A 72089-nucleotide genomic window follows, 5' to 3' on the forward strand; every position below is an offset into this window, starting at 1 on the left:
TCTAGGTGCACTCAGCATGGCAAAAAAAAAACTATGATAGAACCACCTTTTGGCAGAGCCTCTTTCAATGGTTGCGCTTCCATCCTTAGCATCGGTACCGAGCTTCTCTCTTGTTTCTCTTGGGGCCAAAAATACACTCCTCCCTACATGTGCCCTTATTTTATAACACTCTTTTCTCATTTCTTGTACTTCTCTTGGTACATCTTAGGGCAACATGTAGGAGGGTTTATTATCGTTTTCTCAAAATTCTCTTTATAACATCAATATTTTCACAATGTTTATATTTATCAAACTTGTCATGCATGCATAAAAATTCCATAATATAAACAAAATAATCATTTGCAGTTTGAAACAAAATTGCATAAATAGCATAACATGATAATTTTTCTGGAAGGGATAGTAAATTCACTTACATCTTGACTGCAGTAAAAATTTCCTCTGACTGCTAACTAGTCTCCTGAAGGAAATACAGACACGTTACTACCCTCATACACGTCACAATAAAGCATTCCATTACTACTATGAGTTGGCTCGCTAATCAATTTAGAATGAACTTAAGTATTTAGGTATGTTTTCCCATAAAAGTTCTAGAACTTATTTTATTCGTTAGGATTCATATACATATATTTATATAATATATCTTAATGTACTTTAAATTATTTTGTTTATAACAAATTGCTCTCATTTATTCTATATCTATATACATATATAGTTAAGTATACTTCAAACCTTGTTGCACCTATATATACACGCCGAGGTACTACAACTGTGTATATATATATATATAAAACACCCCGGTCCCATATTGGGAAGATGAGAAGAAGCCCCCATAGAGTAGGTGGTTTATAAAGATAGTCATGGGTGTTAAGTCCCACATTGCCTAGTTACTAAGTGAAACTAGGTTTTATAATAAATTCTAGGAAAGCTCAAATTGACTAGTCATTTTGAGGTGATAGCGCAGATATGGCTAGCGCTTTCCCTGGGTCGTTACAAGTGGTATCAGAGCCACCTAGTAACATGAGGTCATGTGGCACTGGAGCACTGCATGACGTGGCCCTGACGAGGACGTCAGGAATTTAAGAGGGGGAGTTTGTAACACCCCGGTCCCATATTGGGAAGATGAGAAGAAGCCCCATATAGTAGGTGGTTTATAAAGATAGTCATGGGTACTAAGTCCCACATTCCCTAGTTACTCGGTGAAACTAGGCTTTATAATGAATTCTAGGGAAGCTCAAATTGACTAGTCCTTTTGAGGTGATAGCGCAGATATGGCTAGCGCTTTTCCCTGGGTCGTTACAGTTACTCATGTTATGATGGAAAAAAATACTTAGTCATTGCTAACTGTGTGCAGAGAATACAACTTTGCTAAAGATTCTTGCAGGTAAGCACATAGTAGGAGAAGGAGATGTGGTGTGCATATTGAGTCGATCGGTTCTCACGACACTCAGTTGGTGTGAGGTGGCGACAATCTATTTTGGAAGATCTTGAAGTAAAGCTATTGGCTTCGCTGTGAGTTTTAAACGCTAATTCATAGGTCTTATTTTTTTAAGACATAATATACCATTTCATTATTAAAATGAAAAAAAAAAAAAAAAAAACAAGTTATGAAGGTGCTCCTTGATTGAATTAAAGCTGGTGCAAAATTTTATAATTACATGAATTTTGTATATGATAAGCAGTGGCTTCTATTGATTCATCTATTTCAAAGAAGAAATAGTATATAGCATTTATGTTAGCTATGACATGCTAGATTAGCATAAATACTAGTTATTTGGTAATTCTTCATCTATACCATTCAGCTTTCAAATTTATCTGACATGATGGTTCAGAATAAAATATATATGATTATTGATGTTCCTTTATACCGAGGCTCATTTGATATATGATAAATTAATCATATCATAAGAATGATATCAATGGCGTATTTATTAAAATGAGCCAATACTAGTTGATTATTATTTAGTTGAGCCTAATACTTTGCATATTTACTGGAGATCTAGTTGAAAAAGATTTATTTACTATCTTGAAGGAAAACTGTCAATTGAGAGAAAAGAAAGAAGAGGAATTGACAAATCATACTTAGAGAAAGATGAGCTCATGGAAGTTATTTCTTAAAGCACTTGTGTGCTATTAATGAAAATTTATTTCTTGTGACTATTTGGTTGATTCCATTAATATTTAGCATGATAGATTTATACATGTAAATCTTGGCTACATCAAGGGAATGAAAAGAAATTAGAATATTGGAATAAATTATGAATGGTATTATTGTCAATTTTTAGGCTACCTACCAAAGTGTGGGAGGAAGCCATTATTTTGTTTGTCACATTTATAAGCATTGTTTGGAATACCTTAAAGTCTGGGGGGTTTTGGCAAATGTTATGTTACTCGAACTCAGCATGAGGAAACTTGGTTTTATAACCTATGATTATGATTTTATTGGTTTTGCATGTAATAGTTCATGCTATAGATTCCTTATTATTAAAAGTGATGTTTTAGATTGCAATACTATTATTGAATCTAAAAAATGTTATTATCTTTCAGTATGTGTTTCCTTTGAAAAATAAGAAAAATTATTTCATGAATTTTTTGTTGCCTCTAATAAATTGTTGATGATGTATATGAATTGAGAAGAAGCAAAGGAGCTAGAACAGAAGGAATCTCAGTAATGATTTTATTGCTTATATTGTTGATGATGACCAAACATGTTATGATGAAGCAATTAAATCTCTATTTGATGTATCTTTTGGCTAGAAGCTATAAACAATGAATTGGAATCAATTATGTCTAACCATGTTTGGGAACTCGTTGAGTTACCTCGTAAGATTAAACCAATTGGTTGTAAATAAATGGTTAAGAAGAAGCTTAAACCGGATGATACAATAGATAAGTACATGGCAGACTTGATAGCTAAAAGCTACAAGTAAATGCAAAATGTTGATTATTTGATACTTATTTTTCAGTTACTAAAATTGCATCTATTGAAATGTTATTTGCCATTGCTTATATTTTTAAATTTGTTGTACATGAAATGGATGTCAAAATTGTTTTTCCAAATGTTGAAGAGATTTATATAGAGCAACCTAAGGGACTAGTAATCCCTGGTCAAGAAAACTGGCGAAATCCTTGTATGGATTAAAGCAAGCTCCTAAACAATGGCATGACAAGTTTGACAAGGCAACGTTGTCTAATGCATATTGTTGTGCAAAAATATACCTAAATTAATAGGTAAATAATTGTACGTTTTACCTGCAAGTGCACAAGGTCAACAGAGTAGTATATGGTGCAAGTACAGGATCGATCCCACGAGGATTGTGATTTTATTTAGAATTAATTAAAAATATCAAATTGTCACAGATTTGATATTGAGAAAAAAGAAAATAAAAAGATAAATGAAAAGGTAAAGGTAAAGGCAGGGCTATGATATCCACCACTAATTATGTTAAAGTAGTATATCAATATGCCAATGCTTTGATCAAGTTATGCATATTTAATGTTTGCCAACTTAAGGGTTAAACTCTAACTCCTTAAGCTATTGATTTCCTTAAGTAGCCACTTGGTCCATGCTCTAATTCTTTTCTTTCCTAAAGGATTTAGCATGTCTATACTAAGTTGTTCTTTAGAAAAGCATATGTTCTATGAAAATCGAAAAACACACAAGGCCTAGGGCATGGATACATACTCCCGGTTCCTTATGTTGATTAACCCAAAAATCGCGGTGTGGATTCTTTTGTTACTTAAGTTAAACCCAAGACTCGGCCATCCAAATTGATCTAACTAACAAGTCCATACCACATGCACATGTTGATCAGGCATACACATATAAGGAATTCATGCAAGCAGGTATTAATCAAGTTAAATAGCACAACATGATCATCACAAGGCGCCAATATTGAAATATTAATTTAACATAACTAGGGCTTCAATCTAGCCCTACTAAATAAATTAGCTACACATAGAGTTGATGTTAAACATCTTCATAAAATAAAAGAAAAGAAAAGAAAGAATAAACCCGAGATTTGACTTGAGAGCTCCTATTCGTCTCCCTTCTCCCAGCCTACCTATTCTAAAGGCTTAGGAGTCTATTTATAGGCTTTAGAAGTCCTTGGAAAAGTAGTAAACCCTAGGGCTTTCGCAGGGTTTCAGTCCTATTACAATTTGGAGTTTGAAAAACCCTAATATGGAAATAGGGACATTGTAGCCGCCACTTGGAATGCCTCCTGCGCACAGGTGCGCTCGATCGCACGTCTGCGATTGATGCCTCTTTTGCCTGTGCTCATGCAGCATCTCCTCTGGTATTGCGCTCGATCGCAGGTACCCTGCGATTGATCGCAGTACCAGGAAGCTCCAATTTTCCCATATTCTCTTTTTGAGCCTAAATCACCCAGTTTTACTTCACTTTCTTCCAAAAGCCTGTAAAAACATCAAAAACACAGAAAGGAAGTAAAATGACCTAATTAACCAAAACCAAAGGATTAAAACATGTAAGATAAGGGCTGAAAATATGAATATTTTAGCGCTTATCACATATTTGATTAATGGTGTAGGTAAATGCATAGCAAGTTTTACAATAATGAATGTGTCATTATTTGTTTTTGATATATTGTGACTTGCTTATTTTTTGAACTAACATTGATGTTGTGCATGGAGCTAGATTATTTCTTGCATATAATTTTGATATGAAAGACATAGTAAAGCTAATGTCATGTTGGGCATTAAGGTTATTAGAGATAATGATTGCATTATTTTATCTCATACATATTATATTGAAAAGATGCTTAAAAGATTTGAGTACTTTGATTATCCGCCTATGTCTTCATCATATGATTCAAAAATATATTTCGTTAAGAATCACGGTGATGGTGTTTTGCAAGAAAAAAATATGCATAAATCATTAGTAACTTGATATTTTGACAAATTGTACATACCCTGCTATTGCATATGTTGTTAGCAAATTGAGTAGATATACTCATAATCATGGCATTGAGCATTGTGATGTTATCTCTAAATTGTTGAGATTCGTAAAGGGCACAATTAATTTTGGTTGTCATGTTGTGATTATCCTGTTATATTTAAAGGATGTTGTAATGTTAACTGGATTTTTTATTCAGATAAGCAAAGCCTACTAGTGGTTATATGTTTACTATGGCTAGAGGAATTATCTCTTGGAAGTCCTCAAAAAAGACTTCCATAACAAGGTTTACTATGGAGTCAGAGTTAATTGCCTTAGAGAAGGCAGGAACTGAAGATAAAAGGCTAAAGAGCCTATTGCTTAATTTATTTTCCTTTATATGCTAATATAGTTCCACCTGTATGTTTTTGTGATTGTTAGGCTGCCATAGCTTGAGCAAGGAGCAAATAATTTATAATGAGAAAGTGCACAATATTGTGAGACAGTTTATTGAGACCGGTATATGTCCATGGACTTTTTGAGGTCATAAAAGAATTCTGCAGATTCTTTGACCAAGCCACTAGCAAGAAGGCTAATGAGAGAAGCATTGAGGGGGATAGGACTGAGATCCAATGAATGAGGTTTAGATCCCATGAATGAGGTTTAATGGGAAACGAAGTCACATGTGATTCTGTAATGATACTATCAATTTTTGTTTATTAACTATCTTGTTGAGAAGATTAGTGATGAGTCCATCCCTATGGTGTAAGATAGTACAAGATGCAAAGTGATTAAGGGTGAGCTTAAAGCTCTTAATGAGTCCATAGTCCCTACCTGTTGGGATGGGGTGTTCCCTGCACACACTCTTGATGGATACCACCTATATGAGTGTGGAGGTGCTATCTCCTATGAGACTTGGGTAGGTCTTTAGAGTGCTCACGAAAGCCATTTTATGGTGTAACAACAAAAGATGCAGAGTGAGTAAGGATGAGTTTAAAACTCTTAATAGGTCCATAGTCCCTACTTGTTAGGATGGAATGTTCTCTGCACACATTCTTGATGGACGCCACCTATGTGAATGCGGAGGTGGTGCCCCCTCCTATAAGACTTTGGCAAGTCTCTAGAGCACTCATAAAACCCAATGGCGCATGGCCTGTATAAGGCGCCAACCCGCTATAGAACAACCCAATTTTCTTGATTTGATTTGATTTGATTTGATTTTTTTGGAGAAAGTTATATGGGTGATAGGTTTGGTCAACTTGTGAATTTAGTTAAAAGAGTTTAACTCTACCACGATTCATTAAGTTCCTACTTATTTATCCTATGTGCGGTTAAAACTTTCAAGTACCACATCGATGCATGCTTTCAATCTCATTTTATTCTAATGTTTGTAAGATGTGGGGGAGTATTGTAATATTTGTTACAAACATTCATTTTTCAGTCATTTGAAAATGTTTTATCATTTGATATTATCTTCATGAGTTTTTATGGGAAGTAAAAATCAGCTTTAACCATTTTTGTTTATAACCGTTTGTATTTATTCTTGGTTATGAGATATAACTTTTATGACCATTTGTATTTATTACTTGGTTATGAGTTATTAAATAAAAATTAGTTTTAATTGATTTTTACCTTTTTGATCGTTAGTCTTTAACAAGTTTCATTGTAGTTTGACCATTTGAGTATTAACAAATGTTTTACCCTTTTTTTATGTTATGACCATTTGGTCATTAATTATATAAAGAAAGAAAACATCCTCAATCTAATCATAAAGTGAGTTTGCAACAAAAAAGAAAGAAAGGCAAACTCATTTTCTTTATAAAAGAGTTTTGTCCTATTCTAGAAGACCAATTGCATAGAATTCTATTCTATTCAATTTCTATTTTCTCTTTGCGGTTTTTTATCAAGAAGATCAAAGGGTTATTCTACTAGTCTTCGTTATTAAAAGTGCTTCCTTAACGAAGGTAGATGCTATAATTTAATCCTGGGAGGTTGCTTGTTAAAGGATCTGATCGCACCCAGTTACACACTCCAGGAGGCACGAATCAACCTTTAAGGACAATGCTCTTACGTGGTTCTATAGCATATTGTGAGATCTTTCTATACTCTACTTTTCATCTCTTGTATTTTATTTATTTTCTTGTTAATTTTCAGATTGTAATTATTTTATATCAATGAGAATTTGTGCACCATCCAAAATTATTTCCAACAACTAAGTCATATAACAAAATAAAACATGCACAGTGGAATTTAATGCAAAATCACAAACACAACACAAAGTTTGTTTACGAAGTGGAAAACCCTTGAGCACCTCAAGGTAAAAACCACTATGGGGTAGCCAAACCCAGGAAATCACTAAATGAAGATTTATAGTTACAGACTAGACGATACTCATAAGTTTGAGGACCTCTAGACTTAGTAAGTATAACAAGCTTCCCAGCTTGTCCCCATCTTGACCATCTTCAAGCAATGTATCTCCTTACCGACCCTTCGGTAGACTTCTTTCTTCAAGCATCCATAGCAGCAAACTTTGTGTAGATGAATGAGCAAGGCAACACACCAATCAACAACCCCAAGTGGGGGAAAGCTTCAAGCTTTTTAAGAACTCCACTTGGTGCAACAATGGTGAAGCATGGAAGAAAGCTTCACAACCATCAAGAGAGGAAAAGCAATGATGGCTTCCAACCCAATCCCTCTTGGATCAATAGAGAGAAGTAATCAGCATTCTCTAGAGACTCTCCCTTTGTAATTACGTGCTTGCAGGTCTAACCTACCCAGATCTACAACTTTGTCTCTAATGAACGTCTTCGAATTTGGACGTTTCTAAGTAAAAAATGGCTTCGAATCCATCCACGCCAACCCTCAACTCCACATCAACCCTCAAATCCATCCACACCAGCATCAAACTAGAACCATCGTGCTGCATCACAAATCCAAAGCACCACCGTGCCAATTGAAGACCCACAGTTTAGCTCTCATCCAACAAGTCCCCACCAATCTATAAAGAGTCGCTCTTGAATCAAACCGCCGTCATTTTTGTTATGAGTTATTAATATGATGATGAGATTCCAAGAGCAAGATTATTTCAAGAACAAGATTTTCTAGACCTTGGGGACAAGATGCTCTTCAAGGGAAAAGGAATGTTACGAGAATGGAGTTTTATGCGGAATAATTATTAATAGTAAGATATATTAAAATATATGATACGATAGGATATTTTATTGTGTGATTTTTTATTTGATATTATCTTTATTTTATTCTATGTAAGAATCTTAATGACTCAGCCCTAGTTTATATTCCAATAAGAGCTTGCATGTATGTAAAAGCATTCACGTAACAGAGAGCCCATATGACTTGCGCACTTTTATGTTGTGTATTAAGCATATAATGCTATGCTTCCTGATGCATGTTGGAAGTATTCTAACACAACATTTTTTTATGTTTTATTGAATGTGTATATGATTAAAAAAGTAATTTTCATACTACTTCCATGATGTGTAGAGGTTTTTTACTTGGTGGATTCAGGTTACGATTGCTATCAGGTGTTCCTACCCCATAATCGCCGCAGAGGATAGCATTTGGAAACATTTTGAAGTGGGAAAGGCATACCTATAAACAATGGCAAAGCCAAGATTTTGGTTCATGAGGGCAAGATTAAAACTAAGGTTGATCAAAAATTAATTAAAATATGACTAACGAAATAAATAAACAATTCAATAAAACTTAATTATTGCTTAAAACATATAAATGTAATTTGTAATTATTTTGTCACGACTAATGATAATTTATTTAGTTGTCGTTGACGAGTTTTCATATTTCATATTTGCTAATCTACTATGACACGAGTTCATTTAAAATTTGATTGGATCTCAATGAAATCATTATTGCTCTCATCAAGTAACTATAATTATATATTTTATACAATTAAAATATTTAATATATGTGTGTGTCATAAACAACTAATTTAAATTTAAATATAAAAACTTACACAAACATTTTATTATTATTTATTAATAAACTTAAAAATAAATTAGTATAAAAATCTAACTAGATACTTGAAATTTTTCAAGGAAAATGGTTTTTTCTTTTTTTTTTTTTTTAAAAAAAAAGTAAAATTTTCCTATTTCTTTCAACTGCACCTCCAAAAAAAAATAGCTACGTACTTTTTGTAATTTGTTGATCTTTATGCAAGTTTGAAGAAGGATTTGGTTGTTTGACAATACGTTTTAAGGAATAAAAGTACTACAGAGACGACCATATAAATTTGGTTCCCAAATCGCAACTAACAAGTTCAAATTACAATATATTCTAGGTTTCCAACTCCCAAGCCATGCCAATATAATGACCAAGGCTAAACGCAGCATTTACTCACAAAAGAAAAACAAAAACAAAAACAAAAACAAAACAAAACACTGCTTTTTTATATCCACTAAAGTTCACGCTAACACAACAACACAATTTAAATTAAAAACACAACAGCTCAGAACACACAAAGATAGTAATCACGACATGCCAACAACCAATTCAACAACACGCCAACATGTTTTGTTAAAAGAATTTAATGAAACAGAGCGTTTTTAACACAATGTTTTGTTCATCTTCCTTCTTCGAAGAGTCAAGATGTTAACCTAAAAATTTCTTAACACAAAAAAAAAAAAAAAAAGAAAAAAAAAACCTAGACAACTTTCTATTAAATGAAGTTCACACCATTGCAACAACACATTAAGAAAAGTTATGAAATTGAGTATTTTGTCAAAAGTGATTAACGCACCATTTTGTTCATCTTCCTTCTTCGAAGAGTCAAGATGTTAACCTAAATTTTAAAACATGAAAATCTGAAATGATGAAAGAATGTGTTGAAGTAGTTTCCAGACGATGAACTTAAGGGAATCCAAGTCTTCGAGCTACGCTTTTCGTTGTTCACACCTTCTGTCAGACCTGCAAAACTAGAGCATGCGTTAAGAGGATGTGCCAGATGTTGGCCAGCGGTTCCTCCTCCGATGCTTAAGTCAGTGTGTATGTAAACTTAGTGTATGTCTTAGTGGTCATCCTTGTACCTTTGGAGTGAGGCATTTTATAGTTGATCATGCGGAGGTGGTTATAATGGCCGAGCAGAGGATTCAGGATGTGGGCGTAACGGCCGGTAGAGTTAATATTCATGTCTCCTCTCTTTATGATTGGTAAGAGGCCATTACATATATTGACAGGATTCCAAGGATGGTATGTATCTGTCAGGAGTCTTTTAAGAGTAGGATCATAACCGTTCCGGTGATCTTGCTATGTGCGAGCTGTCCATATAGCCGAATTGTATTCTGATTATGATAGATGCATATGGATGTTAAGTGTAGGAGATTCATTATGACACAGTATTTGGTCTTTGGCTGCCCAAGAGTGTAAGAGACGATGTTGTATCCATTGCTTTATGCTGGGTTGCATTCAGTGAGCCCATTTGGATGTACCAGGCTTTCTTGGGTCGTTGGGCCTTCGACCCGTGGGTTCAAATGATGGGTTTATGTGTAACAATTACCCCCCGAATTCCTTTTGCCGAGACTTCGAGAGGAGAGAATTCAAACTCTCGATCTTCTGATAGTGTTCTTTTCTCGAGGGTAGACCGATCAAGTGCTTTTCCCTGCTCGGTTCCCTGTAGCCGTTTTTCTTGGCGTCTTAACCATTTATGGAACCTAACATCTGCACACTCCGGATATTCCTAGATTTGTTGCAATCTTGCAATTTTTCAAATCTTTTGTCTCTATCCACGTAAATGCGTCGTTGTTTGTCCACTAGTTCTTCTAGACGTGGTTCAAAAATTGACAAAATAGGTGTCGATTTTTGAACGGTACCTTTGAAGGGAAAGATGGCTTGAGTCTCTTTGGTTCAAGTGTGACTGCAGGCTCATGATGTCCTTGTATTAAATGCTCTACGCCTTGTCTGAGGTTTCCCATTCTATAAAGATTTCGCCGTTGACTTTCATTGCTTAAGCCTTCTAGATCTTCATCCATTTTACTAGAGCTTAGTGCATCTTGATTTTTCTAGTGATCATGTCTTCTCAAAAACTTCCAGCATAGGTTGACGAGATCGTCGATGAGCAGTCACCAGAGATTCCTCTGACTCGCCATTCAGGTGGCTCTTCTGCCAGAGTGCGTCCGGTTGGTGAAGCGTCTCCTTCGTCTCTGCACCTGCACTTCCCGCTTCGGCAAAGATCTTATTTCTCGGTGGAGGATAAGAGGGTGCTCCCCCACAACTATGACATTCCCTTGTCGGTTTCTCTACATTTTCCAGATGGCTCCACCGGAATGATCTGCGGTCCTAGAGATATATGTGTTCATGAACCTATGTTCATGGAAGGGGTTCACCTATCCTTTTCTCCCATAGTGAGAGAAATGTTATCTTTCTTGGGAGTGGCTCCTGTATAACTGATGCCAAACGGTTAGCGTTATTTCATGGCTATGCTTCTGTTGTGGCCTTCTGTATTTTTGGGGAAGATCCTGTCGATCCCCAAATTTTTAAACATATATGGGCCTCATTTTTATCTTACTTCTGAAACGGTTACCTTCATGGTTCGCGGGAAGAACCAATTTATCGAGCTCAGGAAGACATACTCCAACAACAAGCATTGGTCGGAGCAGTTCTTTTACATATCCAGAGTTTGGGAGGTGTCAACATCCAAGGTTCTACCTCTACAACATTCTGTTCCCCAAGAATGGGGGGTCTCCCGAGAGAGCTGTAAGTGTTTTTGGTTTGTCCTCTCTTCTTTTTGGTCCTTCTTTACACGTCTTTATTTCCTTTTCCTTGGTAGGGAAGGAATGCCCTGCGCTGAACTCCGAGCAGCAAGGCTGAGTTTGATTACATCCTGGAGTATTCTCAGCTTCCCGAGAATGCGAACTAGATGCATTTTGGTAACATCGTTACTGATTCCACTCTTCGTGAATGTCTGGGGTACCAGATTCCGAAGGACAAGTCTGTCTGGCATAGTCTGGGGAATCCTAAGAGCCCAAATCCAACTAGCGACAAAATGGTTCCAAAGTCGCCTGCTCGGCCCCCAAGCAAGAAGAGTCGAGCACACAAGAATGTCTCCTCCTCGGGCAAGCCAGTTGCCGCCGCGGTGCCTGCTTCGAGAGATTCAGATTCGGCTTCTAAGCCATCGCATTAGGGACAAGTTTTGTCACTCCTGGTGCCCGAGGTGGACCCGTCGATGTCAAGCTAATAAAGGCAAAGCACCCTCAGAGCCACTTTCGAAGAAAGGGCATGTGGACCAATCAAGGGATCTCCTGGATGTGTTGTCCTCTGTTCAGTTTGATTCCGTACCGATAACTTTTGGTCCTTCTCGTGGCTCAGACGAGGCTTCAGAGTCTGTTTCTGTAGCGAAAGCTGCTCCTCTCCATGTAGTTGCCTTGGATACGCGACCTCAGGAGCCGGGAGAGCTAGTGGCCACTTGACGTGAGACTCGAACTACGCCTCCTCCCGAGGATAGGCTTGCAGACCCCTCGGCTAAACCATCCAACCAGGCTCCCGTATACCGAGGACAACCACTTAGGGGGCATTTCGGGAGGAGTTCACCAATAATAAGGTCTTTGGGCTCAGGTTTTTGGGAAACCGCTTGTTGGCCATCACCAGGTTGCTTCTAGCGGATTATACTCGAGGAGAGGGTCGGCTTATACCAAAGATGTTTGTGGACAAGCTAATTCATTGTCATTATTCGGTAAGTTGTTTGTATTTCCTTTTTTGAGTATCTTCCTTGTTTCTAACATGATTTTCTTTCATCCAGTGCTCCACCCTCATTGCGAGTTGGTACAAAGAGTTTCAGGAAAGCCAACGGGAGTATGTTGACGAGAGAGCCACTCTTCAAGATTTAGTTCAGAAGATGAGCAATCAGCAAGAGGCCTCTGGTTCTTAGGATCCTAGTTCTGAGGTGGAGAGTCTTCGTCATATGTTAGCAAAGAAGGAGAACGAGCTCTTTGAGAGCAAGCTAAGGCTTAGTGAGACAAAGTTAGCCATTGCTCATCTTCAAACGGGTCTAGAAGTTGTCGACCAGAGGGGCCAGGAGTTGGCGGAATGTGTTATGGAGGCAGAGTCCACAGCTACCCAACCGGTTGCAGAAAATGTGAAAATCACGGAGGAGCTTTCTGAGATTCGGGTTTCCGAAGAGGGCTTCAAAAACTTTATGAGAAGCGTGAGGCTCAATTATCCCAATCGGAAGACGCTCGTGAGAAGCTTGTAGGTGATTTGGGAGCTTCCCAGGCCAGGTGTGATCAATTTTGCCAAGAGTACCGCAATTGGAAAGCTAAAGCGGTCTATTATCTTGCGGAGTTGTCGTTTGTTCCCTGGCTTCGGGATTTACTGTGGGCCCGTGGATTTCATTGGGGTTTTGAGAATCATCGATACCTAACCATCCGTAGAGATAAGTTTGGCATTGACCCTGCCACAGTGGAGTCAAACTTTTTGGAGGTGCCTATTGCTGCTGTTGACAAAATGGTTGATGCAGGCAGAGAGTCGATTCCTGATGCTCCGGAAGTCAATGTGCATGGGTTCCACCCAGAAGCGAACTTACCCCCCAAGCCTTCTGGTCTCGAGATTGTCATAGATGATGATGTTGATGATGTGGGAGCGACTCACCAGACTTAAACCTCTCTTCTTCTTTTTTTATTTGTATGTATAAGGATTTTTTTGCTTCGTGCATATTTGAACTACTTTTGAACTTCTGAATTTTTTGCTTTGTGCATAGTTGAACTGCTTTTGAACTTCTAGTGTTTCTGGATGCTTTGAATGCTTTTTGATATTTCTAGGTGCTTTTGAATGTCTTCTTTGTTGTATTCTGTGGTTGCGTGTTCTACCCCCCATGGCCGAGGATTAAAATGTATTTTTAAACCTCGATCATTAAATTTGCCGCTAGCCTTTTGGTATCTGTCGTTTCAGATTTCGGAGATCATCATTATTATGCACGATCTTCCATGGCAGGACACATGGTGCGTCGCCGTTTGGATTTCCTGGGTGATTCTGCGCGGGATGTCTCTTCACATTTAAAGGTGACCTTTCATTCTCCAAGGGTTTCCGTACTATAAATATCCCTTTGGATGTAAGGTATTTTCATTCAACTAACTTTGATTTTTCTTTCTCTTTGATTGCTTTCTTCATGGCTCCTACTTCTTCATCTGGGAGTTTGGCGGAGATAGAGTCATCGGCTGCTTCTACCTCCACTTCTTTTCTTGGGGGTGTGGCTTCTTTATCCCGTTTACCGACTAAGTGGCCTCATTCTTGTGCTCCTCATAGTTTTGAGGCAAAAATTGCCGAACAATGTTTGCTATTGGAGGCACGAGAATAGTGCTTGGTGGACCGCTCTAATCAGTTGGCGAAGTTGACGGCCGATATTGAAGTGAAGGACTATCAGATAGCCTAGAAACATCGACAGCTGGAGTCTTGAGACCGGCGGATTACGGATCTCGAGGCGTATCTCATTAGCATTCACGAGAAAAGACGGGAGAAAGCCTTTGATTTTTACTCTGTCACTCGGCTGTTTCTGAAGGAGGAAGAGAAGTGCCAGAGACTTCGCAGAAAATACCGGCTCTCGAAGGCTAGGGCTCTTAAGAAAAATGGTCCATCTAGTGAAGGTCACCGACAGTAGCCTTCGATATAGACGGCGATGGCCCTTCAAGGGCCTTAAATTTCTTGTTCATCATATTCCTGGGTGATTGCTCAAATGTGATTCTTTGTACAACGTCTCTTTGGACGTAGAGTACCAAATCAAACCCGGATGTGATGCCTTTGATGTAGTTGGATAAACAAGTAACCGAGTGTCTGTTGTTGCTTGATTTTTCAGGTAACTGTTTTGACTTGATCTTTTGTGGTTGTTGTAATTGAATCTTCCTATAATGTAAAAATCTTCAATGAAACATTTACCTTAGATTCCTTTGCTGTGTTGTGCTCTATTTTTCTGGCACGACTTTCGCTGGAGTTGTGCGATGAATCCTTTTCTTGGCTTTGTTTGTTTGTTTTGTCGTGCTTGAATGTCTGTGTTGATGAATCCTCGATCTTCCTAGTTGGATTTTGCTAAGGGTTTATTCTCTTGTTTCCAAGACGAGGGATTTTTTTGTTAAGGGTTTACTCGCTTGTTTCCGACGCGAGGGATTTTTTTGTTAAGGTTTTACTCCTTTGTACCCGAGGCAGGAGATTTTTTTTTTTTGTTAAGGGTTTACTCCCTTGTTTTCGAGGCGAGGGATTTTTTTTCCTTAAGGGTTTACTCCCTTGTTTCCGAGGCAAGCTATTTTTTTGTTAAGGGTTTACTCCTTTGTTCCCGAGGCGGGAGATTTTTTTTCATTAAGGGTTTACTCCCTTGTTTCCCAGGCAAGAGATTTTTTTTTTCGTTAAGGGTATACTCCCTTGTTCCCGAGGCGGGAGATTTTTTTTGTTAAGGTTTTACTCCCTTGTTTCCGAGGCGAGGGATTTTTTTTGTTAAGGGTTTACTTCCTTGTTCCCGAGGTGGGAGATTTTTTTCGTTAAGGGTTTACTCCCTTGTTCCCGAGGCAGGATTTTTTTTGTTTAAGGATTTACTCCCTTGTTTTTTAGGCGAGAGATTTTTTTTGTTAAGGGTTTACTCCCTTGCTTCCGAGACTACTGGAAGACAGGAAATTTATCACCGGGCCCGATGGTCGTTTTGACCAAGGGTTCTCCAACTCTCAAATGAGTCTTCATGAATAGATTTTTATATTGAAATACTCAAGAATTACAAGAAATAAACACAATGGGAAAATTACTGATAGTATTTTTTCAGATGATCGGCATTCTAGGGTCTCAGCAGTGGCTTTCCTTCCGCATCCTGTAGATAATAGGGTCCTTGTCGATGACTTCGAAATACTTTGTACGGTCCTTTCCATGTTGGTCCCGAGTTTTCCTACAGCTGGATCTCGGGTGGCTATGTTAACCTTCCGGAGGACCCAATCCCAATCTTGAACTATCTCGGCTTGACTTTTTTATTCAAATATCTGGTTGTTCTTTGTTGATAGGCTGCCATCATTGCTTAAGCATTATCCCTCTTCTCTTGGAGCAAATCCAAGCTTAACTTCATTCCTTCTTCGTTCATCTCAGGGTTGTAATGCTTCACTCGGAAGCTAATCGAACCGATTTCTACCGAGATGACTGCCTCGGATCCGAATGCCAAAGAGAAAGGGGTTTCTCCAGTTGGGGCTTGGATGGTAGTTCTGTATGACCATAGCACTTCTGGAAGGATTTCTACCCATGCTTCTTTCTTGTCTTCGAGCTTCTTCTTCAGAGTTTTCATCAGAGTTTTGTTTGTCACTTCTACCTAACCGTTGGCCTGAGGGTGTCCAGGAGACGAGAAGTACTTTCTAATATGGAGCTTAGCACACCAACTTCGAAAAGATTCGCAATCAAATTGTTTTCCGTTGTCGATTACAAAAGCATGCGTGATGCCGTACTGACAAACAACTGCTTTCCAGAGAAAATTCCTTATGTTCCCAGTGCTTATAGTGGCTAATGCCTCAGCTTTTGCCCACTTAGTAAAATAATCAACAGCAACCACGACAAACCGACGCCCTCCTTTTCCTATTGGAAGTGGGCCCACTAAGTCGACCCCCAATTGCGCGAAGGGCCATGGGGCCGAAACCGAGCTTAATTCTTCAGGTAGATTGGCTAGTATTCTGTCAAATCATTGGCATTTGTCGCAATATTTTATCATTTCATGGGAATCTCGATTCATTCCTGGCCAGTAATACCCTGCTCGGATAGCTTTGTGAGCTAACATTCTTCCTCCCGAGTGGCTGCCGCACACCCCCTCGTGAATTTCTCTAAGCACGTATGCAGCTTCATCCTTTGATAGGCACTTGAGCAGAGGGAGGGTGTAACCCCTTCGGTACAGGGCCCCATCAACTAGTGTGAAGCGTGCTGCTTGGATGCGAATCTTCCGTGCTAACTTGTTATCGGATGGCAGCTTGCCCTCCTTGAGAAATTGTAAGATATTGTGGCCCCATTTTGGACATTGCTCCCTCTCTTCAATGCACGCCACTTGATTCGCTTGGACAATCGGGGGTTCGGTTAACTCCTGAATTGGGTGATCAACCACTATGATTTCTTCCTTGGTAGTGAAGCCCATACGAGCTAAGGCATCTGCCTGCGAGTTTTCTTCTCTGGGTATTTTCATAAAAGTTATTTTGTCGAAGAATTCCATGATCTCCTTTACCTTCGTCAAATACTTCTTCATTTTGCTTCCCTGAGCCTCATACTCTCCCCGAACGTGTCTAACTACTACCTGGGAGTCACTTCTAACCTCTAGGTTTTTTACTCCTATTTTCCTTGCCATGTTCATTCCGAGGATCACGGCTCTAGAGCCCAATTGACCAATCTTCCTAATAAATCTTGCTTTTGCAAGATTTTTCTCAAGGGATACTTAGTCAATACCTTGATTGTATGAGCCTCAAAATATGGCCTCAACCTCCGGGCAGATGTGACCAAGGCAAATGCTAGTTTTTCGATCCGTGAGTATCATTCTTTGGCACTGTGCAGGGCTTTGCTAACGAAGTAGATGGGCTTTTGCACTCCTTGTTCTTCTCAGATTAAGGCTAAGCTTATGGCTGATGGAGATACCACCAAGTACAGGTATAAGGCTTCCCCTTCTACCGATTGGCTTAGTAGTGGTGGGCTAACTAAATATTCCTTCAATTCCTGGAAAGCTTTGTCACATTCCGAACTCTAGGAGAAAGCCTTCTTCAGGATCTTGAAGAAGGGAAGGCATTTATCAGTTGAGCGAGAGACAAACCGATTTAATGTAGTTATCCTGCCCGTTAACTGGTGAAGCTACTTTGTGCTTTGACGCGCTTACATGTCTAGGATCACCTTGATTTTTTCGAGGTTAGCTTCAATTCCTCTTCGGGATACAATGAACCCAAGAAACTTGCCCGGGGCTACTCCAAACGTACATTTGGAAGGATTGAGCTTCATCCCATAGTACCTTAGCGTATCAAACGCCTTGGCTAGGTCCGCGTTGTGGTTGGCAGCTCATATGCTCTTTACCAGCATATCATCTACATATACTTCCATATTCCGCCCTATTTATTGTAGAAACATCTTGTTGACTAATCACTTGTATGTAGCTCCTGCATTTTTCAGTCCAAATGGCATGACTCGATAGCAATACAGATTTGTGTCGGTCATGAAGGCCATTTTTTTTTGGTCGGACTCGTGCATGGATATCTGGTTATACCCCGAGAATGCATCCATAAAGGTTAGTAGCTCATGTCCCGAGGTTGAATCGACAAGCTAGTCTATTTGCGGCAATGGGTGTTATCTTTGGGGCATGCTTTGTTGAGATCAGTGAAGTCGACACACATTTTCCATTTTTCATTCGACTTTTTTAGTAGTACCACATTTGCCATACTAGATCTCTTTAATGAACCTGGCTTCACGTAATTTTTCGACTTCTTCGGCAGCAACTTTGCTTTTCTTAGTCGAGTACCCCCTCCGCTTCTAACGTACTGGCTTAAAACTAGGATCAGTGTTCAACTTGTGCACCATGACCGAAGGTGCTATTCCTGGCATGTCTTCGTGACTCCAAGCGAATACATCACAATTATCATGGAGGAAGGATTCGACCTCTTCTGTCACGATCGAGTCTAGCTGGGACCCAATTTTGATGACTCTATCAGGTTCGTCGACCGAGAATTCCTCAAGATCTTCAACCGGTTCACCGCCCTTTAATTGCTATCTTTCCTCCTTACTTGTGCTCCTAGGGGCCAGAGTCCTCGGGCATTCTTTCATAGAGATGTTGTAGCATTGTCGAGCAGCTCGTTGATCGCCCCTTACTTCTCCAACTCCATGATCCATTGGGAATTTCATCTTGAGATGCGGAGTTGACGTGATGGCTCTTAGTTTATTAAGAGTCGTTCTCCCGATAATAGCATTGTAGGCGGATGGTCGGTTGACCAACAGAAAACGTACCATCACCATCACCTGCCTCGGGTATGATCCGGCTATGACCAGTAGCTCGATTGATTCGACCAATTGAAATTGTTCCCCTGTGAATCCCATCAAGGGGCAGCTAGTTGGGATGATTTTCTCCTGTCCCAGATTTAGATTTTTAAATGCATACCAATATAGGATGTCTACCGAGCTCCTGTTATCCACCAGGATGTGATGGACATTATGATTTGCCACTGTTAGGGTGACAACCAAAGTGTCTGTGTTTGGGTGCAATATATCCACGTAATCTGCATCCGAGAATCCAATTATCATCTCACTCCTTCGGGACTGCTTCATGGGTCTTCCTATAGTGTAGACTTCATGAGAGCTTTCCAATTGATGGGCGTAGGCCTTCCTTGCCCTTCCTGACTCTCCCCCTCCGGGGAATCCACCAATTATGGTGTGGATTTCTGGGATGTTAGCTTTGTTCTGGGGTTCATGGATTAGGCGAGCTGGCCTTCCTCTAGGCTCCTCCCATCTCGCTCTCTCCTCCCGAGGATACCTACTTAGAGTCCTGCGGTTGGAACTTCTGCTTCGATGTCATTCCTGTGGTTGTTGATCTCTAGGAGGATGGTAGTTTACCTCTCGGACGTAGTTTTCCCAAGGAGGGGCTGCTCTTCTTTGTTCTCCCAAGAATCGCACGAGTTTACCATTTTGGATAAACTCGATGAGATGTCACAAGGCAATGCAACCTTCTGTGTAATGCCCATTGACCTCATAGAACTCGCAATAGCGATTTGAAATCTGATTTTGTGGTGCCCCGGGAGGTCTTCGATATTTCAAATCTTTCTTGATCTCCATCAAGACCTTGGAAATGTTGGCATTAAGTGGAGTGAAATTGTGATTGTTAAACTTCTTCTTGAAGTGCTTTGGGGCGTCAAACCCCAAGTGATCTTTCCTCTTCTTTTCTTCCAATTTCTTGGGAGTTTTCCGATTTGACCTCATTGCCTTCAAGGTCTCTTCTTTGTTGATTAACTCTTCCACCTTGTCTAGTAGCTCCTAGAGGTTGTTCGGCTGCCTTCTCGCGATTTTCCTCGCCATCGGCTCCTCGGGTGAGATACCGTTATAGACGGTGGAAAAGATTACATTGTTGGTAGGATCTTCTACCTTCAACTTTTCAGTATTAAACCGAATCATAAATTCTTTCAAACTCCCCCCCTCTCGCTTGTGGAGCATCAACAGATACCCGAAAGGCTTCTTCCTTTCTCTGGAACACAGGAAGTGAGTGAGGAAAATTCGAGCCAAATCCTCAAAGGTAGCCACAGAATTAGGCGCTAGGCTTTGGAACCACTCTCTTGCGTTTCTCAAGAGTGTAGTTGGGAAGGCTTTGCACGCTATTTTGTCGGGAATGGCGTGCAGAGTTAGGTGCATCCGATAGTTCTCCAGATGCTCGGTTGGATCTCCGACCCCACTATAGCTCGGGATCTGGGGTGTTTTGAATTTGTTGTGGAGAGGGTGATCGATTACCTGTTTGGTGAAGGTTGTCTCCATCCCGGCGAAGAGCTTGCTTACCACTGCAGTTTTATACTTCTCCTTCTTCTCCATGGCCTCCAGTTTGGTCTTAAGTTCTGCCAACGCTTTGTCTACCTCTCCTTGAGGAGCCATGATTGGTGGCGGTTCTGCTATTTTATGGGAGTTTTCACCTCAGTGGGTGTGGCTGGGCAGGGGAGGGCAACTCTCGCCTTGTTGGCTATGACCATCAAAATGGAGGTCTCAGTTATTGGAGTGATGATCGTGATTTCTTTGCCCATCAGACTATTCAGCCTAATTGATTTGAGATGGAGATGAAATCGGAGTCACAATTCTCATTCTGCTGGATTAGTAGCACCATTTGTGCTTCGAGAGAAGCAATGCGCTCCTTGTCGCCGACATTCTGACTCGCTGGTGGTGGCCTTTGATTGGCCTGGGCCGGTGGTTGTTCAGTGCAGGCGCAGCTTCTCTACCTTGTATTCACCATTACTGCGGATATTGTTTTTGTAAGAACGGCTTAGTCGTTCCCACATACAGCGCCAAACTGTTGAAGCAATTTCCAGTCGATGAACTCAAGGGAATCCAAGTCTCCAAGCTACGCCATTCATTGTTCACACCTTCTGTCAGACCTACAAAACTAGAGCACACATTAAGAGGATGCGCCAGATGTTGGCCGGCGATTCCTCCTCCAATGCTTAAGTTAGTGTGTATGTAAACTTAGTGTATGTCTTAGTGGTCGTCCTTGTACCTTTGGAGTGAGGCCTTTTATAGTTGATCATGCAGAGGTGGTTATGATGGACGGGCAGAGGATCCAGGATGTGGGCGTAACAGCCGGTAGAGTTAATATTCATGTCTCCTCTCTTTATGATTGGTAAGAGGCCGTTACATATATTGACAGGATTTCGAGGATGGTATGTATCTGTCAGGAGTCTTTTAAAAGCAGGATCATAACCATTCCGGTGATCTTGCTATGTGTGAGCTGTCCATATAGCCGAATTGTATCCTGATTATGACAGATGCATCTGGATGTTAAGTGTAGGAGATTCATTATGACACAGTATTTGGTCTATGGTCGTCAGAGAGTGTAAGAGACGACGCCGTATCCATTGCTTTGTGCTAGGTTGCATTCAGTGAGCCCATTTGGATGTATCCGGCTTTCTTGGGTCGTTGGACCTTCGACTCGTGGGTTTGAGTGATGGGTTTATGTGTAACAGCATGAAAGATTGAATCACAGTCCTTCTAGTCTTGAAAATACTTTACTTTTGTGATGTAGATCCCCCTTGATGAATGAATGGTTGAGGTTGGCAACGAAGGTATATGGAAAGAATCTACTGGGGTCAAGTGAAAATTTTGGGGATCTCCCTCCGCCCCTATCGATAAAGCAAAGAGAGTTGTTTAACTATAGGCACTCCTCTCTATAGTAAGTGGTCGAACAAGCGTTTGAAATTTTGAAGAAACAATTCCCTATATTAAAAAAGAGGCAACAAGTGGTCCCCCTAAGTTGATAAAATGAAGCATGACACTCACAAAATAGTTATTATTTCAACTAATATCAACAACGAAAATCCAACTAAGCAACCACCTAATTCCCTAAAACAGCAACATCCCTTGAGTAATCTTGGTGATCCACAAGTGGCAGATAAAAGCGTTAAACCAAGCCCCAAGCATAACCCACATAACTCAATTGAAAGGAAATGTAATCGCATCTTGTTTGTCTCTTTGTTATGAAGTTTCTTTCCAACCAGAGTAATGCTATAAGGAGAATTGAAGTTTTCATTGAGCCTTCCTAAATGTGATGTGGCTTTTAAAATTACCATTAAATTTGAAATAGTAATTATTGAATTTTCGTCTATTAGTAATTTTAAAAACCACATCATATTTGGAAGGGCTCAAGGAATGCTCTAATCCTCCTTATAGTAGTACTCCAAAAAAACTACTTATTGTCTCTAAAATACCAAATTTCCATGCAGATGGGACCAATAACTAGGCCCACCTATTTCAACGGTTGATCATTAACTTTTCACAACATCACAAAAGCACCTCAAGCTTTTAAAAAGCAACTTTCAAAGTTAGCTTTTTATCTTCATTTTGGTTAAATAATTAAATTATTAATTATCTATTATGTTAACTAGCACATAACCCGCGCTATGCGCGAAATTCTTCATTATTATTTAATTTCAAAAACTTAAACACATCCTATCTTACTTTTCATTATAAGTTAAAATAGGTGTGCGCAAAAATCTATCACACATCTTTTTTCAAGTGTACCAAACATGTACTTAATGAAAAGTATAAAAGAAAAAAAAATAGCAAGAAGAAAACTTGAATTATGATTATCAAAATATTAATAGAAAATTAGTAGGAAACTCTGATATTGTTAATGTGATCATGTGATACTTATTATATTTCAATACAAATAAAACCCATAAAGTTCTGATCATTTCAAAAAAAAAAAAAATACAAAGTAAAATAAACAAAATCTTACAAAGAAGGGGAGTGATAGGGAGCAAAACAAACGAACCCAGAAAAATTTTCAAACTGACGTGACAGACTGTGAGTGGTAGACAAGGGAGAGAGAATTACATTTTTTTTTTAATTTAAAAACCATTGCCATATTAATTTGAAATTTTTTTAGGTTCATTTATTTGGCTCCCTAGCACTTCTCTACAAAGAATATATATCATTCATTCTTTTTTGAAATAGTGGTCATTGCTTTCTCATTAAAACAAATCAACCATAAAATAGTATGCTTCATCGTTACAATGTCTGAGATACAATCAAAATAAAACTTTTACTCGATAAACAAAATCTTCTCTCTTCTTTTTAATACAAAATAAAACACATATTTCACTCAATATTTAATGCAATCAAATAAATCTCTTCAACACTTTCCTTTTCAGAATCCCAAAATCCTGAAAAGACAATTTATTTGGTTTAAAATTCAAATTTGTTTTACACGTAGGAGAGAAGTTGGCCATGAGTTCGGTTTGTGTTGTGTCCGTATCAAACGTCTTCTAAAAAATGAAGAAAAAAAATGAAAAAAAATCCGAGTAAATCAAAAAAATGAAAAAAAAAATCCAATAAAATATTCAAATGAATTAAAACATAAAATCTTATTGGTGTGATACCTATTATATTTCAATACAAAGAAACTTTCTAGAGAAACAAACATAAAAACTATCAATTTACTGTCGTGAAAAATTTATACATAGATACACAAAGATAAATCCAAGCAACAAAATTTTCAATTAAATAGAAACCCTAGACAGAATCAAATACAGTGCAAAAATAAACAAAATCTTTTTATTTTATAAGTACCTAATAAAACAAAATATTGCACTCAGCATTTAACGCGATCAGATAAATCCTCTCAAGTTCAATGTTCGAAAGAATTTCTATTCTTTTCTTTGCACAAAAATTAAATAAACACACTATAATCTTCCATTAGCTTACTAAAAATCCAAACAATTTATTATCTTAATTCAGAAGATGCAATTTTCATCAAAGAACAAATTGCAAAAACAGAAATAAACAACCTACAAGTACAGTTAATACTCAATTACAATTGTTTAGAGAGGGTTCTGTTATTCTTATTAAGGGTCCGATTGCAATTTTAATAAGTACGATTTTAAAAATTTATTTTTTAAAAAATTATGTTTTCGAAGGTTAAGAATAAGAATTCCATCGGGATTGAATTTATAGGTTATTATTATTGAAAAGAGTGAAAAAAAAAAAAAAAAAAAAAAAAAAAGTTAAATTGGTGAGAGAGAGAGAGAGAGAGAAAACAATCCGAAATAATTGGGAGATCTTTATTTTGTAGGCCTTATTATTTTGTAGATAATCTATTATTATTCAATTAAACACAATATAAGTTTCTAAAGAGTTTCTATTCTTTTTTCTGCACAAAAATTAAATAAACACACTATAATCTTCCATTAGCCCACTAAAAATCCAAACAATTTATTATCTTAATTCAGAAGTTGCAATTTTCATCAAAGAACAAACTGCAAAAAATAAAAAATAAGCAACCTATAAATACAATTAATACTCAATTACAATTGTTTGGAGAGGGTTGTGTTATTCTTATTAAGGGTCCGATTGCACCTTTAATAAGTACGATTTTAAAAATTGACTTTTTAAAAATTTTCATTTTTGAAAGGTTAAGAATAAGAATTACTTCGGGGTTTAATTTTTAGGTTATTATTGTTCAAGAGTGGAGAGAGAAAAAAAAAAGTTAATTCTTGATGTTGTAGTTTTTCTCAACAAAAAATAAAAAATAAATAACATACAAATGGAAGATTAAGAAGAAGAATTACTTCTTGTTGATTTTTTAGGTTGTTATATTTGAAGAGTTGAGAGAGAGATGTGGGGAGAAAGAAAAAGAAAGAAAAAAAAAAAAGTTAAATCGGTCACAGAGAGAGAGAGAGAGAAAATCTGAAATAATTGGGAAATCTTTATTTTGTAGATAATCTATTATTCTGTTAAATCGGTCTCAGAGAGAGAGAGAGAGAAAATCCAAAATAATTGGGAAATCTTTATTTTGTAGATAATCTATTATTAATCAGATTGTTTTTCAATGGCTTATTATTTAGGGAAAAAAAAAAAAAAGAATTCCTATTTTATAAATTATCTATTATTACATGCACAAAGTATATGTAGGAAAAAAAAAAAAAAAAAAAGGTAAAGTCCACTTAGCCCCCTCAAACTACCACCCCAACGACAATCTACCCTCCAAACTATCAATTGCAACAATTTACCCCTCAACCTACCAAAACAATGACAATGTACCCCCAATTTTAACAAAATGACAAAACTACCCTTACTAAAATGAAAACAAAAATACTAAAATTTAATTTTTTTAAAAAAAATTTAAGGGTATTTTTGTCTTATTGAAAATTTTATAGGGGTAATTTCGTCATTTTGCTAGCATTGAGGAGTACATTGTCATTGTTTTGGTAGTTTAGAGGGTAGATTGTCGCAATTGATAGTTTGGGGGATAGATTGTCATTAAGATGGTAGTTTGAAGGGGTTAAAGTGGACTTTACCCAAAAAAAAATCTTCTTCTCTAACCTTTTCTAAATTTAAATTAAAAATATTAAAGTGACTAAAAGTATTAATACATAATAATTTGATTTGTATTATTTGTTTCCTTATTTGATTTGGACATTAATAATATTTAATATTGTACATTAAATGTTTGAATTTAATGAAATCGCAATATTAAAGCACTTCTAAGAGTGATTGGGGGGCGCGCGCACATATATATATATATATATATAACCAATGTCGTTTGTTTCCGATTTAATAAATAAACTTATAATAATTCTCTAGTCAACATGGGTAACACAACAATATCTTATCTATGTGATTAAACAAAATCTTAATTATCTATTTGTAAGTTGTGCATGAATCTTTATTTTAACTTGGGCCCTCAGCGTGTGAATGTATGCTTGCTTGCTTTAATATTTAATGTGATTTTAGAATACTTTGATGTGATCGAGAATCAATCTCTTCTCAGAGAAAGTGACTCTAAAGCAAATAAATCTATAGAGTTGACCCGACATTGGTTTCTTTAATTTCCTCTAACTTGACCTCTTATATATATATATATATATTTGCACATGCGAGGGAGGCTTATTGGGACTACTAGCCTAAATTCTTATAAAAGCCATCACAAATGTAAACTAATATCATAATTTCCGGCTTAATCATCATGCACATAAAATTTTAATAATTAATTAATTAATTAATTAATTATTAGTATAGAATATAAATTCACGTCATTCAATATAGCAGTTTACTAAATATTTAATGTAACAATTTACTAAATAACATTACTTAATAGTAGTAGAAAGCATTAGGAAGGTGGGATGATGCTCACAAGATGGAGTAGTATGGGAGGAAGGACATTTGCCAGCATTTACTTGAGATTTAGAATATGCTCCTTTGTTCACCAAGAATCACCATTAGGCACAAACAAAATCATATATATATAAAAGCCGAATCACTCTCAAAAGTGTCTTAATATTGCAACATGTGGCGTGAACCCTTTTTATTTTAATGCTAAACCGATTTTTTAAGGCATAATTTGTGAACCGATTTTTTAAGAGTAAAACGGTTTTTACTTAAAAAACCGGTCATTAAATTAGAGTAATTAATAACGTTTAATTATATTTCAAGAGTTTTCCATATATAAATTATTTCATAAATTTAGTATTATCAATGTCCAAATCAAATAAGGAAACAAATAATATAAATCATATCATATATCATATATAATAGCCGAAACCTTATGTTGAAGTGCCTTCAAATCGCGACATGTGGCATGAACCTATTTTTTTTTAAAATACTAAACCGATTTTTTATAAATTGAACGGGTTCATATTTTTGTTCTCTCTATCTCTCCATTTTTCCTCTCTCTTAACGTCTCGCTCTCTTTTTTTTTTCCAACTCATTCACTCTCATTCCACGTCTCTCTCTCTTGAACCGGTTCATATATTTGTGTCTATTTCTCCTTTTTTTTACTCTCTCAACGTCTCTCTTTTTTCTCTCCAATTCTTTTACTCCTTTTCCACGTCTCTCTCTCTCCAGTCTCCAACATTAACATATTTCCTCTTTTTTCTCTCCACCTTTCTCTTTCTCCACTCTCCAACATTAACAAAAAAAATTTTATTTATTTTACTCTATATTTTCTGAAATGATTAGAACTTTATGGGTTTTATTTGTATTACAATATAATAAGCATTACATCAACAATATCAGAGTTTCCTACTAATTTTCTATTAATATTTTGATAATCAGAATTCAAGTTTCATTCTTGCTATTTTTTGTTTCTTTTATACTTTTCATTAAGTACATGTTTGGTACACTTCAAAAAAAAAAAAAAACAAAAAAAAAAAAAAACATATTTAGTAATGTACTACTATATAACCTTTAGTATGTATTTTTATTAAAAGATGCGTAATAGATTTTTTTTACAAACCTATTTTAACTTATAATGAAAAGTAAGATAAGATGCATTTAAGTTTTGAAATTAAATTATAATGAAGAATCCTGCGCATAGCGCTGGTTACGTGCTAGTATACATAAAGGCTGAAGCGTTTAATTTGCTTGTATGTATGTGTGTTTCTTATAGGCGGAAGAACCTAATGTTAACTTTCCAATGCTTATTCTTTGACGTGACAATAAAAATTATCATTAGATGAATAACAAATGAAAATGCATATAACATCCAAAATAATAATTTTCACAGCCACATCAGGAATTAAGCACTTAGGAGTATACTTGGGATTAACCCTAGAGCCAATTCTACAAGAATCAACTAGGTGTTTGCCAAGTGGATGTTCACGAAGCATCTTCGCTGAATATTGTCAAAGGGATGCTCTATCTTTCGCCAAACTGTTCAAGACAGCATAAAGGCTGAATCACAAAGAATCACCATTAGGCACAAACAAAATATACCTTTGCTTGTACATATGTGCGTTTCATATAGACAGAAGAACCTAATGTTCACTTTCCAGTGCTTATTCTTTGATGTGACAGTGAAAATTATCATTCAATGAAATAACAAATGAAAATACATATAACATCCAAAATAGTAATTTCACAGCCACATCAAGAATTAAGCACTTGGGAGTATACTTGAGATTAACCCTGGAGCCAATTCCTCAAGAATCAACTAGGTGTTTGCCAAGGGGACGTTCATGAAGCATCTTTGCTGAATATTGTTTTGGGGATGCTGTCTTTTGCCAAACTATTCAAGACAGAGCATAAAGGCTCACCAAAAATCGCCATTAGGCACAAACAAAATATACATAAAGGCTGAAGCCCTTGATTTGCTTGTGCGTATGTGCGTTTCATATAGACGGAAGAAACTAATGTTCACTTTCAAGTACTTATTCTTTGACGTGACAGTAAAAATTATCATTAGACGAAATAACAAATGAAAATACATATAGCGTCCAAAATAGTAATTTTCACCACCACATTAGGAATTAAGCACTTGGGAGGGATACTTGGGATTAAGCCTATAGCCAATTCCACAAGAATCAACTAGGTGTTTGCCAAGGGGATGTTAATGAAGCATCTTCGCTAAATATTGTCTAGGGGATGCTCTGTCTTTTGCCAAACTGTTCAAGACACAGCATAAAGGCTGAATCACCAAGAATCACCATTAGGCACAAACAAAATATACATAAAGGCTGAAGCCCTTCATTTGCTTGTATGTATGTGCGTTTCATGTAGGCAGAAGAACCTAATGTTCACTTTTCGGTGTTTATTTTTTAACGTGACAGTAAAAATTATTATTAAATGAAATAACAAATGAAAATACATATAGCATTCAAAATAGTAATTTTCACAGCCACATCAGGAATTAAGCACTTGGGATTAACCCTAAAGCCAATTCCACAAGAATCAACTAGGTGTTTGCCAAGGGGATGTTCATGAAGCATTTTCGCTGAATATTGTCCAGGGGATGCTCTGTCTTTTGCCAAACTTCTCTGCACACCAATATTACAACTTCTCACACTCCCTCGAATATCTACCACGCCATAAAAACCATCCACAATGCATTTTAAATAAAGCACAAGGAGATGGCAGCTCAATGGGGCTTTTCACCATATAAGAATACTGACATTACTCCTCAAGATATAAACTATTAAACATGGCATTTATAGCATAAAAAAACAAAATCCTAAAGGGAAAGAAAAAATCCCAAAATGAACTGAAATTCTTGCTTCTTTTTCTTTTTGATATCACCATTGAAATCATAAGGTATTTGTTGAATTGAGCCCCCACACAACATCTACAAGGAAAAACCTAATTTCTCATACTATTTCCCTCAGCAGCATCTTACATCGCAGCAGATCAATATCAAATCCTATTCCTACCTCTTCTATCAACCTTCAAACTCAAAAAAAAAATCCTAAGTTAAAAGCAGGCAGAGCACATACACTAGTTTTCCTCAAGAAAATGGACCATTTGCAGCTTATTCCAAATAACTTCCAGCAAAACAGCAATAGCAGACATCCCATGATCTTTCTCGTATTTAACAACCGCTGGGCTCAGATACTCTCTCAATTTCAATCAAAACCAAAAGAAAAATGAAAGTAAACCAACTTCGCAATCACATCCAGACTTCCTAGCTTTGCTCAGTGCTCAGACATTTTCCAAATCAAGATTCTTGTGAGTTAAGGTGCCAGTGAAATCTTTGGCTGCATTCCCTGCAGAAGTTTTGATGTCGGCTGCAATTTCATGTTCTGCATAATAAAAGCACAAAGATTTTATATCGTATTTAGAAGACATATTACATCTTAATTTTTTTATTTTATTTTATTTTATTTATTTATTTATTTTTTTTAAAGGAATTAATTAGAACATGGAAATCTAAAGGTACAGGAAAAAGGAAAAGGAAATAGCAAATTCTAGAGAAGCAGTCACCTCCATGTAGAAACCGCTGATCTCCTCCTCTGTAAGGCCTTCATCCTCTCCAGCATTTTCGTCCCATCCAAGTGATCGTAAAAATGCAGCCTCTTCCTCATCAGGATAAAGAATCACATGAGGGCTTGAATGCTCTTCTCCGTTGCTTAAACATTTCTGAGACACATCACGTGGATATCCATTGCAGCTCATCTCAACCCTACTTTCAGACAACAAGCCTGCAACAGAGTTATCGGATGAAATGACATCTCTACTCTGAAGTTTAACAGAGGTGGGAGTAGCAGTTTCTATGACCAATTTATCAGAATTCTTTAAGACAGAAACTGCTCGGCCAGTATCAGGAACAGCAGAAGGGGGGTTTGTCAAAGAGTTTTTCCTTGAAAGCTTTTTGAAGAAATCATTCCGGCTCTGGGCTTGAGATAATGGTTTCTTCTCCACAGTTGTCTGGAAAGCAGTTAGCCTGCAGTCAGCACTGGTAGGGCTTAAATTGCTGCTTAAGTTCCTCGGGGGAACAGACACAGTAGCTGATGGAGCAACACCAGGTGGGCTATTAACCACTCTGCTTCCATTAGCAGTTGAAGAGAAACACTTCAATTCTCGTGATGGATTGAGGACACAAAGATTGCCCACAGATACCTTTGTAATATCAAATTTTGTGGACCCTCCACGTGAAGTGTAATTCACAGTGTGTGAAGATGAGAATGTATGCTGCTGCTGAGCAATCTTTGGTTTTGATTTCTCAGAAGGACTGGGAACCTAAAAAGAATCCAACATAAATGAGCGAATTTTTCATTAATGTATCAAATAAACACAAGGGATCTATCCATAGTTAGAAGCAGAAATGTCTGCTTTAGAATATTAACCCTGTTGCATGTACATTACAGAATTTAAAAGCAATAAACTTTTCATATTGTTAAATTATTTTGGTAATATATTGCTATGACTATTTTTCTCGTTTTGGGGAACAGGAGGATAAGTGAAAAAGAAAATAACAAGTCATATATTGTTATGACTAACTATTTTGCTATCTATCCAAATCTGAAAAAAGAACTGATACGTCCCTTAGGCCAACCAAGCCTCATCTAAACAATTTAAAAATGAATGGTGTCAGGCCAGAAACTTCAGCAAACAATCCTTTACAAGGTTTTTCTCATTATGACCAGCATATTGTTTTCAGCTATTTAACCCTTGCTACATTTTCACTTCAAAATAAGAAACTCCTAGCAGTAGACGGCAAATAGAACATTTTTTGCTAATAATCCTTAAGTAGGTGGTGATATATGCTCCCCTGACAAGGCAGCACAAGAAGATATCTCTCCAATACCAGTGATGTTGACCACTATGACCATGAGGTTCATGTCCTCTGCCCTTGACCATGCCCAATCTTTGCTCCCTATGAATCATGTCCCCTTGTTAAGGTAGGCCTTCATGGTGCCCTTGTCCTTGAGGAAAATGACCATGTTCGCCTGTGTCCCATGACCAGGACACCATGGTGTCGTGTCCCTCACCATGAGGTGGGTGTTCTTAGTGACCCCGGTGGGATTATAATAAAATTACCAACTATTCTGAATGTCGCCAATAAATGCTAACTTGAAGGCCTCAGAAGAATAACAAATTTTAATGCAGTCCATAATATTCTCGCTTTTGCTAAAATAATTTGATGGAAAAATCATTTCCCCACTGGTGTTTCATTCTCCATATCAACCAAAGGATAAACATTAAAAGTAATGACAATTTTCATTCATAAACCCAATGAAATAAGTGTAAAATCAGTCAACTAACAGCAGAAAGAATACATCAGTAACTGCAAACAACCAGAGAACATGGAACACAAAAGCAAATTTTGAGTCGATACTTCTGATTGTTTGAATAAGCAGCACATAATAGTTTTATTTTTTTTCTAATTTTTCAGACTTTATGAACCTTCATTCTTCTTTTTCTACTGAATAGGAGATTCTCTTGTATTTTCTGTGTACTATGGTTGAGTCCCTCTGCGCTTTTCAATTAGATTAAATGTACTTATCAAAAAGAATATATCAGTACCTGTAAGCAACCAGAAAACAAGCATATAGCTGGACACGCTTGAAAAATGTTCCAAATCAGGTCAAATTATATGAACATATCAAAATGAAGCAACAATATTTGGTATTTAGAAATTATAAAACAATGCCATACCCCAATTTTCGGTTCCACCGCCATCAAAAGGTGATAAATCTATGAGCCATTAACTTTAAACATTATGACTTCTGACTTACAGATCAACATCTTTTTTTCTTTTTTTTCTCTTTTTTTTGATAAGTAAAACATAGGAAGATATAACATATGACTTACAGATCAACACCTATGAAGCTTATGCCTCAGTGTAAGACTTGTGTCATCCATTACCTCTCAAACTGTTTACAAGCAAAAACCACCTGCCCAAGTTACGTCAGCAGGATACATCCCCAAACCCAACACACTTTAGAGCTTCGACATTATATATCAATATTCAATTTCATGTTTTTGGACAAGTTATTAAAATTTACTAAAATTATATTGATTTAAGGCACAGCAGTAAAACTCAAAACTGACCAACTAGACTATCATACCCAATATAATATTAGTAAATTTTACATGGGTTTTTTTTTTTTTTTTTTGATTTGTACTAGATTGAGCACAGGACCAGATGTAGCCAGGTGCATCAAGGTGCATATAGGATATCGAATAGATCTATTTGGAAATCATCTATAAACAATGTCTTGGAAAATCTCATAGATGGTGCCTAATGGATACATTTGGAACCAAATCATGGGTAGGATTCAACTAGATTCTATTGTTCAGAACAAAATGAAGAAAGAGATCATTAAATTAATTTTGTTGTTTGAAACATATTTTGAAATGAATTCCAGCAACATATTTTCAAAAACCAACCCTTCTGAGTTGTATGATTTTGTGAAATGAATTCCAGATACATGTAATTTCGAAAATTTATAATTTTATTAAGAAAATCTTCTTTTGACCCAAAATAAAATTCCTTTTTTATAAATAGTCGAGAATTAAGAAAAAGAAAATGTGCGACAAAGTGCATTTAGGTGTAGACCGATGCCAATTAAAATGAGAGAATGGTTGGTTAGAGGGTTGTTTAAAAAAATAAAAGCAACACTTGTGTCACCTTTGGGCAACTCTAGATTTTCCTCACCCCTTGCACCTTCATGCAAATTTAGATATTCCCCAACGTGCTTATCTTAATGCTAGCCATTAGTAGCCACTATGAATGGATGCAGTCAGATTTTTCTGTAGGAAAAATATATCTAGAAGGCTAGGAAGGAGACATTGGTGCTGCAGAGATACATCTAAAAGACTACAATGCTGAAGCAAGCGTCTGAGAAGAGGAAAAAGAAGGGTGTGGAGTCATGTGAGCAGTTGTGTTTGAGGTCGCAGACCTTGTCGCAGCCAGCCATGGAGAGTGAGGATTCAGGGTGCTTGTTTTGACGATTTCAAATGGAATTCATTGTCGTACAGACACCACAGAATTGAATCCATTTTTTTTGTCCAAATAAAGGATTCGATTCAAAATGAACTGAATTCTTTTCTTTTTTTTTTTTTTTTTATTTTATTTTTTTTATAATAGGTAACTGAATTCCTTCTTTTTTACTTTCACAACGAGCTCAATGAGATGAAAGCAACTGCCAATCAATTACATTCAAATTCATAACTCAGGAAAAATCTGTGATCAACTATAGGCAATCTTATAGCCATTAGAAACCAATCATTGTAATGTATAACAATTAATACAGCAAGAAATCACAAAGTCCACTTTATAAATGCTATGTACCAAAGAAAAAATGAAAAAAAAAATACTAAAATAAAGAAAGAAAAAGAGATGATAAACCAGAATTTTATTATAGGTGCATTAAAACTCATCAAGAAAGAATTTAAAGACTAAAATTTGTGTAGTATTAAGAGAAGCAAGTGTATGAGCGTCACATGCTGCTGCACCTACAACATTGATCAAAATGTAACCTTTTTTTTTTTTTTTTTTTTTCTTTGATTAGTAAAGCAACCACGTTTCTCAACTTCTGTAGTTAGAAAACAAAATCACTTATTCAATTTTTTTTAAGACATATCCTAGTTTATTTACCTCATACAAGTCATTGTCTGAAGGCAATGTAAAATTTAAAATCCAACATTGTGCTACTAATGCCACCAACATTTTGAAAACGTAAACATGAATATTTTCTAGGAGATACATCTCGCCCTTGAGTTCAGGAAAAGAGCTCCTGCAATGGGGTACCTGGGTTTCTTTTATGTGGAGACTAAGGCGTTTGAGTTCTGGTCAGATGTGAGAAGGAGTGTTAGGTTGGCGGAAAAAAGTAGAGGTGTTTCTCAGTCGGAGATTATGGCTTGGCTGACAGTGTTCTGGTTACTTCTTTCATGGATTACATGACTCAAAGCGATAAGACACGTGAGAACTGGAGGACTTTCCGATTCAGCAATATTGTTTACATGATGCAGAAAAGTAATTGATATGGTAGTTTCATGGAGTTATCAGAATATGGAGGGGGTGGACGGAGAAGCTTCGTGATAGTTCCGAAGGGAGACAAAAGGAAGGGTTGGCAAGAATGTCGCGTGCAAATACTGCAGGTCTGAAACAGTATTATGAAAAACAATGTGCGGGCGGGCTGATCAAGGGTCCACAGATGGAGAAGGTGCTGGTAGAGAAACCGCTGGGGAAGATAACGGAGGGACCAATGGGAGTCCACGACAAAGGATCATATGTGGTGGTGGTAGTGGACAAAATGCAAGGGGATGAGAGGAGGTGTCCAGCGCAGGCGACTGTGCAAACCATTCTGACAGGTGATCAATTCGCTGGTGACCACGATGCTGGGGACGGGGTGACGGAGTTAATTCAGGACATAACAGAAGACAAACTCACTGGAATTAAGCCCGTGGTGGATCTTGCTAGATTTAATGGGGAATTACTATACGTTAGCACCATTCAAAACATGTTGATTGCCTTTAAGAAGGAATCAACAGTTGTCTAGAGAAGATTGACGTGGGCCGGGTGTCTCAAGGGTCTGGACAAAAGGTGGGCCAAGAGAATAATAATTGGCTCGACCCATGGGCAAAGCCAGGGGCGCATGTGGGGCAGTTCACTAATGGGTCCTTCGGTGTGCAGCCCAACCCATTTTTTAAGAAAACTTACTTCCGCAGAAGTTGGAAACAGCCTCGGTGGCGTGTGAAACACACTAGAAACGGTGGGTCAGGCCGTACTGCTTATGATTCAGCCGTTGATGTCCAGGACAGTGAGCAGGAGACCACGCCGAACAGCTATCCAGACACTTCAAGTGGACCTGAAAAGGACGATAAGGCCATTGGGAAGCAGCAGTCGCCTAGTGAGGAGGCTATGCCGAGTCGCGAGATGGTGGCCGAAAGGTCAGAGATGACGCCGGCCAGCCACCCAGTCACGTCAGATGAACAGATAAGGCCAGTGGGCAGAAGCTGTCTCCTAGCAAGGACGTTCTGCCACGACACGAGTTGGTTCCCAGAAGCTCGAAGTCAATGCCGAATAGCTTCCCAGTCGACCAAGAAGAGCCAGACACAACCGACAAGCCAAGAGGACAGAAGTGGACGCCCAATGAGGGAGCTCAGCCGCTTGTAGAGGGAGAGGACGAAAAATCGGAGGTGGAAGAGATATCAGCACTGGTTGTGTCAGACTTAGAGTGGCCGACGAGCAGGGTGAGAAAATTATCACGAGGGAGGCTACAGCAGGAAGCAAGGTTATGACCAGGTTAGAGCTCTGTACCCATAATAAGGCAGAGACGGCAATAGGGGATGTTGTTCATTCTGGGGTGAAGAGAAGGAATGAGAGTATGGAGGAGAAGTTGTAGGGGCTAGTGGTGGAATATCCCAGGTGTTGGTGGACACCTTTGGACAGTGAGCCGATAGTGTTATTGGAAGATCAGCAATTACACATCATTGCTGATGTGAATAGTTTCAGCCCATCTTCAGCTGCTGGAGATAAGCAATATACTGGATTGGAAATGGTACAGCTTAGTAATGAAGAAGTGTTGGAGGTAGAGCTGTTGAAAGCACAACGAGGGGACATGTTGGAGGGTGTGACAATGAATAAAGTAGAGGCATGCGAATGGGTGGTGGAGAGAGTGAAAGGTTTTTTCCTTATAGTGGGTTTGTCATTCAACAGGCATGAGAAACAGATGATGGATCTATTTAGAGCAATTGAAGATAATAGAAAGAAAACTCCTAGTCCTTCGGTGGCAGAAACAAAACTACATCCAAAGGCAAAAGCGAGTTACAGCGGCTGACTTGTTCTATAAATTATGATGGCAAGAAGGGGAATGCCATCAAGGTTAATGGGAAAGGGAGGGGCCTCTCAGTTGTTTAATGAAGCCTAAGATTCTATCTTGGAATGTGAGGGGGCAGAACTTGGAGGAAAAAAGGATGAAGATTAAGTGACTCATACGGGAGTGGAAGGCAGATATTGTGTGTTTACAAGAAACTACATTGCAACTTGTTACCAGGCAACTAGTTAGGAGTTTGTGGAGTTGCGCACATATGGATTGGTGTTATTTAGGGTCACAAGGAGCTTTCAAAGGCATTATGTGGGGCATTTTAAAATTTGCATTTTCTTTCCGAAGTGTCATTGATAACTTTGGATGGGCATTCGTAGGCGTGCATGGTCCTAATGATGATCATGATAGGCAGCTCTTGTGGGATGTATTAGTAGGCATCATGAGTTTGTGGGAAGTGCCTTGGTATATCGGGGGAGACTGTAATGCTATTAGGTATCAAAGTGAAAGGTTAGGTGTTACTCGGTATTCCTCACCTGTGGGGGAATTCTACAATCTCATTTTTGATCAAGGTCTGATTGACATTCCTTTGGTGGGTGGGCAATACATTTGGTCAAATAACCAATGTTGATCTAGAATTGACAGATTTATGTTCTCTCCTAGATGGGAAGAGAAGTTTCTTGATGTGGTTCAAGGGAGACTCCCTCATCTATTGTCTGATCACTTTCCCATTTTACTTGAATGTGGAGTGGGGAATAAAAGTGGAGGATACTTCAAGTTTGAGAATATGTGGTTGAAATCTGAGGAGTTTGTGGATTAGGTAAAAATTTGGTGGCAATCATATCAGTTTCCTGGGAGTTCCAGTCATGTGCTGGCATGCAAATAGAAAGGTGACCTGCGACGATGGAATGATGAAGTTTTTGAGAATGTTAGGAAAAGGAAGAAGGTGTTATTGGATGGTATTAGGGAGCTCAATGTCCTTGGGGAAGGTCGAGGGTTGAATTAGGAGGAAAGGAGGAGCAAAGATGAGTTGTCTAAGGAGTTGGAGAGATTGTTGCTGTGTGAGGAAGTGAGCTAGGGCCAGAAATCTCGGGCTTTGTGGTTGAGGGAGGGGGATAAGAACACAAAATTTTTCATAGGATGGCGAACTCAAATAGAAGGAATAATGCCATTGAGTCTTTAATTGTCAATGGCTCTCTGTCTTCGGATGCCACAGATATCAAGGCACATATTGTTCAGTTCACACACTGGTTTACTAAGAGTTGTAGTTGGAGGCCTATACCCAATGATTTATCCTTTTAGTCTATTGGAAGAGAGGAGGGCTTGTGGTTAGAAAGGGATTTTGAAGAGAGTGAGGTGTTTGAGGTAGTTAAGGAGTTACAAGGAGACAAGTCACCGGGTCCTGATGGCTTTTCCTTACCTTTTGTGAAGACATGTTGGGGAGTGATTAAAGAAGATATAATGGCTGCTTTCCAAGAATTCCACAGCAAGGGGAGTTTTCAAAAAAGTCTGAATGCAACATTTATAGTGCTAATTCCTAAGAAAGAAGGGGCAGCAGAGCTAAAGGACTTTTGATCTATAAGTTTGGTGGGTGCTGTGTACAAATTGATTACTAAAGTGTTGAATCAATTGAAAACTGTGTTAGAGAAGATTATATCAAAGTCGCAAAATGCTGACATTAAGGGAAGACATATTTTGGATTCGGTCTTGATAGTTAATGAATGTATTTTTAGTCGTTTGGGTACCCGGTTTGTTATGCAAGTTAGATCTAGAAAAGGCGTATGATCACGTGAATTGAGATTTTTTACTATTCCTATTGCAACGAAGTGAGATCAGAGAGAAATGGAGAGATTGGATAGCTTTCTGTATTTCTGCAGTCCGATATTCAATTTTGATTAATAGAGAACCCTCAGGTTTCTTTATTACTCAAGGTATACGACAAGAGGACCCGCTATCTCCATTCCTATTTGTTATTGTTACTGAGGCGCTAACTAGAATGATGGCGGCAACAGAAGATAGTAGCCTTCTTGTTGGTTTTTCGGTGGGAACAAGAAATAATCCTGGATTCAATCTCTCACATTTGTTGTTTGCGAATAATACATTGATATTTTGTGGGGCAAACGAAGACTAACACCGTAATTTTTGCTGTCATTTTCTATGCTTTGAAACAGTCTCGGGGTTAAAAATTAATTTGCCGTAGTTTGAGATTGTTCCAATTGGTGAGGCGGAGGGTGTTGATAGGTTGGCGAGCATTTTTCATTTTAGGGTGGCAAGACTACCTACGAAATATTTGGGTCTTCCTGGGGCACCTTACAAGTCTACCACCATTTGGAATGATATTGTCAAGACGATGGAAAGGAAATTGGCGGATTGGAAGAGACTGTATTTATCAAAGGGCAGGAGGATCACATTAATTAAAAGCACTTTGTCCAACCTTCCTACGTATTTTCTGTCTCTATTGCCTATTCCCGTGAGTGTAGTGAACAGATTGGAGAAACTACAACGAGATTTCCAATGCAGTGGTCTCAATGAGGCGCCTAAGTTCCACTTAGTGAAATGGTCTCAAATTTGCTCTCCTATGCAAGGAGGTGCTTTGGGAATTCGGAACTTGTGTGTAATTTCAATCTAGCTTTATTGGGTAAACGGTTATGGCGATATGCTACAAAAAGAAATGTATTGGAGGTTGGTTGTAGAGGTCAAGTATGGGTGCATGAATGTAGGGCTGGCAATTTTGACACGACCCGCGAACCCGGCACGAACACGACACGAAGTTAATAGGTATTGGGTTTGGGCTTACCGGGTTCGGGTCTTAATCGGGTCTACCCGATTATAACACAGTTACTTTCGTGTCTGGCAAGTCTACCCGACGGCTCAGCCGGGTGACCCGCCAGACCCATTTAGATTAAAAAAAAAAAAAAAACCTAAAGATTAAAGTAAACTGTAAAGAGTAAATAAGCCCTGAAATTTTAAATCACTATCGCAGCTTCGCACTTCGCAAGCAGCAGCCCCCCCCCAGCGCCTCTCTCTCCCTGTCGGCTCTCTCTCTCCCTCTATCGCAGCTTTGCAGGCAGCAGCCCCCCCAGCGCCTCTCTCCCTCTCTCCCTCTCGGCTCTCTCTCTCTCTCTCTCTCATCTCTGCCAATGGCATTGGTATATTATTAATTTATTATTAATTTATTATTAATATTACATTATTTTTTCCATTTTTCATTAAGGTTTTTTTTTAACGAGTTAGGTCGTGTAGAGTCATGTGACCTGTTTAGTACACGGGTCGTGTTCATGTCTAGGGTAATTGGGTCGCGGGTCTTAACGGGGTCGTAATCGTGTCTACCCGGTTACACGTTTTGCCAACCCTACATGAATGGCAATTGGTGTACTAAGGTGGTGGAGGGCCCTTATGGAGTTGGCGTGTGGAAACATATTAGGAGAGGGTAAAGAGTTTTCTCGAGATTTATTAGATTTGGAGTAGGAGATGGTTATGGCATGATACTTGGTGCAAGGATCAGTCTTTGAAGGAAGTTTTCCCTGAATTATTTCGAATTGCAAGTAATAAGGAGGCATGGGTTAGGGATCATATGCAATTGTCCAATGGTGTTACACAGTGGAATGTTCCTTTCGTACTAACAGTCCAAGATTGGGAGGTAGAGGTGGAGATGACTTTTTTTGGAAAGTTATATGCCTTCAGTAGTCGACTTTGGGTGGGGGGGGTGGGGGGACATGTGGTGAACTCCTTCCAAACGGAAGATTTTTGAGGTGAGGTCTTTTTTTCGAATGCTTTCTTCTTTAGGGACAGATGTGGAGGTAGTTACCTCTTTCCCATGGAGGAGTATATGAAAAGTTAAAGTTCCACTGATAGTAAGTTTCTTTGTGTGGATGGCGACTCTTAGTAATTTTGACTTTGAATAACTTGCATAAGAAATGAATCATTGTGGTGGAATGGTGTTGTATGTGTAAGTGGAGTGGTGAATCTGTCAAACATCTCCTCCTTCATTGTGAAGTGCCACGAGCTTTATGGAGTGCGTTATTTACTCTTTTTGATATCACATGGATAATGCATGGAAGGGTGGCAAATTTGTTAGCTTGTTGGCGTGGTGAGAGAAGTAATAGTTCAATAAAGGAAGTGTGGAGAATAGCCTCACTGTGTCTAATGTGGACTATTTTAAGAGAGCGGGATACAAGATGTTTTGAAGATCAAGAAAAGACGCCGGATTAGCTCAAAAAGTTGTTTATCCAAACTCTATTTCATTGGGCGGACGCTTTTAATGTGTCCTAGTTTTCTACTATACCTCAATTTTTGGCTTTATGTACTTTTTGTCTTTAGTGGGACCTTTCTTTGTATACATCATGTGTACTAGGGTTGCGCCATTCTACGCTTTTCAATGAATTACTTAGTTATCGAGAAAAAAAAAATGCGACCAACAAGAAGAGCCTACTTTTTAGAGTAAACATTAAACACAAAAATCTAAGTGGTTTGTGTTTAGCACTATATAGACCTAAACATTTTCATTACAGGGCAAGTCAAGCTTAAAATCTGGAGAGTGTGCTTTCATAGTTAGGATCTATTAGCAAATAATCTACAGTCCTGTAATGGATACATCATTAAAACTACAAGATGGTATTCGTGCCAAACTTATAGGAGTTTTTCGCAGCAGTGAAGTCAGCCCAAGGAGAAAAATCCATGAAGAGAAAACGTAAACTAAAACAAGAGAGGATTAGAGTGAGTATTGGTGGAGTTCATGAAATTATCAACAGTGGTGAGTTGGCAATGCTCCTCAGGACTTGAGGGTCAAACACACAGAGGAACTATCTCTCAAACTTTCAAAACTAATCATTACTTTTTAATTTTTGCACTTCAGATTTTGCAGCATATGAAAATCTAAAATACAAAATTTGGAAAACCCAAAGAAAATAAACTCTATTGTTTTGTCTGTATGAAAGCAATGGAACTTTTAATTCAATTCCAAATTTGGGATTTTGCAGTAGAAATTTTATTTTTTAATGACGTGGAACCTCAACAAGGCAAGACCCTTTGAGCCCATCTCTAAGAGTACACCCCGGATACACGACCCCACCCACCAAAACCATGTATCAGGTAAATTTCGTAGTAGAAATTGAAGAAAAGAGAAACCTAAAATCTAGATATCACACTAGACAGATCAACGTGAACAAGAACTTCTTCATTAGGATGGAGTAAGAACCTTTTATTGACATGAAATTGAATTGAATTGGAGAGGATCCTGATCCTATATCTGACAAGTGCAAATCCTCCACCGAGGTCATTTAATCACAAAAATTTATGGGAACTGAAGAATAGAAACTTCTGATACTGAAACAATACCAAACCGGCATCATACAATATAAACCTTCAAACAGTTATATAAAACAAGGTAAACTGCAATATATACAAAGGGAAGCAACAGCTCTTACCAGGGGCTTTTGCAGGGAAGGCATCATGGGAATTAATTGCCTAGATTGCTTCATGGCCAGATCTTCAAGCCTTTGAGTTGCTACAGATAACTACATTAAGAAGCACAGGACACTATATGAGCATGAATAAATGTTCTACCAATGCTCAAATAAAATAGGAAATCCAACTTACTTGTGGAGGTGTACGAGCACGAGCAGGGCCCTGAGCCAATGTTTCAGCCATATTGAGGCCAGTCCCCCTGCTTGGAGACCCAGAAGTTGAGCTTGCAGAAATAGTTTGCTGAGCCAATGCTGCACCAGTGCTATTGCTTCCAGCAATCACAGGGACCTCTACTAGAACCGATTTCCAGCCATCACCACCAATGGCGGAAGAAGTGCCAATTCGCAATTTCTGAATGGCAGTGTTCATGCCAGAAGATGGGATTCTTCCTATTTCAGAACCATCTTCTCGTTCTTCAGCTATGAGTGAGGGAAAGTCCCGGTCGAATGCAGTTTTAGTAGTACTGCTAACAACACTACCCCTACCAAGCAGACCGTTATCATTGCTGTGTTTCTTTTTAGTACTATTTGAGTCAACAGCTACTCTACTGGGCCATGTGTCACCATGTTTTCCTGTAATCATAGACTGTGAACCCCGCAACATATCCTTCTCAAACCTATTGGGCAAGATGCTACCAAGAGAATCAGCATATTCAGGCCGCCTGTGGTCACCCAAAATCAACTTGTCCTTGTCACAGTATGAATGGATGTCCTCCCAATCCCTATCACGGTGGCTTCTACCAAAAGTACTGTAAGGCCGTGAGCGGGCAGAACCGTTATTACTAGAACTCTGGCGAAAATAGGAGGAAGTAGATTGATCTGAAGCAAATAGACGACTTATATCAAGATCATTACTGCTCATGGATGACCTATGTTTCGCATGCTTCGATATGGGATGATCGTCTATATCAGAAGGGTATATATTTTAGCTTAGCTTGTATTCGACTATTTGAAAACGTAATAAAAGAGAAGTTGAATCAAGATTACATTTATTTCAAAAAAGAATGACATATTCAAAATGAAACTGATTTAGAATGCCTATTTTTCTTAACCCTCCGTTCCCAACATTCTTTGCCAGAACGAAGAAAATGTAAAGTTTTCAGTATAAGTAGTCAAGAAAACATAACAAATTAAGGCAATAAAGATTGCTCCATTAAAAAAAGATTTTGCATCATTCTTAGCCTTGATATAGATCAAGTATTTCACTTTTCTTCTCCTACTAAACAACAGAAAATCAAGATTCGACATTTTATCAAAAAAAAAAAAAGGTGAGCAAATGAAGATCACCTGAGTGCAACGAAGATGATGAAAATTGGTGGTTTGTGCTGCCAGCACCAGTGACACTTCCACTGCTTTTCAACCATTCTGGCATCAAAGCGGGCTCACTTCTATCCATAACTTGTATCAATCATGATCAATCGATATTAAATGAACCCCCAATTCGTCTTTGGTCTAAAACTTTTCAATTCCACCACAATATTCTTGACTATTTTTCTATAATAAAAAAATAATAAGCCGATGTCACTTTAAATTCACATTAGTCAATACCAAAGCTCATAATCTCAATCCAATTTCCCAAACACCCTAATTCTTCAAATCAGTCCTGTACACTGAAATTAGGCTTTCTTTATTCTTTTCTCTTTCTTATCTTTGCCTCACTTTACACTATACACCATGAGATAATAACAAAGAACTTGGTCAAGAACAATTCAATAAGAACCCCCCAATCAATGAAATGAATAAGAAACTTTTGTATAATCTCGAGGAACTTTTTGTCAGAAAGTGCTTCTAGTAAGAAGCAATTTTTTGTCTACAATGGGCTTTCACAATTCAGGAAGAAGAAACCAAGAAGACCCTCATCACAGTCAATACTGTTTGTTTCCAAAAACGACAAACCTATCCCCTGAAAAACCAAGCTATTCCCGGGCAAGAACCCAGACCCATTATGCCAAGTAATACGAAAACCAAACCCTAAAAACTAAAAGGACTAGAAAGCAAAGAAGCACCCCATTCCATGAATCACAGTGGCGGAAACAGAGCCCCCAATCGTGGGGCTACCGAGGGCCCCTGTGTGTCTCAATGCCAAGCGCTGTGACGCAGGCAGCGAAGCAATACGAGCAAGAAAATACGACGGGCGAGAATGCCAAGAGCTTCGAATTTCTTGAGAGAAAAATAAATAAATCAATCAATAAAAAACAGTCTATGAAAATCTAGTTTGGTGTCATCATAATTTGAGCGTTTATGGATAGAGAAACACTTGCTTGGAAAGCACTCTGCTTTGCTTGCGCCGCGAAGAGGAGGGAGAGGAGATTAGAGGAAGTTTTCTTCGTGTGATTGTAAGTTTGTGTTTGTGGGAGGTTGGCTGAAAGTATAAAAGAACCGAGAGTCCCTTCTATCTAAAACTTCAGTATTCAATAGAAATTTGATATCATTTTAAAAATAGCAAATACAATAAAGATAAACATTTTATCTTTAATTTAAAGATTAAATGCTTGTTTTTTTTTCCTTATAGTTTAACAATTTTTTTTTTTCCCTCGCGATAATTGTTAAAAATAGAGATATACCTTCGTCTAACTTTGATCCAAAATTTCATGAAAATCCACTTCGTATTCATATATCTAAATAAAAATTTTAAAATTAAAATTATTAAAAAATTATAAATAAAAAAATAAAAAATGAGTGATCAGAGCCACCCCTAACCGGTTCATGGGTGGACAAACCACCTCATAATTGTTAGGAGTGGCCAAGCCACTTCTATTGGCCTAGGATGTTTTCAGTCATCCCAAACCAACCGGTCTAAGGTGAGGGAACTACTCATAGCCCTTTAGGGTGATCCGGTCGACCCTAAAATTCTGTTGCCTTTGCAAGCCTGCATAGATGTGGTACAAGGCCCTACCCATCTCACTGGTCCAAATAAAAGAGATAAAACAATCGAACAAGGAAGTTTATTTGACATTGTTTGGCAGCCCATATAAGTTTTTATTTTGAATTTTTCCAAAAATCTATGCAGTTTATTGAGTTTGGCCCATTGAACTCGTATTATTTTGGGTTTGTTTTGCAAACTATTTTCAGTTCATTCAATATTGGGCTTCTGCTTTCCAACTAAAACAAAAACTCATTTTTTATGTGAAATATTTGAATAACTCGGCTTTTAAGATAAAGTTGCAAGTAGAAATATCCCATTTTTTATGTGAAATATTTGAATAAATTTTTGCTTTCTTATTAACATCATAAACTTCTTAGTAAAAATATATCAGAACTTCTATTTTATAATATAAAGTTATTACAAAATTTAAACCTGACAGTTTATATATAATATAAATAAATACAGCTACTAAGAGCATCTTCAGTAGAAGTAAGAAAAATAGCTACTAAAAAAGTACAAATTTTTACTTTAACTACTCATCTTTCTATACACATTCCAACATATTCTCTATTCTATTCTTTATTTTTTTTTAAATATTATTTTGAGTGGAAGAAAGTGTGAAAGAAAGAGAAGGAGAGAGAAAGTAAAAAAAAAAAAATGAGACAAAAAATAATAAACAAATTAAAGCTTATAGTGTGAACAGTGAATAGGCTAATTAACTTATTCACTATTCATACTAGATGAAAAAAAAAAAGGATTAAATACCTTATACCCCTTAGGGTTTAAACTTTTTATTTTTTCCTTCCTAAGGTTTGATTTTTATCAGATAAAGTATCTGTGGTTTTCATAAAGACGGAAATGGTACCTCCATTCATCTGCCTTTAGAAAATTTAACGGAAATTCACGTCACTAACATATGGACTTATAAAATTTTGACACCTGATATAAGAGCCAAATCATCGGTGATGACTAGATATTAACCTTGCCACCTGATTTAAAAAAAATATATATATATATAGGGTTAATAAGTTTTTTGGTACCTCAATTTTCACTTTTTAATTTTTTTCTACCTAAGTTTTAAAACAGGACAAATCTAATAACCAAACCTATGGGAAAATACGGAATCACTACCTCCGTCATTTTCCGTCAGTCCCACTAACAGACGTCCACGTCATCGCCACGTAACTACACTATAATGGCGACATCTATCACCTAGTTCCACATAAGCTAACAGGATTCCTCATTCTCCTTCAAACTCCAGCTTACTTCTCCATTTACCCCTAACAGAGGTTCCCTTGATTGCTCAGCGTTCTGCGCGGCACATGCACGCCATTTCCATGAGGTCACGGATGAGCCATTGATTCCCTCCTTCCTCATTGGACCCGTGCAAGTTGGTGCAATCTTATTTTTATTTTTCTTCCCCAGGCCCACATTCCCCACATCATTGACACATGCTTTGGAGCCCCCCTATATCTGCCACATCCCCAAAAACCCCTACATTCTGCTGCATGCCTTCTTTAGGACATAAAACGTGGGTATTTTTACTTCCCCCAATTGGCATCTTCACACCATTAATTCCTTGTGGAGGGAGTTCCTCCTAATATATATATATATATACTAAGGGTTATACAACCGTATATTGCCAAACATAGTGACACAATTATGCATAAGATTGTATGAATATATAAATAACATAATACTATACTATCACAAAAACCATAATTTTAGTTTTAATCCATATAAATTAAAATATGTCAAAAAAAAGGTCTCATATGTGTAATTTAAAATGGAAATAAGTCTAAAGAAAAAAGAGAACAGCAAAAAGAAAACCTCGAATGAGTTAAAACATATGACCCTTAATTTTAATTTAAGCAAATTAAAAAATACATAAAAATCAGATTAAATCACACAAACGAACAAAAATAAAACACATAAAACATTGAAATGAGTTAATGTTAAGTGCCAAAATATTCATATTTTAGCCCTTAAACTTATATGTGTTAATTCCTTAAGTGTTGTTAATTTATGCTATTTTAGTTCTTTATGTGTTTTCCATGCTTTTATAGGCTTTTGAAAGAAAATAAAGTAAATCTGGAAGATTTTGGCTCAAAGAGAAAAATTGGGAAAAGTTAGAGCCCTTGATAGTGGGATCATAGGTTCCCTGCGATCGAGGGCACTACCAGAGAAGAGAAAGCATGAAGCGGCCATGTGCGATCGAGCGCACACGGGTTGCGATCGATCGCACCCGTGCATTGGAGAATTCTAAAAGCTGCGGCTAGACACCCATTTTTTTTTTCCATATTAGGGTTTTTCAAGTCCCACTTGTAATAGGAATAAAACCCTACGAATTTTCTAGGTTTACTAATGTAACAAGAACTTCTAAAGCCCTATAAATAGACCTCTAAACCTTGAGAATAATCATCTTGGAAAATACAATTTCAAGGAGACAACTTTGGGGAGAGGAATTGGAGGCTACTTCTAGGAGCGGTTTTTGGTTCTTTCTTTCCCTTTTCTTTTAGGTTTATTTTAATTATGTGTAACTAACTCTTAAGGAGGGCTAGATTAAAGCCCTAATTATATTTATTTAATATTTTAATATTGGCGCCTTTGTGATAATCATATTGTATTGTTTAACTTGATTAATTCCTGTTTTCTTGAATTCCTCATATATATGTGATTCCCCATTATATGCATGTGGTATGGACTAGTTAATTAAATCAATTTGGATGATCGAGTCATGGGTTTAATAAGAGTAACAAAAGAAATCCACACCTGGTTCTTGGGTTAATCAACATGGGGAACCGGGAGTAGACACCCATGCCCTAGGCCTCTTGTGTTTGTCGATTTTCACAGATTTATGCTGTTTTAAAGAACAACTTAGTAGACACCCATGCTAAATCCTTTAAGAAAGAAAAGAATTGGAGTTGACACCCATACCTAATTCGTTGCTTAGGGAGATCAATAGCTTAAGGAGTATACACTCATACCCTTAGGTTGACAAACATTAAGTATTCATAATATGATTGGATCATTGGCATATTGTTGTATTATCTAAGTATGATTAGTGGTGGATATCAAAGCCCTACCTTTATTTTTATCTTTATCTTTATTTATTTTCCTTAGTATTAATATCAATCTCGTGACAATTTTGATATTTTAATTAAGTCTAAATAAAATCAACAATCCTCGTGGGATCGATTTCGTACTTGATGCACTATACTATCGTTTGATCTTGTGCACTTGCAAGTAAAACGTACTAAATATTATCTATTAATTTATGTAGTATTTGGCACAAGAAGTTTTTGGCGCTGTTGCCGGGAATTGTTTGATTTTGTTTGGAATTTTTTTCCTTTAATTTATCTTTGTTTTAAATTTTTTTTTTTTTTAGTTTTTTCCGCAGTTCCTGTTCTACCTCTGGAGGTGCGCTCGAGCACCCAACTAGGGCAATCGAGCGCACCAGTGTGATCGAGCGCACCTCACGATGCGATCGATCGCACATCCAGAGAGCAGTACAATTACTGCACTAATTATAGATATGATTTTTTTTTCTTTTATTTCATGCATGGTCATTCGAGTCTGCATATTAGTAAGTTCTTATTTTTAATTTTGTTTTTATTTCCCTTTTAATTTTAACTTCTTTTTATTATTTTATTTTTGTTTTCACACATGTGGGGCGGCATTCCAACACCCCGTAGACCATGTTCATGTTGCCCCGACCCTTATCACCATGTTAGAGAATGTCCTACAATGAGACAAACTTCTAACCAATCTTATGGGTACATGAACACATCATTCTCTAGACCAGGGAACGACTGTTATTTTGATTCATGTTACCCATCATGGAGCCAAGAGTCCAATCTCTCATGACAAGCTCAAGCTCCCAGAATTCATGCTCCACAAGCTCATGGACTGCTACATCACTCATATCAGCAATTCTATGATTATGCATACTCTTCTCAATCAGCTCCACAATAGCAATATCAGGCTGAACCACCTCCCCTTGAGTTTTCTGAAGATACATTAGCTCTGATCAGTTCAACAATTGAGGAAATGAAGAACTCTCATTTGAAATCAATTGAAAGGACAGAGACCCATTGTACACAAAGAACAAATTTTCTCAAAAAGGAAGAGCGCCAAAGTCAATCAGTTACCACTCCTCATGGACACTATATGGAGGAAGAGAGTATCTGCTATCATGAAGAAGAGCCATCTCCACAATTCTATGATCATTCCTATTCATGTCTTAGCCCCAGTCTGCGTCAATCCACTTGGAAGCACCTTGCAACAGAAAATATTCATTCCCTTTGGTGTAAGAGAAGGAAAGATTGGTGCTTTAAGTTTAAAGTACCACAGTCTGGTTGAAGATGTTAAACTTAGCGCTCATGGAAGGCACCCCACAGCATATCCTTTTTATTTTGTTTGTTCGTTTTATTTTTATTTTATTTTATTTTGTTTTATTTTTATTTTTTATTTTGTTTTTGTTTTCCATTGTTATTTTAGCATTTCGCAGGGATACATGTGCTTCAATTCAAGTTTGGGGGTGTGCCATGAGCCATACTATTCCAAACAGTTTGTCCATCTCCCGGGTAAATTTTTTCCATTTTACAGACACATTGGGGACAATGTGTAATTTAAGTTTGGGGGTATGGGAGACACTTTACACACACTTTGTCCTAGTTCTATTTTATTTTTATTTTTATTGTTTATGAAAAAAAAAAATTTGCATTTTAATTTTATTTTTGTTGTTTGTGAAAAGAAAAAAAAATGTGCATGTTCATGTTTGCCTTAAAATTTTGGTTGATCTTAAGAATTGTGATTTGATTTTATTGGTTAGCTTAAAATTTTGAACACATGATCTGATAATTGAGTTTTTCAGTTTTGTTACTTGCTTAGGACAATTGAGAATTCACATGTTAGATCTGATCTTATACAAGCACATTAGCATATAATTTGTGGGGTATGACATGAAAGTCTGATATGTGTGTTTCTATGTCTTGGGTGAAACTGGATGACTTATTAGATAGATACTTTGGCATATATATATATATATGTGATAAAAAAAAAAAAATGATCATTGATAAGCTTTTCACTAAGTAACTGAACCTCTTACCTCAAAGCATTGAGTGTTCACGTCAAAAGGTGAAGAATTTTGATTTGGTTAAAGTCATGGTTAGTTTGGTTCCGTAACCTTTTTAACTCGAGTTAGTAAGTCCTAGGGGTGTCTCTACACCTAATGCCCTAAAACCATCTAGTTTGGGAGCATTAACTTAACACTCGTTACACGGGTCAAATAGAAAGCTTAAGGGAACTAAACATTGCACAACCTAACCAAAAAGAAAAAGAAAAAGAAAAGTTATGCCATAGTTATTCATTTTAATGGAGATTTTAGTGAACTTCGAGATATTGAGGCAGTGCACATTAGAAATAATTAGAAGCTTCATATTTGTGTGCTAGTTTACTTTACACTGTTTCGAACTTGTGATACCTTAGCCTGTCTTTTGTAAGTGATTAAACTTTAAAATTCCAATTCATTGTGAATATGGAGTTTATCTTTTTAAGTTCGCTAATGAATGAAAATCATGGTTTTGACTGACACTCAATTTTTGAATAATATGAACTCTTGCATAATGTTTGTGGGTAATATTTTTGGAAAACCTTCACGAGACTTCACTCGTCCTCTAGGGAATTTTTAGGGGTTTAAAAGGCTTATTGCATATGCTAAATGCAATCGTATATCCCATGAAAGATGGATTTATCTTTTTGTTTTCTATTTTTCATTTTGTTTTTAGTTTTGTATTGCTAATGGACTAGCAATATGTAAGTTTGGGAGTGTATCAAGTGCCAAAATATTTATATTTTAACCCTTAAACTTATATGTGTTAATTCCTTAAGTGTTGTTAATTTATGCTATTTTAGTTCCTTTATGTGTTTTCCATGCTTTTATAGGCTTTTGAAAGAAAATGAAGTAAATTTAGAAGATTTGGGCTCAAAGAGAGAAATTGGGAAAAGTTGGAGCCCCTGATAGTGCGATCGAGTGTAGGTTCCCTGCGATTGAGGGCACTACCAGAGAAGAGAAAGCATGCAGCGGCCATGTGCGATTGAGCGCGCACGGGTTGCGATCGATCGCACCCGTGCGCTGGAGAATTCTAGAAGCTGCAGCTAGACCCCCTTTCTTTCCATATTAGGGTTTTTCAAGTCCCACTTGTAATAGGACTAAAACCCTACGAATTTTCTAGGTTTACTAGTGTAACAAGGACTTCTAAAGCCCTATAAATAGACCTTTAAACCTTGAGAATAATCATCTTCGAAAAGACAATTTCTAGGAGACAACTTTGGGGAGAGGAATTGGAGGCTACTTCTAGGAGCGGTTTTTGGTTCTTTCTTTCCCTTTTCTTTTTAGTTTTATTTTAATTATATGTAACTAACTCTTAAGGAGGGCTAGATTGAAGCCCTAATTATGTTTATTTAATATTTCAATACTGGCGCCTTTGTGATAATCATATTGTGTTACTTAACTTGATTAATTCTTGTTTTTTTGAATTCCTCATATATATGTGATTGGCCATTATATGCATGTGGTGTGGACTAGTTAATTAAATCAATTTGGATAATCGAGTCCTGGGTTTAATAAGAGTGACAAAAGAAATCCACACCGGGTTCTTGCGTTAATCAACATGGGGAACTGGGAGTAGACACCCATACCCTAAGCCTCATGTGTTTGTTTATTTCGATAGATTTATGCTTTCTTAAAGAACAACTTAGTAGACACCCATACTAAATCCTTTAAGAAAGAAAAGAATTAGAGTAGACACCCATGCCTAATTCGTTGTTTAGGGAGATCAATAGCTTAAGGAGTAGACACCCATACCCTCAGGTTGGCAAACATTAAGTATTCATAATATGATTGGATCATTGGCATATTGTTATATTATCTAAGTATGATTAGTGGTGGATATCAAAGCCCTACCTTTATCTTTATCTTTATGTTTATTTATTTTCCTTTGTATTAATATCAATCTCGTGACAATTTTGATATTTTAATTAAATCTAAATAAAATCAACAATCCTCGTGGAATCGATCTCGTACTTGCTGCACTATACTATCGTTTGATCTTGTGCACTTGTGAGTAAAACGTACTAAATATTATCTATTAATTTAAGTAGTATTTGGCACAACTGTTAAAACGTAAGAAACTTAATTTTAATTTAAACCATATAAATTAAAACATGTTAAAATATTTATTCCCATAGGAGTTTTAAAATGAAAATAAGCATAAAGGAAAAAATACCAATCAATTTTATAAAATTACAATATCAGAAACGAAAATATGTCTATTCTAAGAAACCCCAAAGAAATAAAAAGAAGAAGAAAAAAAATAGATCACATTATGTAGATGGGTTTCAAGGAAATGCGAATTGAACAAATACGTGTGGAAGTTTCTTGAAAAAATTGAAATGGGTTGGCAAGGAATGACAATGGGATATACCTCAATACATTGATTGCCCAGTTTCATCAATCTTGGAATTTGAACTCCGTTTCCTTCTATTATCTTTCATATGTATGTTTCTCTTCTCAAGATTTTCTATGAGTCTCAACAATTTCATCGACATCCTTTTCTTAGAGAAACTGAGATATCTATCTCTTTTATTTACGCAATGTTTATAGTCGTTGAAACCTGAATAGGCGGTTTACTAATAACAGTTGGAAAGCTAAAACGGTTCTTTGAGGTGTCCAAAGTTTGTATTGGGTGGGAATTTAAAAACGGTTTATCTCATGATTTATTATGAGAAGAGACTTTAATAACAACTGTTGAAAAACAAAACCCTAGAAAGAGAGTAGCACATATAGAGTATAGCAGAGTGGGAGGAGCTGCCCCCTTTCTCTTTCTCCCTTCCACCTCCCTTTTCCCGCCTCCACTGTAAACCAATTAGGGCGCGTGTGTCAATGTTCATCGGGGTACTTTTTAGCTGCGCGTGGCTAGCTGGCGGTGGCCCATAGAACACATGAGGGTGTGTTGGGTTTTTGTTATAGTATATATATATATATATATAAGAATATATTCTCTCTAGATATGCTTTTAGTAGCGATTTATGGGGTGAAGTTTTGTTTGTTTTTAAGAATCCTTAAGAATAACAGATTTGGTTTCCGGTAGATCTTTTGTTTTCTTATTGTTCATTTTTTGGGAGCAAACCATATATCAATGACGGAGGAGTTATCAAGCATAAAAAAGAACTGTCACTATGGTAAAGGTAGCGAAGGGGATTGCGATTGATAAAGTACTAGTAAAGGAGATAAAAAAAAAAGAAAAAAAAAAAGAAAAAGCAAGGGAATCAAGGACCTGGCAGCAAATAGAGACGTGATTTGCCAGAATTTACTATAGATCTGAAACTGATGGAGACGGTGACTTTTCATAGATATTGTCTGATAATAGCCTGAGAGGCTATTATGTATGTCATTGATAATGTTTGAGTTGTGAAGATTCCATATTATATCTTTGGCATTGTATGGAACATTTTGCCCCATTTGATTGTTATATCAATGAAGAGATAATTTGTTAAAAAAAAAAAAAAAAAATTGCAACGGTTTTTTTTTTTTATGGAAATGTAAAATGGTCCACTTTTATTGACATTTATTTTTGGCAACCTTTTATAGAGGCATCGTGGCTTATAAAAATAGATCTATTTTTCCCCCTCCCCCATTTTCGATGCAATTGAAAAAAACATGGCCTTTCCCCTTCCCCTCTCTGCTAGGGTTTCATCTCTAACAGAGAGCGCCGTCGAAGGAGGAGAACCTTTGTTCTTCCCCTCCGGCCCTCCTCCCCTCTTCCCTCCCATCCCACCGTACTCTTTCTCTTAGCGAGATTGCCTATTTACCTGATGCCCCTAGCTCTTTGAGCGATTTTTCCTTTCCCTTCCTCTCCACCTCTTCCCCTTCCTTTGGTCCCCTTTTTTTGTTCTAGGCTTTTGGATCGGCCGTTCTTTGTCCGATCTACTATGCTTGCAGAACCCACGTTGTCGCTTGCCCCTTTACCTGTCCTCTTCGGCTCTGTCCGGGTTCTTCGCATTTCGGCCATTTTCCCCCGGCAACCTTCCTCCCCAACGTGGTTTCTATTTTGGGTTTCTTATTTCTTTGTTTTATTTTTTTATATTCTCCCATTTTTTTTTGTTTTTTGCTTGAGTTTGTGTTTGTTTCTTTTTATTTTTGCTTTCATTCTTTCTGCTTGTTTAGGTACTCTTTGTGGGTGATGCTCATGGGGTTTCACTCAAACTTCCCCCTCCATTTGAGTGCGCCACCGATCTCCTCCGCACCTGCTCCGCCACCCACCGTCCTTTGCTGGACCTTTTTCTTGCGCCCCCCGCTGCGATGAGCTTCCAGAGCCCCCTTCCGTTTTCTGTTTCTAGTGAGCGCACGATTAGCTCTTCTTTTTAGTTGCTGTCATCCTCTTAGTGTGCTTTTTTCCATTGGTTATTCCCCAGTAATTTTTTTTGGCTTTCCTTTTTTCGATCTTTTTGTCTTGTTTTGTTTCCCTTTATTGGTTTTGTTTTTGCTTGTAATAATACTCGGTCCTCTCTCTCGATCTGCCCGCCTGATGCCCTTTGGGGTAGTTGATTTGGTCCAGACCTTTGGGTTGTGGATGTGAACGTTATCCTGGCTTTTGGGTCGAGGATGATGAGTTTTGGCTTGGGGTTCTCTGCCCACAATGCTGAGGAATAAAAGCTACATATGCATTGGTTTGAGTCTGTTTAGCGCAGATCTGCTGTTTAATTTGAAAATTAGTCTTAGGTTAGCGGATTTTGTTTGAGTTTAGAATGTAATACGTTATCTTTGACGCTTGTAACCTCGTAGCTTCAACTATGGTTGCTTCAGAGCTTTGCTCTGTGTTGTTTGCGCTTTATGCTTGTTTATCAATGAATGAGATTGAACTGTTTCAAAAATATATTTATATTTTTCCCCCTCCCCCATCTGACTCATGAAAAAGAAAAAACATTATTGTCTACCACTTAATTGCCTGTCTCTTCATATTTTGGGAGTTGTAATGAGCCTTATATGGCGTTTAAAGTTGGTAGGAGTTTTAATGCTGCTTAATGGTGTTTTCTTTAAAAAAAATCAAAGGATCATAATTATCTTACATTAAATATAGTCACATGATGAAATAAATATTGTCCTACATTAAATATTGTCACTTAATGGAATTTATATAAGGAAAATTTGTGAAATAAAATCTCATAATAATGAAAAACTGGTTCAATCTATCAAACACATTAAAAATCGGTTTACTCACAAAAAATATGGGTTCAGGACACGTATCGCAATTCTAGACCATCTCTATGCCAAAAATCGGCTTTTATATATTTGTATAGGGTTATTCTAAAAAATATAGAAAATCTTCATTATGTTCCTTCCTAATATATCTAGAAACGTATCTTGGTCAGTAATTAAAATTCGCTACCTCTCTTCCTCGGTTCTCTTTTAAAAGGAAGGAGTAGTGGCCCGAAAGAAACACACTATTAGTAACCATAGTTCCCAAACTCGAAGTCATTTTTAGTTTATCCAACACAAACAATGGCAACTTCAAGAATTCTCCTCTGCGTGTTTTTGATGTTGATCATTCACAATCTTTAGACTGAAGCAACCAATCAACTTCTGTCTTAGAAAGGTGAACAATGAAAGGCATAGCTCGGAGACTTGGATTCCTTCAAGTTCACCATATCGGAAACTGTTTCAACAGTTTGGCGCCGTCTGTGGGAACGACTAAACCGTTCTTACAAAAACAATATCCACAGCAATGGTAAATACAAGATCAAGAAGTCGAGCTCACACCGAAGAACCACCGGCCCAGGCCAATCAAAGGCCACCACCGGTGCATCAGAACGCTGACGACAAGGAGCGCATTGCTTCTCTCGAAGCACAAATGACGCTTCTAATCCAAAAGAATGAAGAGCTACGAATCCGATTTCCGTCTCCATCCCAAATCAATTAGGCTAAATAGTCCAATGGGCAAAGAAATCATGGTCATCACTCTGATAACCGAGGCCTCCATTTTGACGGTCACAGCCAGCAAGGCGAGAGTCACCCTCCCCCGCGCAACCATACTTGCAGAGGTGAAAACTCTCGTAAAACGGCAGAACCACAACCAATCACAGCTTCGCAAGGAGAGGTAGACAAAGCATTGGCTGAACTTAAGACCAAGTTGGAGGCTATGGAGAAGAAAGAGAAGTATAAGACTGCTGTGGTGAGCAAGCTCTTTGCCGGGACGGAGACTCCCTTCACCAAGCAAGTAATCGATCATCCACTCCCCAACAAATTTAAAGCACCACAAATCCCGGGCTATAGTGGAGTCGGAGATCCAACCAAGCATCTGGAGAACTATCGGATGCACCTGACATTGCATGCCATTCTCAACGAAATCGCATGCAGAGCCTTCCCAACTACACTCTCGGGAAACGCTAGGGAATGGTTCCGAAGCTTAGCACCTAATTCCGTGGCTACCTTCGAGGATTTCGCTCGGATTTTCCCCACCCATTTCCTGGGTTCCAGGGAAAGGAAAAAACCATCAGGGTACTTATTGACGCTTCACCAGAGAGAAGGGGAGAGTTTAGAAGAATTCATGATTCGGTTTGACACCGAAAAATTGAAGGTGGAGAATCCTATGGACGGTGTAATCTTTTCTGCCAACTACAATAGAATCTGCCGTCTACAGCCTCCAGGAGCTACTGGACAAGGTAGAGGAGTTTATCAACAAAGAGGAGACCTTGAAGGCAGTGAGATCGGCTCGAAAAACTCCTAAGAAGTTGGAAGAAAAAAAGAGGAAAGATCACCTGGGGTTCGACGCTCCGAAGCACTTCAAGAAGAAGTTTAATAATCACAACTTCACTCTTCTCAATGCCAACATTTCCAAGGTCCTGGTGGAGATCAAGAAGGATCCGGAATATCGAAGACTTCCGGGGCCCCGCAAAATCATAACCCAGATCGCTATTGTGAGTTCCATGAGGTCAACGGGCATTACATAGAAGGTTGCATTGCCTTGTGGCACCTCATCGAAAAGTTTATCCAAAATGGTAAACTTGTGCGATTCTTGGGAGAACAAAGGAGAGCAGCCCCTTCTCGGGAAAACTACGTTCGAGAACTAAGCTACCATCCTCCTAGGAATCAACAGCCACAGGAACAATATTGAAGCAGAAGTTCCATCTGCAGGAACTAGAATAGGTATCCTCAGGAGGAGAGAGTGAGACAGGAGAAGCATAGAGGAAGGCCAGCCCGCCGAACCCGTGATCCCCAGAACCAAGCTAACCTTCCAGAAATCCACACCATAATTGGTGGATTCGCCAGAGGAGGAGAGTCAGGGAGAGCAAGGAAGGCCTACGCCCATCAACTAGAAGGCTCTCACGAAGTCTACACTGTAGGGAGGCCCATGAAGTAGTCCCAAAGGAGCGAAATGGTGATTGGATTCTTGGATGCAGATTTCCTGGGTATCTCGCACCCACACACAAACGCTTTGGTTGTCACTTTGATAGTGGCAAATCATAACGTCCATCTTATTTTGGTGGACAACAGAAGCTCTGCAAACATCCTATATTGATATGCATTTAAGAAGTACAGGGGAACAAGTACATCCCAACCAACTGCCCCTTGATGGGATTCACAGGGGAATAAGTACAACTGGTCGGATTAATCGAGCTACCGGTTACAGCCGGGTCATACCCAAGGCAGGCAATAGTAATAGTATGTTTTCTGTTGGTCGACCGACCTTTCGCCTACAATGCTATTATCGGGAGGACGGCTCTCAACAAGCTAAGGCCATCACGTCAACTCCGCATCTCAAGATGAAATTCCCAACGGATCACAGAGTTGAAGAAATTAGAGGTGATCAACGGGCTGCCCGACAATGTTACAACATCTCTATGAAAGAATGCCTGAAAACCTCAGCCCCAGGGAACACCAATAAGGAGGAAAGATAGCAATTAAAGGGTGGTGAACCGATCGAAGATCTTGAGGAATTCTCGGTTGGCGAACCCGACAGAGTTATCAAAATTGGCACCCAACTAGACCCTACCGTAAGAGAAGAACTCAAGTCCTTCCTCCGTAACAACTGTGATGTATTCGCCTGGAGTCACAACGATATGCCAGGAATAGTACCTTCGGTCATGGTGCACAAATTGAACGCTGTTCCTAATTTCAAGCCGGTACGGCAAAAGCGGAGGGGGTACTCAGCTGAAAAAAGCAAAGCTGCCGCTGAAGAAGTTAAGAAATTATGTGAAGCTGGGTTCATCAAAGAAATCCAGTACACCACTTGGTTGGCAAATGTGGTGCAAGTAATGAAGTCAAATGGGAAATGGAGGATGTGTGTCGACTTCACAGACCTCAACAAAGCATGTCCCAAAGACAACTAGCTCTTGCTGCGAATAGACCAGCTTGCTGACTCAACCTCGAGACATAAACTACTAAGCTTTATGGATGCATTCTCGAGATGTAACCAAATATCCTTGCACGAGTTTGACTAGGAAAAAATGGCCTTCAAGACTGACTTCACAGACCTCAACAAAGCATGTCCCAAAAGACTAATGAAGAATTTAATGATCGAGGTTTACAATACATTTTAATCCTCGGCTATGGGGGGTAGGACACCTGACCATAGAATACAACAATGAAGGCATTCAAGAGTGCTTGGAAATATCAAAGCATCCAAAAATACTAGAAGTTCAAAGACAGTTCAAATATGCATAGAGCAAAAGCATTCAAAGTATCCAAAAAATATCAAAAGTTCAACAGCAGTTCAAATAAGCACAGAGCAAAAATCCTTATACAAACAAACAAAAAAATGTTTAAGTATGGGGAACCGCTCCCACTTCATCAGCATCATCATCTATGATGATCTCAGGACCAAAAGGCTTGGGGGGTAAGTTCGCTTCCGGGCGGAACCCATGCACATTAATTTCTGAAGCATCAGGAATCAACTCTCTGCCTGCGTCAACCATTTCGTCAATAGCAGCAGCTGCCACCTCCAAGAAGTTTGACTCCACTGTGGCAAGGTTGATGCCAAACTGATCTCTACAGATGGTGAGGTACTGATGATTCTCAAAACCGCAATGAAACCCACGGGCCCACAATAAATCCCGAAGCCAGGGAACAAATGATAGCTCCGTAACGTAACGAACCGCCTTAGCTTTCCAATAGCGTTACCCTTGGCGAAATTGATCACATCTGGCCTGGGAAGCTCCCAAATCACCTACAAGCTTCTCACGGGCGTTTCTGATTGGGATAATTGAGCCTCAAGCGTCTTGGAAAGTTTCTGAAAGCCCTCCTTGGAAACTCGAACCTCAGAAAGCTCCTCCGTGATTTTTTGCATTTTCTCTAACCAATCAGGCAGCTGTGGACTCTGCCTCCACAACACGCTCAGCCAACTCCTAGCCGTCCCAGTCGGCAACGTCTAGGCGCATCTAAATATGGGCATTGGCCAACTTTGAGTCATTGAGCCTTAGTTTGATCTTAAAGAGCTCGTTCTCCTTCTCTGCCAATAGATGATGGAGACTCTCCACCTCAGAATTAGGGTCCTGAGAACCAGAGGCCTCTTGCCGCTTGCTTAGCTTCTGAACTAAATCCCGAAGGTCAGCTCTCTCATCAGTATACTCCCACTGGCCTTCCTAAAACTCTTTATACCAACTCGCGATGAGAGTTGAGCACTACGTGAAAGGAAATCACGTCAGAAACAACAAAGGTACTCGAAAAAAGGAACCAAGAAGGAAATGTAAACAACTTACCGAATAGTGACAATGGATCAACTTGTCCATAAACATCTCTGGAGTAAGCCAACCCTCTCCTCGGGTATAGTCAGCTGGAAGTAACCTGGTGACGGCCAATAAAGGATTTCCCACCAAACCCGAGGCCAGAGATCTAATGATCGGTGAACTCCTCCCGAAATGCCTCCTAAGTGATTGTCCTTGGTATATAGGAGCCTGGTCAGATGGTTCAACCGGGGGGTCTACAAGCCTATCCTCAGAAGGAGATGTAGTAGGGGTCTCACGACGAGTGGCCATTGGCTCTCCCAGCTCCCGAGGTTGCGCATCCAAAGGTACTATGTGGAGAGGAGCAACTTCGACAACAAGAACAGGCTCTAAAGCCTCATTTGATCCACGAGGAGGACCGAAAGTTATCGGTATGGAATCAAACCGAATAGCAGACAACACATCCAGGAGATCCCTCGATTTTTCCACACGCCCTTTCTTCCAAAACAGTTCTAGGGGCGCTTTGCCTCTATCAGCGTTCCTCTTGGACACCGGCGGGTCTGTCACGGATACCAGAGCTGATGAAACATGGCCTTGAATATGGGGATTGGTGGCTTAAAAGCCAAATCTGAATCCCTTGAAGCAGACACGGTTACAGCTGGCTTGCCCGAAGAAGAGACATTCTTGTGCACTCGACTCTTCTTGCTTGGGGGCCGAGCAGGCGACTTCGAAATCATCTTGTCATTGGTTGGATTTGGTCCCTTGAGGTTCCCTTGACGATCCCAGACAACCTTGTCCTCCAGAATCTGGTACCATAGACACTCATGAAGAGTGGAATCAATAATGATGTTACCAAAAAGCATCCGATCTGCATTCTCAGGAAGTTGAGAATACTCCAGGATGTAGTCAACTCAGCCTTGCTGCTTCGGGTTCAGTGTAGGGCATTCCTTCCCTACAAAGGAAAGGGAAATAAGGACGCGTAAAGCTGAATAAAGAAGAAGAGAGGAAGAACCAAAAATACTTACAGCTTTCTCGGGAGACTCCCCATTCTTGGGGAACAGAATGTTGCAAAGGGAGAGCCTCGGACGCCAACGCCTCCCAGGCTCCAGATATGTAAAAGAACTACTCTGTCCAATTCTTTTTGTTGGAGAATGTCTTCCCGAGCTCGATAAATTGGTTCTTCCCACGAACCATAAAGGTGACCATCTCGGAAGTAGGGTAAAAATGGGGCCCAAATATGTTTAAAAATTTAGAGATCGAAAGGATTTTCCCCAGAAATACAAAGGGCCATAGCAGAAGTGTGGCCATGAAATAACGCCAACCGTTTGGCATAAGTTGTACAGGGGCTACCCCCAAGAAAGATAACATTTCCCTCACTATGGGGGAGAAGGGTAGGCGAACTCCTGCCATGAACATACGTTCATGAACACAGATTTCTCCAGGACCGCCAACCATTCCGGTAGAGCCATCCGGAAAATATAGCGAAACCGATGAGGGTATGTCGTAGTTGTGGCGGAGCACCCTCTCATCCTTCACTGAGAAATAGGATCTTTGCCAACGCCGGAAGTCTAGGCGCAAGGATGAAGGAGACACTTCACCAACCAGACGCATTTTGGCTGAAGAGCTGCCTGAGCGTCGAGTCAGAGGAGTCTCCGATGATTGCTCATCGACGATCTCGTCAACCTGAACTGGAAGTTTCTAAGAAGACATGATCACTGGAAAAATCAAATGCACTAAGATCTAATAAATGGATGGGAATCTAGAAGGCTTAAGCAATAAAGGTCGACGGCGAAATCTTTATAGAATGGGAAACCTTGGACAAGGCGCAAGGCATTTAAGGTAAGGACATCATGAGCCCGCAGTCGCGCCTGAACCGAAGAGACTCAAGCCAACTTTTCCTTCAAAAAATGTAACCAAAGGCACCGTTCACACATTGATATTTGTTTCGTCAGTTTTCGAACCACAACCAGAAGAACATATGGACAACAACGGCACATTTACGTGGATAGAGACAAAAGATTTGAAAATCACAACATTGCAACATATCTCAGAATATCCGGGACATGCGGATGTCAGGTTCCATAAATGACTAAGATGCCAAGAAAAACGGCTATAGGGAACCGAGCAAGGAAAGACACTTGAACGGTCTACCCTCGAGAAAAGAACACCACTAGAAGATTGAGAGTTTGAATTCTCTCCTCCTGAAGTCTCGGCAGAAGGAATTTGGGGGGTAACTGTTACACATAAACCCATCTCCCGAGCCCGCGAGTCAAAGGCCTGTGGGCCCAAGAAAGCCCGGTGCATCCAAATGGGCTTACCAAACGTGCACAGCACAAAGCAATGGATACGACGTCGTCCCTTATACTCTTAGACGGCCAAAGGTCCAGAGATTGGGCCACGATGAACCTCCCTCACTTAACATCCAGATGCATCTACCGTATCAGGAAAAAGGCTCAGCTACATAGACGGCTCGCACATAGCAAGATCACCGGGATGGTTACGATCTTGCTCTTAAAGACGCCTACAGATACATGCCATTTAAATGAAAAAATTGAAATATTGCAATCTAATTTCCATCTATGGTACTTTAATTATTGACCAAGATAGGTTTTAGATACCTTAGGAAAGAACATAATGAAGAATCTTTTTTTATATTTTTTAAAATAACCTAATAGTGATCTTCAAAAATTTTGCTGTTCAGATTCGGATTGCTCCTAAAAGAGAACCCGCAAAGAGAGGTAGTGATTGTTTATTATTGACCAAGATATGTTTCTAGATACATTAGGAATGACCCAAATGGAGATTTTCTAGATTTTTTAGAGTAACCCTCAATTGTTAATCCTCACAAAATTTAGAGAGTTATATTGGATGGTATCTTGAGAAACATAGACATAAACACAATATAATCATAGTTCCTATTGTAGAAGGAAGATATTTCAAAAGTAATTCACATATTTAAAATGTGGCAAAAATGGCATAACTCACATTCCTCACAAAAGATGAAAACTCTCTTAAATTATTAAAGGCATTTTCCATAAACATGTTACCAATCTAAACCATCAGGGAAGGGTTTGAGTGTATATACCTTCCCATTAACATAAAATTTCACAACTTTCATTCTCAGAAGCTTATGGGGGTGATAATTTACATGAACAAGTATCGGTTTGAACTTGCTCAGGTTATCATCTTTCCTCTCACTCTTGAAGAGGACTTCGCGAAATTTGGTTTATAATTAACAAGTTAGATAATATCATAAGATTCACATAAAATTGGTTTGATGACATGCCACAATAACACATCGCCATTGAGTGACGTGTCAATGTGACACGTCACCAAAGTGGTGACGTGTCACTTTCACATGTCACCACTTGGTGACGTGTACTTGTGCCACATCACCAATTGGTGATGTGGCACATCACCAATTGGTGACGTGTGATTGTGCACACGTCACCAAAGTTTAAAACAACACGTCAACATTTATTTTATTTCCAATTTTTTTTTTCCTTTCTGAAATATTTTTTCATTTTTCTTTTTGAATTGGTGACGTGTCAAAGTTGAGATGTCACTAATTAGTGACATGTCAATTTCGACACGTCACCAAAAACAATGGTGACGTGTGAGAAGTTGACACGTCACCAATTGGTGACATGTCAAAAACACATGCACTGTAGACACGTCACTAATTCCATGGTTTTTTGTAGTGAGTAGAATAGGCAACTTAGCTTCTTTTTCTTGGGTCAAATACCTTATACTCCCTTAGGGTTTAAACATTTTATTTTTTTTCCCCTTAGGGTTTGATTTTTATCACATGAGGTACCTATGGTTTTCATAAAGACGGAAACGGTACCTCCATCCATGTGCCGTTAAAAAACTTAACGGAAATCCACGTCACTAACATGTGGACCAATAAAATATCTAATAACATATAGAATCCAAAACTAATCTTAATGCTCCACATGCTATTCGAGACAACCTTTATTTTGAGAATCACAGCCTGTATCAATACCCACTCAGCAAATGGAAACCAAAGCCAGCATTCAATACACTTTCAAACTACCACTTTGGCCATCGGAGATGGCGGGTTTCTTCAGGTTGGGTTCGTCGGAGATTTGGCTGTGGGGAGGAAGCTTCATCGCCGGATAGTGGGTTTCGGCACCGGAGAGTGGGGTTGGGTTGGGTTGGGTTGGGTTTCATCGCCGGAGCTAGGGTTTGGGTTGGAATGGGTTCATCATCTTTTGTTGAAGGAATTCGAGCTTCACTGAGGTTGTTTTATTCTAATTCAAGGGTTGGATTTTTTTTAATTCAATGGGTTGGCTGCTGCAAATCAAATGGGTTGTTTTAAATTTTAATGCCGATTCAAAAAAATAAAACTCAATATTTTTAATTTGTTATCTGTCTTTTTTTTAATTTTTGGGATAATAACTTTTTTGGTACCTCAGTTTTCACTTTTTTATTTTTTTCCCCCTAAGTCTTAAAACAGGACAAATCTAGTACCTAACCTATGGGAAAAGACAGAATCACTACCTCCGTTAGCTTCCATCAGTCCCAACTAACGGACATCCACGTCATTGCCAGTTATATCGCGACATGTGACCACCATTAAAGAAAAAATAAAAAATAAAGTACATCCACATCGTTTAGATAATTAAGCAAAAAAGTAAAAAAAATTTCGACGTTTCCCCCCTTTTTCCCATTCTTCCCGTTCGTCGTCAGCCTAGGCTTCATAAGAACCATATTTTCCCCAAATTTTTCTTCTAGGGTTTCCATTTAGGTGGGTCGATTCTTGATTGCGATTGTGATTTGGCTTACGATTGGAAATATTATCGGTGACAGTTTGAGTGTTTGATTTTGAGTTTGGGTGTGGGCTGGTAGTTTGGGTTGGAGTTTGGTGGAGTATCGTGGCAGGATTGGGTCGATTTTGGAAAGGAAATCGACCTTGCGGCGTGGTCGGACCTGATTTGAGCACTTTTGCGGAGAACTTGTACACGGGAGGAGCAAAATGGGATGACCTCGAAGAGGTGAAGGTATGTACTTTTGCAAAAAAGTTAGAGAATAAAATAGGGGATACTTTGGTTTTGTTGAACTAAATCCCCCACCAGTGGGGTGTTTTTTTAATATTATTTAGCATATGGGTTTGAGACGTTGCAATCACTTTAGGCTGCCTATTTTTTTAGTTGTCCCTTAGTGTAGTACTTTTTGTCTGTTTCGAAGCCAAGTAGAAAGTTCTCACCTTTTTCACATTGGAAACTTTAATATATGGTTGTTGTGTTGGTTGTCAGTGGGCTATTGAAGACTTCAATATATGCTTTTGAAGACTTCTTTATTGTTGCTGCTGTAAAGTCGGATTGTTTGGTGGGTGTGGGGGGCTAATGTGCATGATAGATTGAGTTGGTACGTAGGTCTATATGTGTCTCATATGTCCATTATTTTGTTGGTGCAGGATCTCCACTTACAAGATCCATTGATCTCGTTATTCACCATCATAGTTCATTTTGTAGACCACGTATAGAGTATGTAGAGGGGGAAGTGATGACTTTTCCTGATTTAGATATTTCTGTGTTAGGCTACTCAATATTACAAACATAGTGGAAGTGTACCTTGGTTATCAGTATGGAAAGGTGCCAACTCTCTATTACAAGGTTGATGATTATGAAGAAATTTGTGGACTTACAAGGAGAAATCATGTTCGACAGATGTTTAGGGTGTTTGGCTGTAAGTCCAAAAACTTCCATGTGTTTGTAGATCTTGGAGATACAGAAGTTGGTGAAAAAGAAGGTGGAGTTGTAGAAGAAGTTGGAGTTCTAGTTGGTGAAAAGGATGGAGTTGGAGAAGTTGAAGAAAAAATAGATATGGTCAATGTAGAAGAAGATGGAGTTCGAGTTGGCAAATATAATTGGGCTATTGTTGAACTTCCAGATGTTTTTATAAATAGTTATCCACCAGTGGGGTATGGAGATGAGTTTGTGGATCATGAGGATAATCATGGATATGAAGAGGTGCTTATGAAGGAGATCAAAAAAGAGAAGGTTGAGCAAAATGTCAAAGAGATAGAAAAACAAATGAAGCAGCAAAAGAAGGTTGAGCAAACTTCTTCCAGGAAGAAGAAAAAGGGGAAGATGCAGTCCACGGCCAGGCAGTCCACACGCATGCAGCCTCCATGTCATGGATATAACAAAGATAACCAGGATGAAGCGGATATTCAACCTCTTCCATTAACTGATTTTGAAGATACTAATGGAAGGGAGGATGACATTTATATCCATCCCAAAAATGAAGAAGTTTTACGGGCAGCAAGGGCGGCTGCAATGAAGTGGTTCAAGCCATTGGGTGAAGCATTATCATCAGCTCCTAAGGAGGTTGACACTGGAAAGTGCAAACTCAAACAACCGAATGAAGAGGGTGTGGAATGTCCTGAACTGCTCAGCCTAGAAAGTGAAGATGATGATGAGGATGTTGAAGGTACAACCAAAATAAAAAGAAAAAGGAGAAAGTATCTGGAATGGCATGGACTGCATGATCTGCTAGAGAAGGTTGAAATACATGTGGGACAATTATTTGCAAACCTATCTGAGTTTAAAGAGGCACTACAGCTGTATGGAGTACATAATTGCTTCGATCACATATACATGCACAACGAGAAAAAGTGTGTTTTAGCCTATTGTAAGAAAAAATGTGGATGGAGAGTATATGCGTCATGGAAGAGTAATACAAAAATACTTTCAAATAAAGACATTAGAAAAAAGTTCATAATTGTGGAAGTCATTACTTTAATAAAAGAGTGTCAATCAAGTGGGTAGCACACCGATACATCAACAGTTTCAGAGATCAACCAAATTGGAAGGATAGTGCTTTGAAAGAGGCAGTTCGAATGGGTTACAATGTGGAGCTAACTTTGCTTGCTTGCCATTATGCCAAACGAATGGCATTGAAGTTATTAAATGAATCAAATGATGAGTAGTACAAACTTACAAGAGCATATTGTAATGCAATACGTAAGTAAAATCCCGGTAGCTCAACTTACATACAAAGAAATGGGATTTTCTTCAAAAGGATGTACGTTTCCTTAGATGCTTGTAAGTGGGGTTTCTTGGCTGGATGTTGGCCGATGATATGTGTGGATGCCTGCTTTATGAAAGGTCAGCATGGTGGGCAGCTACATGCTGCCATTGCACGGGATGGGAATGACGACATCTTCCCAATAGCATATGCTATATACGAGACTGAAAGTAGAGGCACATGGACATGGTTTTTGAACACTTTGTTGGAGGATATTGGGAATCCAAGGGAGCACACATGGTCATTTATAACCGACAAACAAAAGGTAACAACCTAACATCCTAATTGAATGAATACTTGATTAAATTGTGCTAATAACATGTGTTAATTAAATTATGATCTTCTTACACAGGGACTGATGGAAGCCATGGAGTACCTGATGCTTGATGTGGAACACAGGTTGTGTTCGACATTTGCATGCAAACTTCAAGAACAAGGGTTACAAGGGCAAAGTGTACAAGGATGCATTGGGGTGCAGCTCGAGCAGCAAATGAAAATCAATTCAAGTGCTACATGTCAGTGATAAAAGGAATGGATACTACAGCCCATGAATACATCACCAAGGTGAACCCAAAGATGTGGTCAAGGCATGCTTTTAGGGAGACCACTTGCAGTGACATACTTCTGAACAATACAGCTGAGACTTTCAACGCATGGGTACTTGAAGCTAGAGATCAGCCCATTCTTACTGGCATGGAGATGACAAGGCGGCAACTAATGAATTGGATTAGCCAAAAAAGAAATGGTGCAACAACATCAACCAATATTATTTGCCCTAAGATTGTGAAAAAAGTTAGATAGGAACAAGTCAGATGCTAAGAATTACATCTCCCACTAGAGTAATGACTTGACATTTGAGGTTGACCACAGTCATGAAGCTAGGAGGGTTGTCAATTTGAAATCGGGAACTTGTGGATGTGGTAGGTGGCAAAAGAATGGGATTCCGTGCGCTCATGCTTGCTGTGCAATTTACCAAAATAGGGAAACTTCAGAAAAGTATGTAAGTGACTAGTACTTAATGGATACGTACAAAGTCATATGCATATAGCATTGAGCCGATGCATGACCCTAAAGATTGGGCTATTGACAATGATGAGAAAGTCACACTGCCACCTTTACCCAAAAAACAACGAGGTAGGCCGAAGAAGGTGATAAGAAGAGGAGCTGATGAAAGTGTTAAGGTGAGTCGAAAAGGGTATGATGTACGGTGTGAAAACTGCAACCAGTTGGACCACAATGCTAGGAGTTGCACCCGACCACAGAATCCAAATAGGAAGATATACCCAAAGAAGGTTAAGAAGCCACAACCGAACACTGACATTGAGGTACATTTCTACATAATACTCTAAGGTAGTTTGACATTTAATATTTTAAATGTTTTCCATATTTATGTTTTTTTATTATATGGTATGATAGGGAGGTACCTCACAAACAATGCATCCAACTGACATACCCCGACCAACTGCCACCCCAAGTGGACAAAGTAGGAGTTCCATCAAGATGGTAGGTAGAAGGTCGGCTAGGCTACAAACAATGGTGAGTTCAACAGTTTTGTTTCTTGTGTAGTAAGGCTAATTTGTGTGCATAGTGTTAATTGTATTGCCTATGTTGATGCAGGCTAAGCCATCACAGCCAGTGGGGCAACACCAATCTCATCCACAATCAACACAATTCAGGGCAACACAATCGAGAATGTAGTTGGAATGTGACATGGAGATGTAATTTTTTGAGCTCTTTTGGATGTGGGTTAATGGAAGTTTGTGGCATAATTGTATTGATAATGTGGCATGTTTTTTGTGAATGTGGCATATAGGAATTACGGTTTTTTTTTTTTGTGTTTTTTGTAACAATGTGGGTTAGTGGAAGTTTGTGACTTATTTGTTTATTTGGAATTTATGGCATATTTGGATGTTTTAGTTGGAATGTACATGATGTGGTCTAGATTGTGAAAGTACTTTTTTAGTTGGAATGTTTATGATATGGTCCGGATTGGGTTAATGGACAATGTGGAAGGACTTGTTTACTTGGAATTTATGGCATATTTGGGTGTGGTCCAAATTAGACCAATATGCATTGTTTGAGTATGGTCCAAATTAGACCAATATGCAGTGTACATTCTAAATAGTCCAAATTGGTCATATTTGGAATATACATGGTATGCTCAAATTATGGTCAATATTTGGAATGTCAATAATTTGGTCAAATTAAGTTGTACAGTATTGACAAAACATTTAGTTAATTAGTGCAATAACACACAAGTCTATAAGTAATCACTTGCATAAATACAACATTACAAAACATTTAGTTATTTAATGCAATAACACAAGAGTCTATTACTAATCAATTGCATAAATACATACATTACAAAATGCTCATTTACTTAGTGCACTAATGCTAACCAACATTATTATCAACCATGACAACAATAAACCAAACATGAGAAATTTCTCTCTTACCCTATACACATCCTTCTCCTTTCACCATTGCCAAATATTGACAATTTTCATTCTCCAACTCTTTCACCTTATCCAACAGCGCAGGAATAACTTTTATACCCCTTTCACAAATTGTTTTGTCCATCCATTTGAAAATTTGGCATGCTGCTTTTCTCTAAATATACATAAAATATCAAAATATCAATCAAACCATCACACTCACTTCATGTAGGAATAACTTTCAAACCAATATGCATTGTGCAATAAAACTACTCACGTTAGAATCATAGGTAGCACAACCCCAAAATCTCCTTCCAGGGTTTTTTGGAGTCCAGGATGTCTTCAAAGGTGCAGGTAACGAGCAATAACAAACCCAGGGCGTCCGATACAGTCCACCGAAGAAGACCCAGATGCAGATGATGACTTCATCAGCTCCTAAGGAAAATAGCGTGTACCCTAGCTTAATTTGGGTACAGTATTCACCAAAAAAAACCAAAGCTAAAATTTGGGTATAGTATCCACCGAAAAAACTAAAGCTCATGAATGGTTTGAGTCGATACCTTATCTAGGCCGAGAGAAGATTCTTTTCCTTTGGATTCCCGTAATCGACTTGATGGCATTTTTTTCTCTGCGCTTTCCAGTATAGTTCTCAAGGTTGATGGATGGAAGGCAGTTCGATATCCCTTAGATGTGCGTCTACAAACCAAATTGAAGCTCGATCTGGGGACAATCAATTTAAGCTGGATTCTAGGGTTTAGGTCATTTGGAGATAACTAGGTATGTAGCTCTGGGTTAAAGAAGAAGAAGAAGGAAGGTAACAGAAGGAAAGGGAGCTCGACCTTATTGTACCTACCCGTGAGACTAATCTAAGCTCAATTCGAGTAGCAAGAGAACGGATTGTGGAGCTCGTGGTCTAGGGTTCATGATCTCGTACTTGCACCCTATACTATCTTTTGGATCTCGTGCACTTGCGAGCAAAACGTACCAAATATTTGCCCATTAATTTAGGTTGGTATTTGGCACAACAGTCCTCACCTTTAGCAGATTCCATCTATGTATATTTATATATGAGAAAACCTTTTATCAGGTCCTGCTGTAAAACACCAATTTTACAGCATCGAATAGAGTACTAACACGTTAGCAATACCACCTAATAGAATAGTAACAAAAACACTGGATTTTTTTCGCCTAAATCGACAAAAACCCCTTTCCCTCTTTCTCACCCAACGTCCCTTCACAGTGCCCACGTATAGAGACCATATTCCTCGGCCACTAGACACCACCGCCGGCCACTAGACACCACCACCGGCCACTGCCCAAAACTATTGGCCACTACCCAATGTCGCCAGCCACTACCCAGTGTCATTGTCCACTGCCCAACGTTGCAGGCCACTGCCCAAATTCTAGCCATTGCCCATATTCGCCGGCCACTGCCCAAATTCTGGTCATTGCCCATATTCGCCGACCACTTCCCATATTTGCCAGCCATTGCCCAACGTCAGTTTTTGCAAAAAAAATTTTTTTTCCACTAATCTGTAATTATTCCACTGCCCAAGCTCTGTTTTTGCAATTTTTGCTGATTCATTATTGCTTGGACTTGCGTCTAATTGATGTTGATAGAGTTGTTTGTAATTTTGCAAATAACTCTGATTGATTGTATTTAGATAGAATTGTTGTTTGTTTGGTAGTTCAGATTCGTTATGATCTTTAGTGTTTTGATGAATTTGGTGGCAATAGCTTGTTCATGCATATGGGCTTTTGGTTGTTGTACTTTTAAGCTTTGATGTGCTTGTTTGCCAAGTAGTTGTTGCTTTAGTTGGATTCAGATGACACCAAATTGGGAAATTATATTGGAATATGTGTGTAATTGTTCTGTTATTGGTAATTTTGCACTTTTTAGTAACTTTTTACTTATCAGAAAAGCAATCAAAAGTTTGATATGCACCTTAGATGAATAAGAGATTTGTTGTTTGGATTATCAGCTGATTACTTTTACTAAGGAATTCTGTGGAGGATTAGAGAACAAGAATCCATCCTATCATCCCTGAAAAAACCAAAATCTGTCTTTTATACATTGGCAATCTGCACCAATAACTTGGGAACATGTTCTGGTTACAAAGGTAACTTGCATCCCAGGATGGTTTCTGGCAATATCTTAGAAAGAAATCTAATTGGTTTCTACGTGCATTTGTATAAACTGGTTCAGTTGTGTTTTTTCCAAGAGCTCTTTTTGTATTCTAGCTTTAAGGCACGTTAAACAAGAAGGCATGCCAAATGAAATTTTGAGGAAAGTCCTTGGGTTTGCTCATTTTCATTGTTATTCAAATTGTATATATATTGATTGGTGCTATATTTGAATCAGGCTTGTATAAAAATTTGATGGAAGTCTTTGGGTTTGTTGAAATTTGAAGAATGGATGTAGAAGACTTACATGTTAATGATGAGATGATAAAAGATCACAATGATATAAACATGCTTGGAAATGATTTCAAGTAGCCTACTTCTAGTTTTTCTTCATATAATGGTCATTTGGAACCATGCCTTGGTTTGGAATTCGATGAGGTTGAAGATGCTCGTACATGTTATAATGCTTATGCAAGGAAAATAGGTTTTAGCATTAGAAAAAATCATACTCGACTGTCGAAGGAAGATAAGTCATTGATTGTTGTAGATTATGTTTGCTCAAGGGAAGGATTTCACCGTACGATTTATCAAAACAAAATGCATATAAATCCAAAGCCGGAAGAAACAAGGGTAGGATGTAAAGCAATGATGGGTTTAAAGAAAGCAGGGTTAAGATGGAATATAAGTAAGTTTGTAGTTAAACATAATCAGGAGCTCCTTAGTCCTAAAAGTACACGTTTTCTTCTTGGACATAGAGTGGTAACACCTGCCCAAAGAAGTCTTACAAATACACTCAATGAGTCCTGTGTACCTCCAAGGAAGATAGTGTCGGTGTTGAGTAAAGAATCTGGTGGTGACTATAATATTGGGTGTATTGTTAAAGATGTTGAAAATTATTTAGGCAATAGAAGAAGAGTTCTTACTGGAAAGGGAGATGCACAAAGAATGTATAATTATTTTCTCGAAAGCCAAAGCAAAAACCCAAGTTTTTTTTTTCTCAATCGAAGTTGATGAAAATGGATGTATGGCAAATTGCTTTTGGGCAGATGCTAGATCATGAGTTGCATACCAGTATTTTGGAGATGTTACTTTTGATGCTACTTACTTGACAAATCGCTATAGGATGCCTTTTGTTCTTTTTACTGGAGTTAACCATCATCATCAATCTGTGATGTTTGGATGTGCTTTGCTCGTAAATGAAATGGCTAAATCTTATACATGGTTGTTGGAAACATGGCTTAAGGCAATGCTTGGACATGCTCCTTCTACAATTATCACAGATGATGAGGTACTACCCACTATTCATAGATTGTGTTTGTCGCATATTTTACAAAAAGTTCCCGAACAATTGGCTTATATATA

At 38.3% G+C, this 72089-nt stretch overlaps 2 protein-coding genes across 3 annotated transcripts; both read right to left on the reverse strand.

The window, feature by feature from the left end:
• Positions 1 to 18598: 18598 nt before the first annotated feature.
• LOC132167629 (uncharacterized) lies at positions 18599 to 19801 on the reverse strand. The gene is made up of 2 exons (XM_059578641.1): positions 19536 to 19801; positions 18599 to 19370 (listed from the first exon to the last, which is right to left on the reverse strand). The coding sequence occupies exons 1-2, from the start codon at positions 19799 to 19801 to the stop codon at positions 18599 to 18601; spliced, it is 1038 nt and encodes a 345-aa protein (XP_059434624.1).
• A 9246-nt stretch (positions 19802 to 29047) lies between these two features.
• LOC132189776 (uncharacterized) lies at positions 29048 to 43913 on the reverse strand. Of its 2 annotated transcripts, none has more exons than XM_059604574.1 (5): positions 42810 to 43913; positions 41656 to 42341; positions 41484 to 41573; positions 29768 to 30523; positions 29048 to 29586 (listed from the first exon to the last, which is right to left on the reverse strand). In XM_059604574.1, the coding sequence occupies exons 1-5, from the start codon at positions 42916 to 42918 to the stop codon at positions 29518 to 29520; spliced, it is 1710 nt and encodes a 569-aa protein (XP_059460557.1). In that variant the 5' UTR covers positions 42919 to 43913; the 3' UTR covers positions 29048 to 29517. The 2 variants fall into 2 exon arrangements, with proteins under 2 accessions (XP_059460557.1, XP_059460550.1); XM_059604567.1 differs by having other exon boundaries at positions 41656 to 42425.
• Positions 43914 to 72089: the final 28176 nt, after the last annotated feature.

The sequence above is a fragment of the Corylus avellana genome, chromosome ca1 (genome assembly GCF_901000735.1).
Source record: "Corylus avellana chromosome ca1, CavTom2PMs-1.0".
NCBI classification, from domain to species: Eukaryota; Viridiplantae; Streptophyta; class Magnoliopsida; order Fagales; family Betulaceae; genus Corylus; species Corylus avellana.

Coding starts and splice junctions, on each gene's coding strand:
- LOC132167629 (XM_059578641.1), bottom strand. CDS start 19,801: ATGAGGTCAAATCGGAAAACTCCCAAGAAATTGGAAGAAAAGAAGAGG. Junction 19,371..19,535: donor ACAGAAGGTTGCATTGCCTT/GTGACATCTCAT, acceptor TTCCAACCGCAG/GACTCTAAGTAGGTATCCTC.
- LOC132189776 (XM_059604567.1), bottom strand. CDS start 42,918: ATGGATAGAAGTGAGCCCGCTTTGATGCCAGAATGGTTGAAAAGCAGT. Junction 42,426..42,809: donor ATCATCTTCGTTGCACTCAG/GTGATCTTCATT, acceptor CTTCTGATATAG/ACGATCATCCCATATCGAAG. Junction 29,587..29,767: donor TCAGCGGTTTCTACATGGAG/GTGACTGCTTCT, acceptor TTTATTATGCAG/AACATGAAATTGCAGCCGAC.